Raw genomic sequence first — 72,089 nt, 5'->3', positions numbered from 1 at the left:
TTTCATCAAACTTCGCATTCTCCTCTCCTCTGCCCCGATCATGAAACCCCCTAATTGGTCTCTTCCCTTTGAGATCATGTGTGGTGCATCCGACTATGCATTAGGGGCGGTGTTGGGCCAACGTGTGGATAAACTTCCGCATGTCATTTATTATGCTAGCAAAACTCTCTGCGATGCCCAATTGAACTACACCACCACTGAAAAAGAATTGCTAGCTGTGGTGTACGCCTTGGATAAATTTCGCTCCTATCTTCTTGGCTCCAAGGTCATCGTCTTTTCAGATCATGCCGCTCTTAGGCATTTGTTAGCGAAAAAAGAGACAAAACCCCGCTTAATTCATGGATCCTCTTACTTCAAGAGTTTGACATTGACATCCGGGACAAAAAAGGGACCGACAATGTTGTCGCCGATCATCTCTCTAGCTTGCTTATTGAGAAATCTTCAGAATTTGCAGCCATCCGTGATTCCTTTCCGGATGAGCAACTTCTTCAAGTTTCACATTCTACTCTTCCGTGGTTTGCGGATATTGTCAATTATCTTGCGGTTGGCAAAATTCCAGCTCAGTGGTCCAAACAAGAGAGGGACCGGTTTTTTTCCCAAGTCAAGCATTTCTTTTGGGAAGATCCGGAATTATTCAAGTATTGCCCGGACCAAATCATCCGGCGATGTATTCCTGAAACCGAGGCCACGAGCATTTTAAATTTTTGCCATACTCTGGCTTGTGGAGGCCATTTCAGTGCCAAAAAGACCGCAAACAAAATCCTTCAAAGCGGATTCTTTTGGCCTACCTTGTTCCGGGATGCATACAATTTTTGCAAATCGTGTGAACGATGTCAAAAACTTGGATCCATGTCCCGAAGAGACATGATGCCCCTCACCAACATTTTAATTGTTGAAATTTTTGATGTGTGGGGGATTGACTTCATGGGACCATTTCCATCTTCTTATGGCTATGAGTACATCCTTGTAGCGGTGGATTATGTGTCTAAATGGGTTGAAGCCGCGGCTACCAAAACCGATGATCATAAAGTCGTGATCCATTTCATTCAATCTCACATCTTTAGTCGTTTTGGTACACCCCGAGCAATCATTAGTGATGGCGGATCTCATTTCCGAAATCGTTATCTCAAATCCGTCCTTGCTAAGTATTCAGTCATTCATAAGGTTGCTACACCTTACCACCCTCAAACGAGTGGTCAAGTAGAGATTTCTAACCGGGAGATTAAGCACATTTTAGAAAAAACGGTTAGACCGGACCGCAAAGATTGGTCATTACGGCTAAACGATGCACTTTGGGCTTACCGGACAGCTTATAAGACACCCATTGGCATGTCACCATATCGACTTGTCTTTGGCAAAGCATGTCATCTCCCGGTAGAATTAGAGCACCGTGCTTATTGGGCCGTAAAAAGGTTCAATTTTGATCTCAAACAAGCCGGCTCTAATCGTGCGTTGCAATTAAATGAACTTGAGGAATTGCGTAATGACGCGTATGAAAATGCAAAAATTTACAAGGCAAAGACTAAAGCTTTTCACGACAAACACATCGTCAAAAAGTCTTTTGCCCCGGGACAAAAGGTCTGGCTTTTCAATTCCCGCTTGAAACTCTTTCCCGGTAAACTCCGGTCAAGATGGGATGGTCCATACATTGTCACTACCGTCTTTCCTCATGGAGCAATCGAACTTCATGATCCTGCAAGTGGATCACTCTTCAAGGTAAATGGCCAAAGGCTTAAGCCTTGCATTGACAGCACAATTCTAACCCGAAAAGTTGAGGAAGTCCCCTTGACGGATCCCATTTATGAGGAGTAGTGCCTGCTCTAGCTTGGTCTAGCTATCGACATTAAATTTAGCAAAGCAAGGGAATAAATTCTTTCGATGTTCCAAGCTTCCTTCTCTTTGAAATTGCTCGTGCCTTAAAAAAAAAAAAAAAAAAAAAAAAAATATATTTCTGGGAAACGGTTTAGATAAGCCAAAAATTTGATTTTTTCTGAAATGGTCTTCAGTTGTGTTTCGCAATTTTAGACTGGCCTCTTAGACCTTCTCAGCTCTAATTTTCATTCCCGGAAATTTCCATCGCTTTCGAGCACTTTCATAGGATCTTTGGCATGCAACTCATGTGCAATCTCTCATTTTTAATGCATTGCTGAAATGTTCTTAATCTCATCCATGCATTGATGAGATGTTCCAAAGCTTGAAAATTTTCTCAAAATCATCCATGCATTATGTGAGGTTGCAAAAGTTGGGAAATCTTCTTGAAATCATCCATACACTCATTGAAAAAAAAAAATATATATATATATATATAAATAAATAAAATATATATATATATATATATATATAAAACAAAAAAAAAAAAAAAAAAAAATATTTTGCACAATTTGAAATTTTTTCTAAATTTCCATGCATTGCATTGAAGCTTCGAGCTTGGCAATTTTTCCATCCCACAGGTCCATCCCTGCAGTGCATTAGAATAGCATGCCAAGTTTCACTTTCTATCCATGCATGCAAGGTGCAACTATTCTATCCATGCATTGATTTGGAAGCATCTTTCAAGGTTGTATCAATTCTTCAGCTCTTAGTTGATCATATTCACATTCACAATGCATAAGAATGAAGCACATAATGTTACAAGGCATGCAACAATTCATCTCTCCACCTCAATGCTCACTGCCGAGTGCTCCAAGGCTTTAACCAAGTTTCCATGAGCCTACTGCCTTCATTTAGAGCACTCTAGCTTCCAATTTGAGTGCTCCAAATTCTTCAACCCATACTGCCGAACCTACTGCTCTCATTTCGAGCACTCTCAATTCTGGTATGAGTGCTCGAATTCCATGCACCAACCAGCCCTCACTCTCTGCCACAATGTCGAGCACTCGAAAACGCCATTTCGAGTGCTCCAACTCCCATTCTCGCAGCCCACTCCCCATCCACATGCAACACATCACCACCCTGCATGCATGCATGCACGCCCATGCATGCATGCCAAACCTCTCACCTCATCACCCCTCCAACTCCATCAACCCTCCTGCATGCATGCATGCACGCCCTTGCATGCATGCCAAACCCAACTCCCTCACCACCCATCTTATCACCCTCCTACCAACCCTCTCAATCCAACCTTCCCAACTCTCGGCCATCACCCATAAACTAACCAACCCTATCTCTCGGCAACCTCAACAACAAACCACCCAACCTAAACCATGCAACCCCAACTCTCGGTTTCTCTCTCTTCCATACACCAACCATAATCAACTTCCATGCAACACCATCACCACCCTGCTTGCATGCATGCACGCCCACGCATGCATGCCAAACCCAACTCCCTCACCACCCAGCCCACCACCCTCCTACCAACCCTCACAACCAACCTCACCACCCCTCCACCTCCATCAACCCTCACCATGCCATGCACCTCAACCAACTCACACCCAGCTTCTCTCGGCAACCCTCACCCTTCCCTGCAACCCACTGCTCAAATTTCGAGCACTCGAAGACCAAGCTTCGAGTGCTCGAACTCCTCATGCCCACACCCTATGCCAAACCCAACTCTCTGCCAAAATTTCGAGCACTCGAAGTGGGACTTCGAGTGCTCGAACCAAGCTCTCTTCTCTCTCTTTTAAAACCCCTTCTCTCCCTCGCAGCTCCCTCCCTCTCTTTCTTTTACACCACCAACCCCTCTTCCACCTCACAACCACCTCTCTCTCTCGGCTCCTCACCTTCCCCAAACCAACCAACCAACCTCCCCACTCCATCTCCCTCTCAACCCACAAAACTACCACACCCTCACCCCATCTCACCACCTTTCTCTCGGCACCCTCCCACCAACCCATCCATGCACCACATGCATGCAACCACTTTCTCTCTCTACCCAAAACACCCAATCCAACTCTCATCCACCCCCAGCCCACCCACATTGCCACCACCCCTACATATCTGCAGTTCCCATTTCATATTCTGTCCCAAGGTATGTGAGCTTCCTATTATTCTCCTTTCCTTGTCTTTATTTCATCATAAGGAGGATGGGATTGCATGTCGGTGATTTTGTTGATGCTTGTGTTGCTTGTTGTTGATGTTGCTCTATGCTAGAGCTTGTTATCTTGCCAAATTTTTTGGGTTTGCTCCTCCATCCCACTCACTTTCATCTTCTCCTTTTTGTGGTGCACGCCAGGTGTTCGCTGAAATTCCTCAACCAAGTCCACCTCTCTAAATGTCTCGTGCAAGTCCTTCTCGCCCTCCTCGACCCTCTTCAGGTGCCCGTGCTGTCACTCGTGAGCGACCACGTGATCCTTGGGATCGCAAACAACTCAACTACGAACTCTCATTTCCGCTCACGGATGCCTTTGACATTCTACCCACAACTTCGTGGGCTGTAGCCGAATTGACTAACCGGCGTCTGCAACACATTTGCGCACCCCTTGCAAGGGTTGCCTACCCCCGTGTAGTGCGCCTCTTCTACCAGAATCTCCAGTGCCCTGAAGAGCCACCCATTTCTCTCACTACATCCATTGATGGCACCGCCTATGCTTTCACTATGACCGACATCATCCAGGTTTCTGGTTGCCCCATTGAGTGCCCCGATGACATTGTCAATCGTGAGAATCTCCCTTTATATGAGGAGCCGAATACATTAACTGTGGCGCAGATTGCCGCTGCCATTTGCACTATTGACGATCCTACTCGGCCCCGGTCTTTTATCCGCAAAACCAATCTTCCGGAACGCCTATGGTTCATTGACACTGTCTTCAAGCACAATGTTTGCCCTTTGGTGCATAGCACCGAGCGTCGGGGCCTCTTTCTGCAAGCCTTATATGCCATGGACCAAGGCCAATGGTTCTCCATCCCAGAGCTCATTTGGTCCACCTTTATGAAGTTTTGGCATGATGCTCATAATGCACGGGCTCCGCGAGTTGAAAATCGGAAATTGCCTTTGCCGTTTTTCATCACTCGGCTCCTTCAGCACAAGGGTTTCGTTGTTCCTCCCCATGAACCAAAAGGCGACAAAATTAAAATTTTTACCCAGCGCCGGTGGATCAATGTTCTGAGCCATTCTAGTGCCCCTCCGCCTCCTGCCCCCCTGTTCATCTACGCTCCACCTCCTCCTCCTTCCGAGGCAGTTTCCACCGCTGCAGCCACTGCGAGGGTAGAACCTTCGGTCGACTCTCCCCAGGACCAGGTTTTCATCCGGGCTTCCATTGCCGGTATTCATGAGCGACTAGATCGTTTTGAGCATTCTTTGACCGCGTGCACTCAGGCTCTGTGTGAGTCTTCTTCACGTGCTGAAGAAGATCGTCGTCTTGTTGCTGAAGACCGCCATGTCGCTGCTGAGGACCGTCGTTTGGCTTCCACTGAACGGCGTAAGACTCACTCTCTCCTCCATTCCATCCTCGCCCGTTTACCTTCTGGCCAGTAGCTTGTTGCGAGTGTGGACCTTCTCTTTTTGTTTCATCTGTAACTATTTCTCTTGTATAGGTTGCTCTGGTCGACATGATCCCTGTACAGCTCTTTTTGTCATCATGTACACTCTTTTTGCAATGCAAATTCTTTATGTTCTGTTAACTTTCGATACATTCGTTTTCTGTCTTTATGCTTGTGCTATTAATGCTGTTTGTGGTTGTTTCTTTTGGTTCTTCATGTTGCTTTCCAGGTTGCGCAGTCCAGTTCAAGTTTGGGGGTTTTTGTCTCAAAATGCCATTCCCTCCCCCTGGGTATTGTTGTTCCTTTTATGCTCTTTGTCATTGTTGTCTCTAACTTGCATCCATGTCCCACATTGAGGACACTGTGTCGTTTAAGTTTGGGGGTGCATCAAAGCATTCTTGGCATATTTTTGGTTCCATAATTTTTGCTAAGCAATGATAGTATAACTTGACACTTGTCGGAGATGAAACATATGTCTAATACCTTGTGTATAGAAGCAATTGAAATTTTTGAAAATAAAGAAAAATTTGAGTTGAAAGGATCATGTAGATTCAAACTAGTCTGTATAAATGTTTCAATTAGATTCTTGCTGGATTTACACTCTTATAAGCTTCACAATGCACAGATGCACATTGGAAACTTAACTGTGAGGCATGCAACTTGATTGACCTTTACCTTGCCCTAGTTAATCTGATTTGATGAACCTAATGGATGAATACTTTTGGCATGAATCTAAAAAAAAAAAAAAAAAAAAAAAAAAAAAAAAATTGAGAAAGAAAGAAAAAAATGACAAGTTGACGTTCGTAGCCTTTCCAACTCGAGCTATTAAGCCCTAGGAGTGTCTATACACTTAGCACCCTAAAGCCATCTGGTTTGGGAGTTGTTGGCCTAACGCTTGCTACAAGGGTTGGTTAGAAAGCTTAAGGGACTTAAACATTGCACGGTCATTCAAAAAAATTAAACTAGTAATAAACATGGTTCGTTGGAGTTCGTAGCCTTTCCAACTTGAGCTATTAAGCCCTATGGAGTGTCTCTACACTTAGCACCCTAAAGCCATCTGGTTTGGGAGTTGTTGGCCTAACGCTTGCTACATAAGTTGGTTAGAAAGCTTAATGGACTTCAGCATTGCACAACCATTCTATGTTTCGCTTATGTGTTGAAATAAATTGTTAACAAGCAACAAAAGTTGTCTTGAAAATAAAATCATGCCTTAGGGACTTCATGTAAAAGGGAATTCATTGATTTGAAAACTTGTGCCTTGGAATTGGACAAGAAAGTAAAAGCCGCATGTGAGAATCCAATTCACTTTCACTGGAGTTTGAGTTATTTCCATTTAAGAGATGACAATTGAATTATTTATATGGACTATGATGTTGATGCAAGCATGTTGAAATGGTTTTTCCCATTTTTTGTATCAATGCTTCATATATGCAAGGTAGTTTTCCCAATGACCCCATCTCCAGTTTTTGTCTGTTTCAAGTTGTATTTGAGCTATGTTTCTATCTCATTTTACCATGGATGATATTTTTGTAGTAGCATGCCCATGGTTGTCTTTTCTTTATGTTTTTCATTGTAGTTTTGCTAAGGGACTAGCAAAATGTAAGTTTGGGGGTGTGATAAGCGCCGAATATTGTATATTCAAGCGCCCTAAATTACATTAACAAAGTCCAGTTATTAATTATTTTATGTAGATTAACTCCATTTGCATGTTTTTATGCATTTTCAGGTTCATTGGCCAAAATGGAACAAGAATAAGGCCTTGTGGAATTTTGAGCAACAAAAGGTCCCAATGCTGAATTCTGGCAGCAGTAGAGCCTAGACTTTGCTTGCCATTTTGACCTTCCAAGCTCGAGAAATGGACTTCCCTCATAACATGAAAGATTTAGAGCTCCGAATCAGCTTTCCAAATCTTCAAGTGGTTCATCATTCGGAGTTCGGAGCAGAGAGTTATGATCTTCACAACAGAGGTGCGCAGAACTGCCTAGCAGCACTGATGTACTGCCTTTCTCCCCATTTTCGACCAACCAGACTTGAGAATTGGGTCTTCATCAAAACATGAAGTTTTTAAAGCACTGAATCAGCTCTCCAAATCTTCAAACAGATCGTCATTCAGAGTTCGGGGCACAAAGTTATAGCAGTTTTCCCAAAATAGGTCAGCGTTGAGCAAGAGGAGCATGTTGCACATTGCACTAAGTTAGAGTGCTCGAGATCACCAAGCGTGTGCTCGAAAATCAGGCAGAATGCCCTTCGGAAATGGCTCATTTCAGCCCACTTGCACATTGGTTTCCTCAATGCCATCTTCCTTCTTTATGAAGTGGTTGGAGGTGTTCCTTGGAGGAGAGAGGGTATTGTTGGAGCATAAAAGGCTACCCAAAGGCCACATATATCATTAAGCTTCATCTTTAGCAAGATAGAGGAGAGAGAAGAGAGCAAGGAGAAGGGTGTTCTTGAGTGCTACAGTAGGAGCTCGAAAATGGAGATGAGGATGATGCTTCTTCCTTCTTCTAGCTCACCAATGGGCAACTAAACCTCATCTAGGGAGGTGATGAAACCCCTCCCTTGTAAGCATGTGTTAGTATAGTTTATTTTTGGGGATTACAATGTATTTTTGATAGTCTTTCCATGGTCAAGAGCCTCATTTTTGTTGTAATGAATGTTGAATGTTTTAAATGATTATTGTGAGTTATTCATCTTGTCTTGGATGGTTGCTTTTCCTAATCATATTGCTTGCACTTCCATGGTGACAATGGAAGTTAGATCATGGAATGGTTTTAATGGCATGGAGTTGGAGAACCTAGATAGTTCATGGCTTAGGGTTTCCCTTTGATGGGCTATACTTGATTCTTAGCTTTATGTGCATTCACCATTTAAATTAGGGCTTGATAATCCTTGGCTTAGTAAGCATGTTCTAAGCTACATTTTAGTTTAGGTAGTTGATCATGTGAACCTTTGATGGTTTATTCTTGCCTTTCTATTTAAATGAACTTCTTAAGGATATTATAGCAACCTAGTATTGTTATGTATCATGACTATCATATATGTTGTTTTCCCCTTAAATTAATCTTAACCTAGCATGTGTATAGGGATGGAGGTGGATTCATTTCCCTAGCCTTCTTTACTTGTACTTCACTCCCTTGAATTCTTGCAATTTATTGTTTTATGCACTTTTAATTTCCTAGCTTAAGTGACATCCAACAAAACCTCTATACACCCTTCATCATTCTAAGAATGATTCTAGACATTTAGGTTGTATTAGACTAGCGCAGTCCCTGTGGTTCGACTTACCCGACCAATAGCCCTATTTTACAATGATTCGTGCTATTGCGAAGGTTGATGTTAATTGACCAGCCGATCAACCATAGAAATTAAGTGACACTTAGTATTCAGTAACCCTAACAAACATTAACATCAGTATAACATCAAAATAATACATAAAGTAGCGATTTTGTAACTAAAATCAACCTTTGGAATAGTAAGCACACTTACGATTCAACCCTTTTTCTTACACGATCGATTGTGAGACTTCAGATTTCTTCAATCTTTAATACAAAACTGCAAAACCACAAAATAACTCCTTCAAATCGTAGTTCAGAGACCCTTAGTCTTCATCACACTTAGAAGCCCTACATTCGTGACCTTGCATCTTCTCATCTCTAAACACTGAATAGAGAGGGCTACAAGTTACAACACTTAGGCAACGTTTGGGAAAACTAAATGTATATCCATGAGGGGCATTGATGGTATTTCACGCTTATTATTTATTTTTGTATTGTTTTTCTTAATTACAATGGGTAGTTTTGTAAATCTATATTGAGGTCGGCCAGAAAGTGGCCGGAATTGAGTTTTGGGGATTAATTTGTACGATTTGGATAGTTGTGGTACTGACTCGTTCATTTTTGTAATCCAGGGGGTAAAATGCCGATTTGTAATAGTTCAGGGGTTTTTTTTCGCATTTTTGCTTTTTTTTTTAATTAAAGAGTTGTCTAAATTGCAAAAGACTATCAAAACTATTGTTTTAAAATTTTCTAAAAGCATTTTATTTTGAGTGTTTGCATAGATGATTTAGTATTCTAAAAATCACATTTTTATTATCCTAAAAAAAAATCATTAAATTGTGAGTTTAGTTTGAGTTTTGCCTCAATTGCAACAGTATTATTATTATGCACTACTATGAAAAATCATGAAAAATAATTTCATCATATTCATGTGTAATTATGCACGGTTTCATATTTGGAAATTTTTTCAAGATTTCTTTGTTAGCTAGGAGAATAACACACATGAATCGGATTTTTTTAAGGAATGTATCAAAAGAGAATTGGATTTGGTTTTGTATGGTTGATAAATATGGATAAAATTCACAAAAAATGTTTGATAATGTATTGATTGGTTATTTATTAAGAAATGGAAGTTAGCACTCTATTTTTGTAAAAAAATAAATGTTTGATAATATAAAAAGATTCAGGACCTACCCAAGTTGCTTATATATGTCAAACATGAATTCCATAATGAAAATCAAGTAATACGTAGTTAGTTTCAGTGCATTAGACTAAGGAATGAGGAATGGAGATAAGGTGAATATGTGTTAAGGAGTTAACGATGATGAAGTATGGAGATGAAGTGGATGTGTGTAGAGGAATTAAGGATGAAGAGGAATGGAAATGAAATAAGGGCTTGATTGAACTTAAGGTTGCCTAAGTATCTCGAGTATATAAAGCATGTGGGAATCAAGTCAAACGTAGTTCAAAATAATATGTTAAAGAGGCTAAAGAGAATGCGATGGAGTAGAGGTGGGGTTTGGCTAAAATTAGGGTTACCTAAGTTGTCTATGTATTACTGAACATTACAAAACGGTCATGGATCTAAAGAGTATACGGAGTCTAGAGGATGGGAAATGTGGTGAAAATGATCCTAAAGATGATGTGCATCACTAGGGAATTAGGGGATTGAGATAAAATGACCCTAAAGGCAATGTGTGCCCAAAAGAATTAAGAATGTGATAAAAACCACCTATATTGTATTTATTAATATTCTACTACTTCTACACACACATCTCCATTCCATAATAGAGAGTTGCAATAATTAAGATTTATTTAAAAAATGGATAATCCACCACTAGATTCTTGTAAGAGGAGAAAGATTTCTCCTTCTTTAGTCAGAAATATATATGGCCATGAAAGAAGGATTAAAGGGAATAGAATTAAATAGGTGGTAGAGTTATGGAAACAGTTGTTTCTTCTATATTTTGGACCTTAACTGCATGACTATTGTATTGGCATAAAGGTTGAGGATTCTCAACAGCGGCCAATTCCAGTTGGATATGATGGCTTGCTTAAAGAGGGATTAGTTAAAGCAAGGGGTAATCTTAATGCAGCAACCAGAATGAAAGAATGGAGGTGATGGATAGATGTGGTCTTCTTAATTTGGGTTTTAGGGTTTGGAAAAATAATAAAAAAAGGTGTGGCCATGTCTAGCAAAGCTAGGGCCTTATTTATTATGTTGATAAGAATATATAGAGAGGAGTTTGCTTAAGAACCATCCAGGGATGAGAGTTCTTCCTTTTGAGTATTTGTGCTTGCCATAGATCTACTCTTAGTCAGTGTAGGTGCATAATGTTCTTCCTTTTGAGTATTTGTCCTCCAGGGTTTAAACAAATTGCTTGCTTTCATTAGGGACTTAAGCCCATATTTATAATGTGTAAACCTTGGAGGAGTTTCTGTAGGAATCCTATCCTTGATATACAATTTGTTTCCATTACGGACACTATTTCCTTATCATTCAGATTCCTTTTTTAAGTTGGACAAGAAATATGCTTAGGCCGAATGGACCTTACAACTTCCTTTGGGCTCGATCGGCATATTGGGCCAATTCGGATGTATTGTGGCAGTTGGGCTACGCTTGATGGTTGGGCTTTTAACATTGCGCTTCTCCCCATGGATCCATATTTGGGCTTAGTGTTGTATAAATGGCGTTTTTTGATTAGTGGGATTTTTTCCCTCCATAGTTGGTTAAGACAATGATAAAATAACTTTGTGCTATCAACTTCCTTTAACCACTTTACTATACATTTTCGAGCCATAAGAACTTCCTCATCAGTTGAAACCTTCTCTAAATTCCTTCTAGTATAGTTTTCATCCCCAATTAGAGTTTGGTTGAGAGGGTCATGAAGTAATCTCATCTGAATAAAGTCAAGTTTATCCCTATCATCAATCTCCTAGTTATGAATATATATATATCTCTTTTCCCTTTTTTAATATTGGTGTAGGTGCAAAAATTTGTTCAACTTTGACAAGTCAACGAATTCTCTACAATTACTACACCTAAAATAATAATAGAGAAAAGACAACGAACTAGAGATATTATATAGAGATATGGGGTATTTTAATGATATAACCGAACCTAGGATTACCTAGATTGCCTACGTATCCTACATGAAGTGTGGGAATCAGGTCGGAATGTAGTTATGGCAATGAGAATTGGATCTCTATTTTTGGGGGCTTTGCCCTTTTCTCTGTGTCCCCCTTTTTCAGGGTCCTAAACCCTTTTTATATAAGAAAAACCATAATCAATTCCTTTTAGGACTCGCATTGCTTGTCCCTTAAGAATCTGAATTACATCATACTATCCTTATAACAAAGATTTACATTATTTGGTTTCCATAGATTATAATCCTTCTTCTAATAGAACTGTTACTAAAATGGGTTTAGTAACATATTCATAATTGGGCTTGGGGTCTCATCATCTTGGGCCTTCTTAATGAGTTCATCCTATTATGCTTAGTTAACCTGGCTAAGCTTTTTGTAGAGGCCCAGTTTGAAGGTTGAATAGTCTTATTGTTTATTGTGGTCCACTTATGTGCTGATGTTTCTTGTCTTAATTGGAAGGGGAGATTTTTACCCCCACATTTTGCCCCCAATTCCCTTTAGTTTGACGTGGCAGCCATAACTAGAGGGAATTAATGAATTGTAATGGTAACTTTAGTAAACCAAAAGTTATGTTAGCTAAAAATTGGGACAGTATGCCTTGATAGCAATGACTTATATTTGTCTTCTTGGAAAGTACGAAGACTCAAAATCAAGGCTTTCGAGGAGGTTGTAGTTGAGGTGCCCCCATGCTCAAAGGTGGCATCTTATGTTGAGCCTTCTTCTATTCAAGCTATTGGTGCTTTTATTTTCTCAAGTTGATGGCAGTCACTCTTGGCGATTAGCTTAGGTGACTAGCCTTAATGAATAATGATGGTGACAAACCTTGGTGATCATCTTTAGTGATCATCCTGGAGATCAACATAGTGTTTTTCTTGAGTAATTAGCTTCAACTTTCACGATTAGCATTCTGAGGCAATTAATTTTTATCCTCGGCACTATTCTGTGCTTTAGAGGATTTTATATGAAAATTTTAACCGTCGACTTCTTTGAGTTCGAGGTAATTTTCATGTCATTTTGTTCCACGACACTTTTGTGTCTCAAAGAAATTTTGAGGTCCTCGGACTCTTGAGGTCTGAAGGCGAATGTTTATTCCTCAGTAGCTCTTTGTGCCTTAGAGGAATTTTTTAATACCTTCGGACTCTTGAGGTTTGAAGATTATTGTTCCTCGGCAGATGTTTATGCCTTAGAAGAACTTTGAGGTATTCAATTCTTTCAAAAATTTTTCAAAAGAGTGTGTAAGATTAAAACCATTAGAAGTGATAGGGGAAGGGAGTTTGACAATCAAGACATTGAAAGATTTTGCGACAAAAATGGCCATAATCATAATGTCTCCGCACCTACGACTCCCCAACAAAATAGAGTTGTTGAAAGGAAAAATAGATCTCTTCAAGAGATGGCCAGAACCATGCTAAATGAGCACAAATCACCTAGATCTCTATAGGCCGAAGCTGTTAATACTTCATGCTATGTCATAAATAGAGTCATCATTAGAAAATTTCTCAACAAAACATCTTATGAGTTATAGAACAAAAAGAAACCTAATATTGGCTATTTCAAAGTTTTTGGGTGTAAATGTTTCGTTCTAAATGACAAAGACAATCTAGGAAAATTTGATGCTAAATCCGTTGAAGGCATTTTTCTTAGTTATTCTTCTAGAAGTAAAGCATTCAGAGTTTATAATAAAAAGGACTTTAGTTATGGTTGAATCTATACAAGTTGTTTTTGATGAGTGTCCAATTACTCCTATAAAAAGTGTAATGGGCAATGATGAAGAAATTGAAATTGAAAAGGGTACCAATGAACTCAATACAAATGAGTTCCCTATGGAACTTGAGAAGAGTATTAATGAACTCAACATAAATGAGTCTCTTATTAATGTATATCAAAATTCCAATTTAAGTGATGATATCTGTCAAAATAAAGCTACTCCAAATGAATGGAAGTTAGTTTATAATCATCCCTTAGATCAAGTTATTGGTGACCCCTCCAAAGGTGTTAGCACAAGGTCACAATTAAGAAATGTATGCAATTTTGTGGCATTTGTTTCTCAATTTGAACCTAAAAATATACATGAGGCTGAAAATGATGAATCTTAGCTTTTAGCAATGCAAGAAGAACTCATTCAATTGAAAAGGAACAAGGTGTGGCATCTTGTCCCTAGACCTCAAAATAAAACAATTATTGGCACAAAATGGGTTTTTAGGAACAAAAGGATGAGTCGGGAACTATTATTAGGAACAACGCTAAACTTGTTACAAAAGGCTATAACCAAGAAGAAGGTATACATTGAATGTCTAGAATGGTGATGTTTAGTGGTGACCTCTAGACCCCAAGACCTCACTCTTTTGTTTTCTCTAAATTTCATTTAAATTGCTTACTTTGCATTGAACTTGTTTAGTTTAGTTTGTAGTCTAATCAACCAAACACACCATCTCTTGATCACTCGACCTACTAACCCTATATGTGACGACCCTGGATTTTTTAACCCAATGTGTCTTGTGATGACCCAAAACGGATCCAAAATGCGGAAGCAAAAGATAAAACAATGATCGCTAGAGATACAACACTCCTCTAAGACACCAATGTGACCCTCAATGAGGTCACAAAACCCAAAGGAAGAAAATGCGGAAGCAACGTTTCAAAAAAGGAAAAGAATGAACCCAGAGGCAAAATGGTCATTCCACACTGAAATGGGTGCCACCGTGCACACCATTGGAAAGGTAACAAAAAATTAATAAAGATAGACTTAAGAATCACTTGATTCGAAGTCCGGACGACAAAGATATCAAGTTCTGAAGTCAAAGGAAGGGAAACCCTATCCCGGTTCGAACCAAAAACAGACACTACCTTACTAAAAATTGAATAACTTGATCCACAAGAAGAATCTGAAGCTCTAATTAATACCATTGGAAAGCTTATTTCGACGCGATTGGTTTAGACTCAAGAATCGCCTGATTCGGAGTTAAAACGAAGAAGATATGTTAATTTGAAATCGGAGGTGCAGTGCTGAACCAAGACATGCACACCCATGAACAGTACCTCGAGTGCTCGAACAAGGACTTCGAGCGCTCAAAAATTGCCCTAAGAGTTCTGCCTGAAGTTAGAGTGCTCGAACTCCCCCTTTAGAGAGCTCGAACTACTGTAGCTATACCTGAAAATGCCAACTTGAAATTCAATTTTGAGGACTTTCTGGGCCTTTTTGAGAAAAACACAAAGAAGAAACTACCCTCAAAATCATGTTTTCTAGCCAACCATGCCAAAAGAAAACTTTATTTTTCAAGTGAAAATCCCAAAATGCCCTTATGCTCAGTTTAGGCTCAAAATAGCAAAAAATGTAAGTTTGCACCAAACATACTTTTGACCCCAAATGCACTTCTAGGCTAAAACGAATATGCACGCAAACGTAATAAGTGATTTTGAGCACGTGGGAATGGTCTGCAGCTCCTGGAAATGACCGATACAAAATCCGACCCCCTGACGGCCAAAAAGGCGAAAATGAATTTGAAATGGAAATTTTGAAAACCAAAATTAGCAAATGGTTGAAAATTACCATTTGGCCCTTGGCCACACTTCATGCATGATTAATGAGATCCTACGGAAGAATCAAAACAGAATTCCCACACTCGATGCAAACATAGAGAGACAATAACTTAACATTTTTCAATATTTTCATAATATATCATGAAGTCAAAACTACATAGGATACAAATACATGTCATTGGCCTCCAGCCTCATCTCATATATGTCAAATACATTGTAAAGAGTGTACTCGTGTACACATTACATGTTTAATTCAAATATACATATTTTAACATATAAGGCTACAAATGGCTTTTCAAGCCAACCTTTACAAGAAATGGAAATCTTCAAGTCCACCAATCATCCAAGCATGATGAGAATCGTAACCTTGATTCCTAAAATATGCCCCAGTATCGTAGGGGTGAGTAACATAAAGCTACTCGTAGGAAATGAGCATGCATCGACCTACATTTTACAAGTTTGCATGATTTAATTATTGTGGTTCATTTCACCTAACGTCTATGTTAAAGGTGAGACTCAAGGAGCATCCTAGCTACCTAGGATCATTTCTAGCATCAATCACCTCATTCATGCAATTTTAGCAACATAGGAGCATGCTTACACAAAGCAACAACATATAGATTCTCAAGGTAATCAACTTGAAGTCTAAAATGCAACATCAACTAAATATAACAATTTCGCATAATTAGAATATCTAATACCACACATCAAGACATAGGTTCTCTAGGTTATCAACTAGAAATCTAAAAGTGTGAAATCAACTAAATATATCAATTTAGTATGGATGTACTTAACAACATCAAAATAATTCATTAAAATCATAAACATAGATGTACTTAACAACCTCAAAATCGCCAATAACCAAAACCACAAGTTACAATATAAACATGATTGTTAACTTGGAATTGAATGCGAAAACAAATAATAGAAGACTTGGACATCTAAGCTCGAAATTCTGCCGAGACCTCAATGGTTATTCCGGGCACTAACCCGCAGGGAAGACCACCCTAAGTGCACACTATCTCAATGACTTAGAGGACTCACGTCCCCGTACTAGAGCCAAACCCTAGCCATCTCAACTCAACAATGTTCCAAGGTTCCAAAATTAAACCAAATAAGTTCACAACTTATACATAACTTATATAATGCATGAAAACACCTTCCATCCACAAGTAGGTTGGAACCACACAATCCATGCCTTAGAGTTTCAATTTTAAAATGACATACATAATGTCAATTACAAAGTATGCAATTCATTACACATGGCATCAATATATTCCATAAAAAAAACATGTTCTCATGAATATAAATATAACAACAAAGTTGTCCAATGCTCAAAACATAACAAAATGAATACATAACAAGTTCAAGTCCATGATTTGAATATAGAAACAATCTTTAAAATACCAATAGATCCATGGAGCCATTAAATAGAATTTTATTAAACAAAATAATTAAATTATCTAGATTTCAAATCTATTCCAAATAACCTCAATTTAATCTATGTTAAACAACATAGCATGGTCATTACATATATCAAGTCAAAAGTACAAAATGAGCAAGATACCTTCATATAGAATTTAATTAATTCGATTTTAATTAAATCTCTAGAGTTCAAAAGTTATTCAAATGATCCCAAATTAATATATAACAAGCACCAAATCATAGTCATACCGTATCTCAAATCTAAAATGGGATACAAGTAAAACACAATTTACCAGAATTTAAATCAAATTAAATCCATTTAATCTCTAGATTAGATAACTCATCTAAATCATCTCAAATTAACATATGTCAAAGATCAACCCATGGCCATGCCATTTACCAAGTCTAAAATGATTTATATGCAAGATATGATAAATTACTAATTTCTCAAATTCAAAAAAGACATGCATATAACTTATTTTAGCAACAATAGCATGCAAGAAACAAACCTATAACATCCCTTACCTCACTAGAGAAGTGTTTCTCTAGAATCCAAGGTAAAATCAACACAAAATGGCAAGCCCTTCTAGGATAATGAAAAGGAAGATGAGGGGAAGAAATTGTATTCCCAAGTTTAAGCTTGGAAATCAATGGAAGGCTCTCAAAAATCAAGGTCAAAGCTTAAGGCTTTAGGCTCCATCCATGGAGGTTAGGGTTTTCTTTACAAGAGAGGGAGGAAATGAAAAATGATGAAGATGAAATGTGAGTGGAGGGGATAGAGATCCTCCACTCACTATGTGCTCTTACACTACTTCTCACACACACACTAATGCAAGATCAAATTGTGAGCCTACACTTGTCACTCATCCAAGCATCCATTGTAGGCTTAATCCTAAGCCTACACTTGTCAACCATCCAAGCTAACAAGTGCACCAATCCTAGGCCAACAAGTGGTTAAATCTCCACCCTCCACATGTCCTCATCTAAGCCCTCAAAGTGTTTCCACACACATATCAACAAGTGGACCAATGAGAGTGTGACACTTGTCACACTTTTCAAAATTATAAAAAAGTCCTTTTTGAAATATCTTTCAAATTAAATTGTAAAGTGGTCCCTGAGACGAAAAATAATTACTTTGCAGTAATTACACAAAAACCCCTAAAGTTAGGAAAATTACAAAAAGGTCTTGCATCTATACCCTTTACAAGAAAAGTAAGCACTTCGCATGCTTTTCTACAAAAGTGAAAATGCACATAGGATGGAATTTAAATATCATGGATGCATGCAAAATCGGAATCAAATCCGAACACGAAAAGTGAGGTTATGCTAAAAAGTGACAACCGAGAAAAAGATAAAATGTGAATAGTGTCACAAAGTAAAAATGTAAAAATGACTCGGTCTTCAAAGGAAGTCATTAATCCAAGGAAAAGAGTCTCAAAAACCATCCCCGAGCACTCAAGATGACACTAAATGACGAAAAACTGAACTCAGAAAGGAAAAGATCAACGGAAAAAAAATATCCGTGAAAATCTGAGAAAAAGAAAAGAAGGAAAATGACCGAGTCATTACACCATACATTGTTTCCATTGCTAGTGCACCCACAATCCCTTGGGATGATCCCTACTCACCCTAGCTATATTTTTAGTTAGAGGTAGTAGTGGCATTTATAAATTTAAAACTTGGCCACATTGCACTCACACTCTTAGTGCACATCTTTAGACGTTGGTGCGACGACACACCAATATTCATTTTTACCTGTCTGTGTATTATGTTGTCATATTTTTGCTGGTCTGCTTATATAGTAATATCTTTCTAACTCTTTTTTGTTCTCACACATTGAGGACAATGTGCATAATAAGTTTGGGGGTAAGGTTGTGTTGAAAAAAAGTGTATGCTGGGAAAAAATTAAGTTTTTGTTTACGTAAGGATTTGTTCTGATAATTGATGATATAAGTATGTGTTTGAGTCTGTTGATGGTTATATACTCTGTTTTCAATCTAATGTTGGTTAAAAAGGGTTTGTATGCTAAAATACTGTGAAACAGATTACTTAAACATTTTTTAAATCAGTTGGTGACCTGTGGTCCACTCTGTTAGGATGATTGTTGTTTAATGATGTTGATCTTTGAGATGGTACACTTTGCATATATTCACACTTGCATAAATTCTGTGGGGTAGAAATTGGAAGTCTTGTTTTGTTTTGAGTTACACTGAGATGATTAGGTAGATTTGATAGTTTTGATGACCATGGTATAGAAAAAAAAAAAAAAGAAAGGAAAAGGAAAAATTAGGTATGTATGTAATGCAATAAAGAAGAAAAATTCTTCACCAATGTGAATGAAAAAAAAAATGAAAAACAAAGTAGAAAAGTATCAAGTTCAGGTTTGTACTTAGATTGCTTGAGTGATTAAGTTCTTAGGGGTGTGTTCTGACACCTAATGCCCTAAGATCATTTGGTCTGGGAGTCATTGGCTGAAAGTTTGTTACATAAGGGGTTTAGGTTGCCTAGATTACTTGAACAATTAAGTTCTTAGGGGCGTTTTAACACTTAATGCCCTAAGACCATCTGGTCTGGGAGTCATTGGCTAAAAGTTCGTTACAATGGTGATTTAGAAAGCTTCATAAACATAAACATTGCACAGTATCCTTTCTGAAAAAAGATGCATACCCAAAAAAAATAAAAATGCCTTGGGAGTTGGAATTTGAGAAGACTGCTTGTGAATTAATGAATAGCAAGGAATAAATGCAAGTATGGACAACAAGCCACACATTGAATTGTAGGATCACTTTCAAAGTATCTTTAGAGATTAAAATTGTTGAATGAATGATTAAACTGATATGTGGGGATTATGGTTGCTTAATTAAAATTGGAGGTTGAAAGTTTTCCTGATTACATGATTGGTATACTTGTTATATTTGCCTGATTAATGAACTGCAGGGATGATATGATCTGAAAACATACTTGAATTAGCTTGCTGTGCAATAATGCATTGATTTGAGAAGTTTATGGGTATCTTCACTAGAAACCCTCATGAGACTACAACTCATCCACTAGGGGTAACCTAGGGGTTTAAAGGCTTGTTACATAGGCTAAATGTAACCGTGATTCCTACGAAATCGGCTTTTTAGTTCTGTATTGCTACGGGACTAGTAATATGTAAGTTTGGGGGTGTGATGAGCGCTGAATATATGCATATTCGAGCCCTAAATATATATATGTTAAGGTCTAAAGTGATACTTCTATCCATAGTTAGAATAATTTATGCTTAATATGTGTTTGTAGGTACTCAGAAAAAGTGGTTAAAATGGAGACTTTATCATGATATCGAAGCTTACAGAGTCATTGCTGGTTAATCAAAGCAAGCCGAGAGCTTAAATGGTGAAGTTTGAAGAAATTCAAGCCTTAGAGCTCGATCCCAAGCGTGGAGGCTCGAGCATCATAGCAAAGAAAAGAAGAAAAGTCAAAAAGACCCAAAACCTCGAGCCTCATACCTTGAAGTTCGAGCCTCACAATAAGGTGCTCGAGCCTTACCTAGGGGTGCTTGAGCATTGACCCTCAAGCTCGAGCATGATGCATCAGAAATTAAAGAGTTGATTATATTGCAAGGCTATGCTCGTTGGTCTTATGCCTTACCTCTAGGATCAAGCACTAACAACTGAAGCTCGAGCCTGGTGTACTAAAGCTCGAGCCTAGTGCTCCTGATGCTTGAGCCTGGTACCTAGTGCTCGAGCCCATGAAGCTTGGATCGAGCAATGTTAAAAGAGATGAGTCCCAGAAATATTCTAAGTGTTGAAGAAAAAGACACTTCAGAAAATAGTTAAAGAAATTTGGCTAAGTGTCAAAGTGAAGATCGAGCACCATTTATGGAAGCTAGAGCATCAATCCTATGAAGCTCGAGCCTTGTTCCTGAAGCTCGAGCCTGAACCTTAAAGCTCGAGCCTTCCATGACATGTCAGATTAATATTGCGGGATTGCTTTCTTTATCAGTCGTATCTCATCCCAGTTGGGCCAGAAGACTTAAAAGCCCACCAAATATTATTTTCTTCTATAAAAGAAGGCGTAAGCCTTGATAGAAGGGGGTTCGAAATTTCAATCTCTTTTACGGTGCTATTCAGAAGGCTAAAGGTGTGGTGGCTTTTAGGGTTCCTACAACCCTAGAAGTGAAGATCTTGAGAAGAGAAGTGACGTCCGTGACGAAGGAGATGAACTCAACATAGATGATATCCAACCTTGTCATGAGTAGCTAATTCCCCTCTTAGGGCACTGATATAACCCAACCTAAATACTATGGTTTGATTGTTTGAACTCTGGGATTATTTTTAATATATGTTTTTTTTTTTCTTGATTATATGACTATGAGCACTTGAGACAACTCAAGTGGTTTCCATGCTTTAGTAACTTATAAACTGTTACTACCTTGTCTTAAATGTAATAGTCTATTTGTTATTCTCAACCTACCTTATTGGATGGTATCTGGTGGAGCCCTGTCGGCCATAAGAATAGAGGTCATATAATTGTGTTCCAATGTATTTTACAAAAGAATGTTTTCATAGTCTATGCTTAGGAAAGGTGGATTGTTTACAACATAGTTAAAGTAGTTAAAGTAGGTAGGCGAACAGTCCACGCTAACCGCAGATAGGTTATAGTTAGTTAAATTTGTAAAACATCTTTCTTTAAAACCCGAATTGAACAAATGTTATTGAGTTAAATTCATTTGGAAAATATCATTGTTAAATTCCCAGAGTTAGCATAATTAATTGTAGTATGATGGTTGTGGTGAAGTCAAAGCCTTAAGATTCCTCTCTCTCTGATCAGTCAATTTATTTACTTTGCTTTTATTTAATATTTTGTTTTAATTCTAGTTTGTTAAACCATGACAACTAACAAACTCTCCAACCAAGTTATCTGTAAACCATGAAATTAATTTAAAGACTAATACAAATTCCATCTCCCTGTGGGTTTGACATCCTCTTTACATAGAGATATCTTATATGATATCGTGCTATTGCAAGAGAAAAACACTTAACAAATACTACTCAAGAGTTAATCCAGCTATTCCAGAATCAGAAAATCCATGGCGGGAAGGATAACATTCAGTGGGTAACTACATTTAGTTTTAAAGCTACTTGGGAAACAACTCGTTTCAAATTACAGGAAGTGAATTGGGCTGGTTTGTGTTGGAATTGAGGGGGGGGGGGGGGGGGAGGGGAGGTCCTAGGTGGTCAGTTCATGCGGTTTTGGTGATGTAAAATGCCATCTTAACCCACTCTTATTTGCAGAGCAAAGGTTTTACTTTGGTTTCTAGGTGCTTTCTTTACTACAAGGAAGTGGAGAGTATTGATCATTTATTTTGCTGCTATGAGTATACACGAAAAGTATGGGATAATTTTGCAAGAAATTGTGTTTGGAATGCTCAAGAATGTAATGGGATATATGAGTTAGCAGATTTTTTTATCCAATAGTATCAAGGGAAGGGGAGGAAGATGAAGATGGCAAGGATCATGTTTATAGCCTCCGTAAATGTTTTATGGGGTGAAAGGAATAATCGAATGCATAATGATAAAGTGCGAGAGTCTAAGGATTTAGCAAAATGTATTATTTGGGAGGTACTTGATGTCATGGGGGTATGCCATTAGGACATCTTGTAGTTCTTTTGTTTTATTGGCTTGTTTTGGGCGTATTGTCTTCCTTATCTAAGGGTTTTGTTTTGTTTTGGTAAGGGTTTTCCCTTATTTATCTTTGTACTATATTGTTCATATATAAAAAATCCTTCATTTAGGAAATAAAAAATAAAAAATAGTTGGTTATGGCATAGAAGGTTTGGTCATACTAGCATGGATTTAGTTTTAAGATTATCTAAGAATGAATTAGTCAAAGGCCTCCCAAACACTAATTATTCCAAAGATAAAACTTGTAGTGCTTGCCAAATAGGCAAATAAATCAAATCTTCATTTAAAAGGAAAAAGGACATAATAACTACAAAACCACTTGAATTAATTCATATAGACTTATTTGGTCCGGAGAGAGTAGTTAGTCTTGGGGGAAAACTTTATGCATTTGTTATCATTGATAATTGTTCTAAATTCACTTGGGTATTTTTTCTTACACATAAAAATGAGGCTCATACAATCTTTTCTAAGTTTTGTAGAAGAGTCGAGAATGAAAACGAATGTAAGATTTGAACCATTAGAAGTGATAGAGGGAGAAAGTTGAAAACCAAGATGTAGAAATATTTTGTGATGAAAATAGATACAATCATAATCTTTTGACTCCTATGACTCCTCAACAATATGGAGTTGTTGAAAAGAATAGTTCTCTTCAAGAAATGGCTAGGACTACGTTAAATGAACATAAATCTCCTGGAACTCTATGAGCCGAAGCCATTAGTTCCTAATGTTATGCCATTAATAGAATCATCATTAGAAAACTTCTCAATAAGACTCCTTATGAACTTTGAAATAAAAGAAAGCCAAACATTTGTTATTTTAAAGTTTTCGAGTGTAAATGTTTTGTGCTTAATGATAAAGATAATTTATGAAAAATTAAAGCCAAATTGGATGAAAGTATTTCCTAGGATATTCTTCATGTAGCAAAGCATATAGAGTGTACAATAAATGTAAATTTATAGTTGTGGAATCAATACATGTAGTATTTGACAAGTCATAATTACCACCTCATAGATGCTCATTAGATGGTGATGAGGATGTGATTGAGATTGAAAAAAATATTAAGAATCTTGATATAAACAATCCATCTCTTGAAGATTTTCTAAAAGACAATCCAAAAGAAAGTCGCTCTCATGATATCATTCTTCCTAAGGTTTGGAAGCTCGTGCATAATCATCTAATTGTTCAAATTATTGGCGATCCATCCAAAGGTGCATGATGCGACCCGAGTATGTGCACAAAATAATGCACAACACTTTCAGTTTGGAAATTAGTATCAAGTGGGCATCATATTTTAAATTTATAAACTGCTTAACACCTATACTATATAGTATGAGTGAGAAGGGATTGTCCCAAGAGATTATACGTGTTGGAATTCAATTTTGACTCTAATGTATCAATTGATTGCAAGGAGAGGATTAAACTAAGGTGCAATGAAATAAAAATGCAATTAAAACAACTAAATTGAGATAGGGTTTGATTGGTAGGAAGAGAGGTCTTGGCGTGTTGGAATCGCCACCAAGTTCGTTCAACAAACCACACACTTTCAACTAATTTGGGGAAAAATATTCTTGTGAACAAAATGTGACTACCAATTGCAATAATAAGCATAAACCATCAAATTCAATAATAAATTGTTTACCTAACCAACAAATAAACTAAGTGTAGAATAACCCATTAATTCTAAGCATGACCCATCAAATTAGTCACAATTGTAGCACACATCAATCTAAAGAATCATGATATTTGCAATAACAAGCCATGGAATATCAAATCAAGTATAGATTATCTACCTACCTACAAACATGAATTAAATTGTAGAACAACCCATCAAGTATAAGCATAATCGATCAAATTAATTGACAAACCTATCTAATGAAAACTAGGTCTAGCCATCACTAGATTCTCAATCAACCACACATAGACATGCAATTAATATAGAAAAACTAGTGTAGAGAACAATTCCCAAATAATTACACATAAGAAAAACATGTAATCACATAAAATCTATAGAAAGAATAGATTCATTAAATTTACAAGGCTAAAACACTAATCACAAAATATTATTCTCCAAAAAGTATGAAAGACACTTAGGTTTAGATTTACAAACTTGGGGCTCATCCAAGCCCCAAGGAGAAGTCTAGCCAATCATGCAAGAGGTGGGTGTGATCTTGGAACCCTCAAGGGAAATTCCCAAACATGGCTCCATCTTCTTCCTCTTATTCTTTGTTGAATTCTAGAGAGAGTGTGTGTATAGATCTTGAGATGTATTCTTGGTGCCTCCACTCTTCTTTTTTCTTCTAACCCTAACATCTAACTTTTCTAGAAAGAGAAACTAATTATTACAATGTAAAAGTAGAATAAATTTGAAGACAAAATATATTTTACAAAATGGTTCAATTCCCTTTAAATACAAGGTCCTTGGAGTAGTGAACAAGTCAGAAAATAAGCCTTTAAAATATCCAATCCCAAAGTTATGTGGTAGGTGGAGTTCGGGCGCGTGGGAATAAAACAGTTCGCTACCAGTGTATATTCGATCGATCGAAGAAATCTTTGATCGATCTAAACCTACTAGTGGCAAAATTCTACATTTTTTACCTTTTTCAGGATTTTTCTGAAATCTTCTCAGAACTTTTGCTTGACTCCAAAAAGGCTGTAATGGACCATTTTTAGCCCGTTTGAACCTTATTGACCTAAAAATAGACAAAAACATAAATTAGTACTAAAACGGGAAAATAAAGATAGATGAATGGACTAAAATACCCAAACTTAGGTGCTAAAATGCATCACATTTGAGCACTCATCACACCCCTAAACTTAAATATTGCTAGTACCTAGTAATGAACTACAAAGAAAAGAAATAAATAAACAACTATACAACTATCAACTAGAAAGCAATGAAAGGATAATGCCACTTTTGTAAGGAAAACGATTGAATTTAGTATATGCAAGACTTTTAAACCCCTAAGTTACCCCTAGTGGACGAGTGAAGTCTCGTGAGGATTTCTAGAAATGATGCCCACAAACGTTAAGCTCTTTTTTTACTAAAGAGGTACTAATATACAAAACAAGTATTGGGAGAAAACTACCTCATGTGTGCAATTTTTCAACCATCTCTAAACAATTCTCCAAAATTTCAACACCAAGCAAGCAAGTATGGCCTTCCACACATCAAGAAAATGATCATGCAAATCAAAACAACTCTAGAATCATTTTTAAGTGAACTGGCATCAAATATGTTGCTATTTAAGCCAACCAAATAAATGATCACATCCATCCCAAGCTAGCATACAAATCTAGTACCGATGATCATGACAAAGAATGGATCTTTTATTAAAGCTTTATTCAACTAGGTACACTTATTCTTTTCACTCGATTTTTTTTTTTATTTTTTGTTTTATTGTTCTATAGGATCAAAGATGGAAGCATTGTGCAATGTGTTTATTTATTAAGCTTTTTAGCAATCCATGAGGTCGAGCGTTAGATGAATGACTCCCAAACCGGACGGCTTTAGGGCTCTAAGTGTTAAAGGACCACTAAGGACTTACAAGCTCAAATTAACTAGGCTACAAATCAAAACAACCTCCATCTAATCATTTCCCACTTCTCACCTTTTGGGAGAAGTCCTCACTTTTTTTTTTTTTTATTTGCTTTTTGCAAATTGCATTTTTTTTTTTAACGTAGAGTTTGGGCCATCCACCTTTTGGCGCGAGAAATTCAGTACTTGATGAGACTATAATCCTGGTTACTTAGTGAAAAGGGGTTGTTATCTACATTTGTTAAGAATGAAAGCTTTCAATGCACTACTAGCTCAATTGGGATATAACCAAATCAATAGTTAACAAAGCATATACCTCACAAATGAAAGCTAGTGTGTGCCTATGCTAATGTAGAATCTTAGAGTGAATCTCCAAATAGCCACAAAATCAGGATGATGTGGACCATAAATGCAAGAAATATATCAATCTTTCAAAAAAATTACTCCTAAATAGCATCCACAAAGCATGCAAGGAGTATTGGACTCTCAAGTCAAGCAATTTTTAAATTCTAAGTATCATGGTCCTCAAAAGATCAAAATCATTGCTAAAATAAATCCCAAATCTTAATCATGTATTTAAAGATCAAAACTTTAAATAGAATGCAACAAAGTCACCTTACCCCCAAACTTAAACCGCACATTGTCCTCAATGTGCAATGAGAACAATGGAAAATATGGAAAGATTATACCATGGTGGCAAAGACATGAAGCCTGGCAATGATCTATTGGGAAAAAGTGCACCTCTAAACTTGGATTCAAAAACCTACTTGAATAAGCACACTAGCAAACTCACATCAAATATCAAATGAGATAGGATAAGTAAGGTAAATCAAGCATTCTAAGGCAATATAGCATAAAATGAAAGATAGATATGAGATCAAGCCTAATATAAATCATAAAGCATGCACGATTATATAAAAGGACACAATGTTGAAAAGTTTTTTATGTTTTTTCTTTTTATAAAAGCATATATAAACAAAATGTAAGAAATAAAATGCAAAGATGTATAAACAAAATGAAAAAGAAAAATAAAGAAGTCAGAATAAAACTATATGCACAATGAAAGAAAAAGAAACAATTTTTTTTTTTTTTTTTTTTTTTTTTTTTTTTTTTTTTCCTTCAATAGATTGAAATTGTCAATAATCAACCAAGATTTTTCACGATCGATCGAAAAACTTGTAGAATGATGCCCTGGGAACAAAAATTTCTGACATAAAATCGATCGATCGAAATGATTTTCGACCAATTGAGGCAATTTTCGATCGATCGAAAGGAATTTCGATCGATCAAAAAGTCCTGGGCAGAAATTATATATATATATATATATATATATGCCTAACAAGCATGAAATCTTCAATAAAGCTCAATGGAACATATCTAGACGCCGCAAGTGAAAAATAAAAAGAAATTGGAAAGGAATAGAGTTGTAAAACTCTACGAATACTAGTGTTTAATGTCTTTAGCAAGACGTTGGGTCAACTCACTAGTCGAAAGTATCAAAAACCAGATATGAAACATCCTTATTGACCCTCTTTTCAATTTTCTCATTTAATGCCTCACTTACAATAATGAAATCATCCTCCAAAAGAATGACTTGAAAAGAAATGAAAGAGATGATTTCGTTCCTTTCATCTATAGTCTTAAAAATAAAATTAATGATGAACGGCCTTGCACTTAGCAAGGCAAAGTCTTTCAAAGACTCAATTGGAATATCAAGAAATAACTTTGATGAGCACTAAAAAGTGCGCATTTAAACCCCTTAAGCTTGGGTTTTCTAGAATCTTTACCTATCTTATTTTCCCACTTTAAATTGATTTTGTTTTATTTCCATTTTCAGATACTTATCCCCAAAATAAGCTAACACAGCTAAATAAGAGTATAATTGAAGCAATCTTGAGATGAATCAAAGAAAGGAGCAAAGTGGGAGCAAAAGGAAGCAAGTGGTGGAAATTCAGTAAGCTCGATCGATCTCAGAAAATATTCGATCGATCGAAAGTTCAACAATCTTAGCATTTCAAGATGGATCCAAGTTCTTTTGTCCTTATCCAAAGATCCCACAAAGTTCAATCGATTCAACTTTCTTCTGATCGATCGAAAGGATTCCATCTTATCCAGTTGTACCATCCTACCTACCACATTTGTCTCTTTCCCAAAAATATCTTCAAAATATCTCAGATTTGTCTTTATCCAAAAAGGCGCCGCCATAGAGAATCGATCCAGCTTAAATTTGATAGATCTCAGCCATGTTCCATAGATCTCACCACAAGTTCGATCGATCGAACTTCCTCAAACCCGAGAAAATCCAATTTCCAGCTCATTAAAAGTTGTCTCATATCCAATCATTGGGGGAAATATTGCTGTACGAGCCCAACTCATTGGGGGTGACATTTAACCTACCTATATAAGGAATATGAGCCATTCTTGATAAAGAGAAGAGAGACACACTAGAGACACAATTTCCATATTCTTAGTGAGGAAGAAAAGAAGAAAGGAGGCTAGAGACCCAAGCTTGGAGTTCTTCCATCAACCAAGAAGAGGAGTAATCTCTACCATGGAGTTAGCCCTTGAGGGTTGGAGGACACCATCTATGAGTGGCTAGACATCCTCTTGGGGCTAGAGTTAGCCCTAAGCATGCTTTCTACATCTTGATTTATGTATTTTTGAGGGGATTTGTATTGTGATACATGTTTTGACACTTTTATATACATAGATCTTGTTTATTCAATGATTTGTGTAGTTTAAATCTTCCAATTGATCATTTCATTCTATCCATATGTCTATGTATGGTATAATAGATGTTCATGTGTTTGTCTCTAGATTTTGTGTTATTGATGCATGTCTATGTGCATTAGTTCTATAGATCTAGAGATTGACAAGACATAGTGCTGAATGGAATGCTCTTATGGTTTATTTGATGGTTCATACTCATTTATTGATGGATTGTGCCTCTCCTTTAGTTTAATTAGTTTAACTTCATGTTATTAGCTTAATTGTAGTGTAGTTGTAGTTTAGATATTAAATGGGAGGACAATCCATACTTGTTGTTTGATATTCCATATTTATGAAAGCAAGTAGCATATGTCTCTAACCTTATGATGTGTTTGGATTGTGAGCTTAAAGAAATGATTAATGGCTCAGTTTGATATATTGTGTTATTCATCATGTTGCTTAGACAATACATACTTAACTAGTCATCCATGCTTATTGAAACAACCACACACACACAAATGTTGCAATACATGTTTTCTCCTCATTAATCATTCATTAAAAAGTGTAGAAAAGTTATGCTTAGTGGTGATCTCTAAACCCCAAGATCTCTCTCTCTTATTTTCTCTCTATTATATTTAATTATTTACTTTAGCTTAAATTGCATCTTAGTGTAATTCAACCACCAACCAATCTTTTGATCACTTGACCTACTAACCCTAATCTTGATTCCTCAACCTAATACGACTCACCAATCCCTTAGGACGATTCTTACTCGCCTTAGCTGTATTTTGTAAAATTTGATGAGACTGCTTGTATACGCCAAAATAATGTAGTGAATGTGCGGTTCAAGAAAAGCCTTTTAGGTCAAATTTAAATTTGTAAAAATCACTACCACCACTACTACTAACGTAGCAAGAGTGAGTAGGGATCGTCCCAAGGGATTATACGTGTTGTAATTTTACTTTTACTCTAATTTATCACAAGATTGAAAAGAGATTTGATGAGATGATTAAACTACTTCAATTAATGAAAATGCAATTAAAATAAAACTAAGTTAAGATAGGGATTTAAGAGATATGAAGAAAGGTCTTAGGGTGTTGGAATCACCACTAAGCTCATCTAATTAACCACTTGCTTTCCATTAATGGGGAATACATTGTTGTGAACAAAATGCGACTACCAATTGAAATATTAAGCATGGACCATCAAATTCATTTACGAATTGTCTAGCTAACAAACAAATAAACTAAGTGTAGCACAACCCATCAATTCTAAGCATGACCCATCAAATTAATAACAATTGTAGCACACATCAATCTAGAGAATCATGAAATTTGCAATAATAAGCTATGGAATATCAAACCAAGTATAGATTCTCTACCTACCTACAAGTATGAATTAAATTGTAGAATAACCCATCAAGTATAAGAATAATCCATCAAACGCATTCAATAAAAACTGATAAGCGCCGAATATTATATATTCAAGCGCCCTAAATTGCATTAGTAAAGTCCGTTGTATGTTAATTTATGTAGATTATCTTCATTTCTATGTTTTTATGCATTTTCAGGTTCATTGGCCAAAATGGAACAAGAATAAGGCCTTGTGGAATCTTGAGCAACAAAAGGTGCCAATGCTGAATTCTGGCAGCAGTAGAACCTGGAATTTGCTCGCCATTTTGACCTTCCAAACTCGAGAACTGGACTTCCCTCATAACATGAAAGATTTATATCTCTGAATCCGCTTTCCAAATCTTCAAACGGTTTGTCATTCGGAGCTCGGAGCAGAGAGTTATGGCCTTGTTACCAGAGGTGCACAGAACTGCCTGGCAGCAATGAAATTCTGCCTTGATCTTCATTTTCGACCAACTATCCTTGAGAATTGGATCTCCACCAAAACATAAAATATTTAGAGCTCTGAATTAGCTTTCTAAATCTTCAAACGGTTCATCATTCGGAGTTTGGAGTGCAAAGTTATGGCTGTTTAACAGAAGTAGGTCTGGGCGGAGCAAGGCAAGAATGGAGCATTCTGCTCCAATTTTAAGTGCTCGAGCCCTTATTTCGAGTGCTCGAACTTAGGGCAGAATTGCATCCGGAAATGGCCCATTTTCAGCCACTTGCATCTTGGGTTCCTCAATTCTAATTTCCCTCTTTAATGGTTGGTTGGAGATGTTGGTTGGTGGGGGTTTCTGGAGCCTTATCTCTAGAAGATAAGAGAGGGAAGCCACACAATATGATTGAGCTTCATTTTACAAGATTAGAGGAGAGAGAAGAGAGGAAGAAAGGTGTGTTCTTGGAGCTAGAAGAGGGGAGCTCGAAAATGGAGGTCAAGGCTTTGCTTCCTCCTTCCTCTAGTGCATCAATGGGTAACTAACTCCCTTCTAGGGAGGTGATGAAACTCCTTCTTGTAAGCATGTCTTGTTTTTGATTTACATTTGGGGATGTAATGTATATATATGACCTTTCCATGAACTAGAGCTTTATTTGATGTGAAGAGCTTCAATGTCTATTAATGATCATTTTGAGTTTAAGATCTTGTCTTAAGATTGTCTCCTCTTATGATTATTTTGCTTCCATTTTCATAGTGACAATGAAGATGAGTTTATGGAAATGTTTTTATTGGCATGATGCTTGGGAAATTTGATAGTCTATAGCTTAGGGTTCTCTTTTGATGGATTATTCTTGATTCCTAATGTCATGTGCTTCTACTATGTGATTAAGGGCTTGATAACTCTATGCTTAGTGAGTATGTCTAAGGTTGCAACCTAGTTTAGGTAACCAAAACATGCAATACTTTGATAAGTTATTCTTTCCTATTGATTTCATAAAAATTCTTGAAGGTAATGTAGCAATTTTATGTTGTTGCATTTCATGGTTTTATGTATATATTATTCCCCAAATAAATCATGTATTAACATGCTTATGGATAGGTAGTGGATTCACTTCCCTAGCCCTCTCTACCTAGATCTCCTTCCTTTACATTTACTAGCATTCTTGTTTTATGCACACTTCAATTACTAGCTTAGTGACAAACCAATCAACAACTCCTTATTACACCTTATCATTCTTAAATAACTCTAGATACTTAGGTTGCCTTAAGACTAGCGCAGTCCCAGTGGTTCGACTTACCCGACCAATAGCCCTATTTTACAATGATTCGTGCTATTGCGAAGGTTGATGTTTAATTGACCAACCGATCAATTTTTGGCGCCGTTGCCGGGGACTTGCATACGGTTTAGCGACCAAGGTTCTAGGTTTAATTTTAGTTTGATTGTTAATATTGTGTCTTGTGAATATTCCTTATGTGTTTTGATCATCTTCGTGTTGTAAGATTCTAGGGACTCGAAGCTCGCCGTGGGATTGCTAGCAAATTGTAAGTCTAGAGGACCCCAGGTAAGTTTCTTGACCTTTTAGTTTCACATTGTAAGATATTGTGCATGTGTTAAGTTTAGAAGTAGTTAATTTATTTGCAAGCCCTTGTTGAGGCTATATTATTGTTTTAATTCTGTGTATAAGCATCGGTCCTTGTCGTGGCCATTTATTTTCTGTCTTGATAATTGAGGAGAAAGGGAACATCGTATGTGGAGTTGTGGATAATGAATTGCTTTGTTGATTATATACTGTGCTGTTGATGTTCGGTCGTAGGTCACTCTCTCTACCCACAATCGATTCGCCCATTGATATCAATTCTCTTGAAAGAACTCTTAGACGGAACCTTAGGGAACCCACTCTTACAAGGGACCTCGAAACTGAATTCAATATAATGGGGGATAACGTAGGAAATCCGGGGAATGAAAGAGCTGAAATTCCTAATGTAGAACCAATGACTCTTAGAGATCATTTCATTCCTACCACCTATGCTTCTCCTTCTTGTATAGTGATGCCAAACATCGATGCAGCTCAGTATGAGATCAAGTCTAGTACCATTCAAATGCTTCCATCATTTCATGGCTTTGATAATGAAGATCCATATAAGCACCTTGATGAGTTCCTTGAAATCTGTTCGACCATCCGGTTGAGAGGTTTTCCGGACAATGCACTTCATCTCCATCTTTTCCCATTCTCCCTAAAGGATAGGGCAAAATATTGGTTGAACTCCCTCGCTCCCAACTCTATTACTTCTTGGGCTCAATTGCAATAAGAATTTCTTAAGAAGTACTATCCGGTGAGTAAAACCAACCAAATGAGGCGTTCCATTCTAAGCTTTTCTCAAGTTGATGGAGAACAACTCCACGAGACTTGGGAAAGGCTACAAGATCTTCTTCGAAAATGTCCTCATCATTTGATCCCAAAATGGCAATTAGTGCAAGCTTTCTATGCCGGTTTGACCGACACCCATAGATTTATGGTTGACTCTTCTTGTGGTGGGATGTTCATGTCCAAGAATGCGGATGAGGCTTGGACCTTACTTGAGAATTTGAGTGAAAATTCACTTCAACACAATTCTCGTAGGGCTCCGACCTCAACCACTCCAAAGAACACCAATCCTTGTCAACAAAAATCAATAAGGGAGGAATCATCTCAAGTGGATGCCATAGCTCATAAATTCTACCAATTGATGGCACCACATCTTCCTCCTTCATTGTCTCAAAATTCGGCAAGTTCGGTTTGTGCCTCATGTAATAGTCCATTTCATCTCTCGGAAGATTGCCCCACACCGGAGCAATTTCCCAATCCCAACCAAGAGCAAGCTAATGCCATGTTCTCACGCCCCGAGAACAATCCATATTCTAACACCTACAATCCGGGTTGGCGAGACCATCCGAATTTTTTGTGGAGGCAACAAGCCCCACAAAATTCCCAACTTCAAAATCAAGGGCCTCAAAATCAGCCCTCTTCTCAATATCAAGGTAGGCCTTTCCAAGCCTCTTCAAGCTACCAACCTCCATACAATCCAAATGTCTCCACTCAACCTCCTGTGAATCCAATTGATGAGATAGTGGCTGCAAACAAGCAAATGATGGAATCATTAAATGTGCAAATGATGGAATCATTAAACAAGCAAATCATAGATTCCAACAAGCATCTCTTGACATCCTTGCAACCTACTCTCCAAATGGTTCACTCCCATACTCAATCCATAGCTAGGCTCGAAAATCAAATGGGACAAATAGCTAACCAAGTGAACCAACTTCTTCAAAAAGACAAGGGTAAGCTTCCCGCTCAACCATTTGAAAATCCTAGAGGAATGCATGTGATTGATGAAACCCCTCCTCCGAGTGGGCCGACTCATGAACAAGTTCAAGCTATCACCACCCTTCGGAGTGGTAGAGTGGTTGACAACAAGGTTGATAGAGACACAAGTGAGAAAAACCCTCCGTTGAAAAATCCAAATTCAAGCTCTTCAAGTCCAAATCCAAGTTCTTCTTGTCCAAATACCATTCACGGAAGTCCCACGCATGTCACCCCAAATGTGGAAACTACTTATGAGCCAAAAGCTCCGTTCCCTCAACGTCTTCAAAAGTCGACACATTTTGGGAATAAGAATTGCAAAATTCAAGACATGTGAGAGGTCTTTAGGCAAGTAAAGATCAATCTTCCTCTCTTGGATGCTATCAAACAAATTCCTCCCTATGCAAAATTCCTTAAGGATTTGTGCACTCAAAAGCGCACTTCCAGAAGTCATTTACCAAAGAAAGTGAGGTTAACCGAAAATGTTAGTGCGATCATTCAGCACAGCACTCCTCCGAAGTATAAGGATCCGGGTGCCCCCACAATCTCTTGTGTCATTGGTGATAACAAAATCGAGAGGGCCCTCCTTGACTTAGGAGCTAGTGTGAATTTGATTCCATATTCGGTTTACCTACAACTTGGTTTGGGAGATCTAAAGCCAACTCCGATAGTGTTGCAATTTACTGATCGATCTATTAAGCAACCACGGGGAATTATTGAAGATGTGATCATAAAAGTGGACAAATTCTACTTCCCGGTAGACTTCGTGGTTCTTGATACGGAACCAGTCCATGATCCAAGAAAACACATTCCCATAATTCTCGGACGTCCTTTTCTAGCTACAGCTAATGCTTCCATTAACTATAGATCCGGATTGATGGATATCTCTTTTGGGAATATGAATGTTAAGCTCAATATCTTCAATGCTGTGCAACTTCCTTCAGATGACAATGAGTGTTTTGAAATCACTATTGCTGATGAACACATTCAAAATCCAATCCCACCTTCTTCAACGGAGGATCCCCTACATGCTTTCTTGGTCCCTTTTGATTTTGAGGATTTTGGTGTGGACAAATCCATTCGGGAAGTCAACTCCTTGCTTGATATTCCATCACCATTTTCCTCTCCTTTATGGGAAGCACCAAATCCATCTCTATCGTGGGATTGTCCATCTCCTTCCATTTCTTCACCGGAGTTACCTCAACATTTTGAGGGTGAACCACCGGACAAAGGTAAAGAGAATGTTGACAAGTTGCTGAAAATTCTTCCAATCATTCCATCCCAATCTAGAATCATTGTCCATGATACTCAACCTGTGAACAAACCATTTGAGTACAATGAGGTATATGACTTGGAGATTGCAAATATGGAAGGTCATGATCCTACCATTGTTAGTCAAAACAATGACATTCAACGAGCCTCCATAATCTCGAACAAGCAACACCTTTGCTTAAATCTGAAAATAAAAGAAGTGAGATTAAAAGCGATGCTCAAATCCTCTAAGGCCAAACTTGTTTCTCTTCGGAAGGATCAATATCCCTCACCATTCATTGATCCAAGTTTGAGACCATATGAAGGAGGCAAGTTGCATACGGAGCGTTAAGGATCCATCTCTCCAATGGATCCTGATCCTGGTTCGTCTAGCTATCGACATTAAATTTAGCAAAGCAAGGGAAGAAATTCTTTCGATGTTCCAAGCTTCCCTACCTTCTCAAATTGCTCGTACCTTGAAATTTTCTGGGAAATGGTTTAGAAAAGCCAAAAATTTGATTTTTCTGAAATGGTCTTCAGTTGCGTTCCGCAATTTTAGACTGGCCTCTTAGACCTTCTCAGCTCTAATTTTCATTCCCGAAAATTTCCATCGCTTTCGAGCAAGTTCATATGATCTTTGGCATGCAACTCATGTGCACAACCTCTCATTTTCAACGCATTGTTGGATCATGGTTCCCCAAAATTTTCCATGCATTGGAGATGAAATGCAAAGTGTGAAAATTTTTCATCTAGGCATTAGAAATGTTGAGCAATTTGACAATTTTTCTAAAAATTTTCCATCTATGCAGTGGAATGGACTGAATTTGCAAATTTTAAAATTTTTTCCATGCTTTAGAGATAAAGTGCTAAGTTTCAAAAAATTTCCATCCATGCATTGGATTGGAATTCTCTTGCAAGGCTTCAAAAATTTTCCCTACATTAAAATTGGAATGATGTTGCGATGCAAAAGTTCAAAAATTTCTTCTATGCATGGGAATACCATGCAAAGCTTCAAAATTTTTCTATGCATAGCTTGAATTTAGGTTGCCGTATGCAAAGTTTAAAACTTTCCCCATGCATTACATGGAATGACATGCAAAAATTTTCAAAATTTTTTCCATGCATGGGAAGGTTGCATTCATGGAAAAATGTTGCCACATTTTCAAAATGCATACCTTAATGGGAATGAAGTTGCCACTTTCTAATGCCATGCGAGGTTTACAATTTCCATCTCAATGTTGTAGTCCAGTTTAATGATTCCATAGCATGCATTCATGCAATGCATAAGAATACTACTAGCACACCATGCATGAAAATGCATCCAATGCATGCACTAGTGCCCATTGTCAACCCACAATGAAGATGTCCAGTTGAGTGCTCGAAACAAAACATCCTGAGGCTACTGCTGTGATTTCGAGCAATCTACCTTCCCTGTCGAGTGCTCACTGCTGCCTCCAATCTTGCTTGCACCACTGTCCTAATTTCGAGCACTCGAAGACCAAGCTTCGAGTGCTTGCAGTTGCCTACCTCAGTTCTGCGGCTACTGCTTCTAATTCGAGCACTCGAAGACCCCATGTCGAGTGCTCGAATTACACCCCACTCTCTCCTCACTCAACCCCGAGCCTACTATCCTATCTTCAAGCACTCTACTTCAATGCTTAGAGTGCTCGAAAAACAACCCCAGCAGCAACTCCCTTCCTCTATCCATCATTCTTCATCTCTCTTCCTCATCCACTCTTTAACTCTCGGCTACCACCAAACCCAATCTCACTTCTATCTCTTCAAACCATGCAACCCATTCCCAGCTCCGGCCAACTTCCCTTCATCAACCAACCAACACCATTCCCTCAACCTCATGCCTGCCCAAAACCATCTCTCTCTCTCGGCACTTTCATGCAACTTGCATGCACCTCACAACCAACTCCAACTTCACAACCCAACCACCCTCAACCTCACCACCCCATGCAAACCCACCTTCACCTCCTCCACCTTTTTCCCCACTCTCCTCTAACCCAAGCACCATCATCAACTTCCCACCCATCCCCACCATTTATCCCACGCACACAGGGCCTTTGGTTCTCCATTGTTGGGTAAGTGTCTAACCCTCTTTTTCTTTTAATTTTTGATCAATGGAGGATGGGATTGCTTGTGGGAAGGATTTGTGATTGTTTGGGAGTTGTGTATTGCATTTGCAGGGCCAAATTTTTGGATTTTCTCATCTCTAATCAACCTTTGGCCCTCTTCCTTTTTGTCTTGCACACCACATGTTTGACGAATTGCCTAAGCCAACTTTATCTCTCTAAATGCACGGCTTTTGGCATTGTTTTGTTTTCCATTTTGCACTTATGACTCATGTGTGCCAATTTGTATTTTGTATGGATTTTTACCTTGCAATCACATTCGTCTTAGTGTTTTCATTTCTGTTTTGATTTTTTTTTCTTAAGAGACCTATGCTTTCACCTGTGTACATTAGTTCTGTCTTGATAGGTCTTCATGTCCAAGTTTGGGGGACGCCGTTGCGCACTCACATGGCTGAACATCTACGTCGTCGTCACTCCACTTGGTATTATTGTTCTTTTACCCTCTTTGCGCTTATTTTGATTTACTTGTCTTCTCACATTGAGGACAATCTGACATTCAAGTTTGGGGGTGCATTTATGTATTTTTGGTTTTACATTTTTGCTAAGCAATGATAATGGAATTTGAAACCTGTTGGAGATGAAAGCATATGTTTAAAACTTTGTGTATAGAAGCAGCTGATATTTTTGAAAATAAAGAAAATTTGAGTTGAAATGATCATGTAGATTCAAATTAGTCTGTATAAATGTCTCAATTAAATTCTCGCTGGATTTGACACTCTTTTAAGCTTCACAATGCACAGATGCACATTGGAAACTTAACTGTGAGGCATGCAACTTGATTGACCTTGACCTTGCCCTAGTTAATCTGATTTGATGAACCTAATGGATGAATACTTTTGGCATGAATCTAAAAAAAAAAAAAAAAAAAAAAAAAAAAAAAAAAACTTAGAAAGAAAGAAAATAATGATCAGTTGATGTTCGTAGCCTTTCCAACTCGAGTTATTAAGCCCTAGGAGTGTCTCTACACTTAGCACCCTAAAACCGTCTGGTTTGGGAGTTGTTGGCCTAACGCTTGCTACAGGGGTTGGTTAGAAAGCTTAAGGGACTTAAACATTGCACGGTCATTCAAAAAAATAAACTGGTAATAAACATGGTTCGTTGGAGTTCGTAGCCTTTCCAACTTGAGCTATTAAGCCCTATGGAGTGTCTCTACACTTAACACCCTAAAGCCATCTGGTTTGGGAGTTGTTGGCCTAACGCTCGCTACATAGGTTGGTTAGAAAGCTTAAGGGACTTCAGCATTGCACAACCATTCTATGTTTCGCTTATGAGTTACAATAAATTGTCAACAAGCAATAAAAGTTGTCTTATAAATAAAATCATGCCTTAGGGACCTCATTTAAAGGGGAATTCAATGATTTGAAAACTTGTGCTTTGGAATTGGAAAAGAAAGTAAAAGCCGCATGTTGAGAATCCAATTCACTTTCACTGAAGCTAGAGTTGATTTCCATTCAAAAGATGATAATTGAGTTATTTATATAGACTTTGATGTTGATGCATGTATGTGGAAGTGTATTTAGCCAATTTTTGTATCAATGCTTCATATATGCAAGGTAGTTTTCCCAATGACCCCATCTCCAGTTTTTGTCTGTTTCAAGTTGTATTTGAGCTATGTATTTATCTCATTTTACCATGGATGATATTTTTGTAGTAGCATGCCCATGGTTGTCTTTTCATTGAAGTATTCATTGTAGTTTTGCTAAGGGACTAGCAAAATGTAAGTTTGGGGGTGTGATAAGCGCCGAATATTATATATTCAAGCGCCCTAAATTGCATTAGTAAAGTCCGTTGTATGTTAATTTATGTAGATTATCTTCATTTCTATGTTTTTATGCATTTTCAGGTTCATTGGCCAAAATGGAACAAGAATAAGGCCTTGTGGAATCTTGAGCAACAAAAGGTGCCAATGCTGAATTCTGGCAGCAGTAGAACCTGGAATTTGCTCGCCATTTTGACCTTCCAAACTCGAGAACTGGACTTCCCTCATAACATGAAAGATTTAGAGCTCTGAATCAGCTTTCCAAATCTTCAAACGTTTTGTCATTCGGAGCTCGGAGCAGAGAGTTATGGCCTTGTTACCAGAGGTGCGCAGAACTGCCTGGCAGCAATGAAATTCTGCCTTGATCTTCATTTTCGACCAACCATCCTTGAGAATTGGATCTCCACCAAAACATAAAATATTTAGAGCTCTTAATTAGCTTTCTAAATCTTCAAACGGTTCATCATTCGGAGTTTGGAGCGCAAAGTTATGGCTGTTTAACTGAAGTAGGTCTGGGCGGAGCAAGGCAAGAATGGAGCATTCTGCTCCAATTTCGAGTGCTCGAGCCCTTATTTCGAGTGCTCGAACTTAGGGCAGAATTGCATCCGGAAATGGCCCATTTTCAGCCACTTGCATCTTGGGTTCCTCAATTCTAATTTCCCTCTTTAATGGTTGGTTGGAGATGTTGGTTGGTGGGGGTTTCTAGAGCCTTATCTCTAAAAGATAAGAGAGGGAAGCCACACAATATGATTGAGCTTCATTTTACAAGATTAGAGGAGAGAGAAGAGAGGAAGAAAGGTGTGTTCTTGGAGCTAGAAGAGGGGAGCTCGAAAATGGAGGTCAAGGCTTTGCTTCCTCCTTCCTCTAGTGCATCAATGGGTAACTAACTCCCTTCTAGGGAGGTGATGAAACTCCTTCTTGTAAGCATGTCTTGTTTTTGATTTACATTTGGGGATGTAATGTATATATATGACCTTTCCATGAACTAGAGCTTTATTTGATGTGAAGAGCTTCAATGTCTATTAATGATCATTTTGAGTTTAAGATCTTGTCTTAAGATTGTCTCCTCTTATGATTATTTTGCTTCCATTTTCATAGTGACAATGAAGATGAGTTTATGGAAATGTTTTTATTGGCATGATGCTTGGGAAATTTGATAGTCTATAGCTTAGGGTTCTCTTTTGATAGATTATTCTTGATTCCTAATGTCATGTGCTTCTACTATGTGATTAAGGGCTTGATAACTCTATGCTTAGTGAGTATGTCTAAGGTTGCAACCTAGTTTAGGTAACCAAAACATGCAATACTTTGATAAGTTATTCTTTCCTATTGATTTCATAAAAATTCTTGAAGGTAATGTAGCAATTTTATGTTGTTGCATTTCATGGTTTTATGTATATATTATTCCCCAAATAAATCATGTATTAACATGCTTATGGATAGGTAGTGGATTCACTACCCTAGCCCTCTCTACCTAGATCTCCTTCCTTTACATTTACTAGCATTCTTGTTTTATGCACACTTCAATTACTAGCTTAGTGACAAACCAATCAACAACTCCTTATTACACCTTATCATTCTTAAATAACTCTAGATACTTAGGTTGCCTTAAGACTAGCGCAGTCCCAGTGGTTCGACTTACCCGACCAATAGCCCTATTTTACAATGATTCGTGCTATTGCGAAGGTTGATGTTTAATTGACCAACCGATCAAAAACCCATGCCTAGCCATCACTAAATCCTTAATTAATCACACATAGACATATAACAACATAGAGAATCTAGTGTAGAGATCAATTCCCAAATAATCACACACAAGAATACATGTAATCAAATAGAGAATCAATAGAAAGAATTAATCCATATGAATTATGTAAGAAATAATTCCTAATTTAATCACACATAAATATGTAAATAAACTAGAGAATTAATAGGAAGAATTAAACCATAGAAATCATAGAAATATACCAAGATTCATTAAATTCACAAGCTAGAACACTAATCACAACAATATATATAAATCCCCAAAATAGAAATACAAGGGTTTAGATTACACAAGACTTAGGGTTCATCGAAGCCCTAAGTGTAGATCTAGCCAATCATGAAGGAGGTAGATGTGGTCATGAAACCCTCAAGGGCAAGCTCCAAATATGAATCCATCTTCTTCTTCCTCTTCTTCTTCTTATTCTTTGAAGCTCTATAGATAAAGAGTATGTGCATCTAGAGTGGGTTCTTAAGATGTGCCTCCACTTCCCTCTCTTCTTCTAACCCTAATCTCTAACTTTTTTAGAGAGAAAATAAAATTACAATGTAAAAGTAAAAATAAAAAAGCTCCTTTACAAAATAGTTTAATTCCCTTTAAATACAAGGTCCTTTTCTTAGTCAATAAGTCAGAAATATAGTCCAAAAATATCTAATCCCGCAACTATGTGGTAGGTAGAAATCGGCGCTCTCGGGAATTAAACAGCCCACTGCCAGCACATTTTCGATCGATCAGACTTTTCTTTAATCGATCAGAGTTTGTTCAATCGATCCAACTTTTGATCGATCTGGGTTCGATCGATCCAACTCTGATCGATCTCACTTTTCTTAGATCTATCAGAGTTTTCTCACATCTATCCAACTTGGCAGTTTTTTAGCATCAGCCTCCTTTTGCTCCAAATTAGCCTCCTTTTGCTCCAAATTCTCACAAAGACTTAGTTTGACTCCAAAAAGTCCTTAAGAAACTATTTTTAGCTCGTTTTAACATTATTGACCTAAAATAGACAAAAACACAAATAAGTACTAAAACGGGTAAATAAAGATAGATGAATGAACTAAAATACCCTCGCTTAAGAGGTTTAAATGCGCACTTTTCAGCGCTCATCACACCCCCAAACTTAAATATTGCTAATCTCTAGCGATGAACTACGAAGTAAAGGAATGAAATGAACAACTATACAACTATGAACTAGAAAGTAATAAATGGATAACGCTAACAAGTGAAGTGACAAGTGAAGTCTCGTGAGGGTTTCCAGAAATGATACCCACAAACATTAAGCTCATTCTCACAAAAGAGGTACCAATATTGCAAACAAGTATTGGGAGAAAACTACCTCAAGTATGTAATTTTTCAACCATTTCCAAGCAATCTCCCAAAATTTCAACACCAAGTAAGCAAGTACGGTCCTCCACACATCAAGAAAATGATCATGCAAATCAAAACAACTCTAAAATTCTTTTTGAGTGGACCAGCATCAAATATATTGCTATCTAAGCCAACTAAAGAAATGATCACATCATTACCCTCAAACTAGCACATAAATCTAGTATCGATCATCAAGATAAGGAGTGAACCTTTTATTAAAGCTTTATTATTTTAGGTGAGCTTATTCTTTTCACTCGATTGATTTTTTTTTACTATCCTAGAGGATCAAAGATAGAAGCATGGTGCAATGTAGTGATCTATTAAGCTTTCTAGCGATCCATGAGATCGAGCGTTAGGTCAATAACTCCCAAACCGGACGGCTTTAGGGCATTAGGTGTTCAAATGCCCCTACAAACGTACAAGCTCAAATCAACTTGGCTACAAATCAAAACAATCTTCATTTAATCATTTCCTACTTCTCACCTTTTGGGAAAAGTTCTCACTTTTTTATTGCTTTTGTAACTTTTAATTTTAATTTTTAATTTTTTAATATTTTTGGGGCTATATTTCTGACTTAGTGACGAAGAAAAGGACCTTCTATTTAAAGGGAAGTGACCCATTTTGTAAGGGAGCTTTATCATTTTTACTTTTACATTGTACTTTTATTTTCTCTCTCTATAAAATTTAGAGATTAAGGTTAGAAAAAAAGAGGGAAGTGGAGGCACATCTCAAGAACCCATCTCTAGATCTACACTTGCACTCTCTCTAGAGCTTCAAAGAAGAAGAAGAAGAAGATGATGAAGAAGATGGAGCCATGTTTGGAGCTTGCTCTTGAGGGTTTCATGACCACATTCACCTCCTCCATGATTGGCTAGATCTACACTTAGGGCTTGGATGAGCCCTAAGTCTTGTGTAATCTAAACCCTTGTATTTCTATTTTGGGGATTTATATATATTGTTGTGATTAGTGTTCTAACCTTGTGAATTAATTAATCTTGGTATATTTCTATGATTTCTATGGTTTAATTCTTCCTATTAATTCTCTAGTTTATTTACATGTCTATGTGTGATTAAATTAGGAATTATTTCTTACATAATTCATATGGATTAATTATTTCTATTGATTCTCTATTTGATTACATGTTGTCTTATGTGTGATTATTTGGGAATTGATCTCTACACTAGATTCTCTATGTTAGTTGCATGTCTATGTGTGATTAATTAAGGATTTAGTGATGGCTAAGCATGTGTTTTCATTGAATGGGTTTGTAGATTAATTTAATGGATTATTCTTATACTTGATGGGTTGTTCTACAATTTAATTCATGCTTGTAGGTAGGTAGACAATCTATACTTGGTTTGATATTCCATGGCTTATTATTGTAAATTCCATGATTCTCTAGATTGATGTGTGCTACAATTGTTAATAATTTGATGGATCATGCTTAGAATTGATGGGTTGTGCTACACTTAGTTCATTTGTTGGTTAGGTAGACAATTCATCCATAAATTTGATGGTCCATGCTTAATATTGCAATTGGTAGTCGCATTTTGTTCACAATAATGTATTCCCCATTAATGGAAAGTAAGTGGTTAATTACATAAGTTTAGTGGTGATTCTAACATCCTAAGACCTCTCTTCATATATCTTAAATCCCTGTCTTAACTTAGTTTTATTTTAATTGCATTTTCATTAATTGAAGTAGTTTAATCATCTCATCAAATCTCTTTGCAATCTTGTGATATATTAGAGTCAAAGTTAAATTCCAACACGTATAATCGCTTTGGACAATCCCTACTCACTCTTGCTACGTTAGTAGTAGTGGTGGTAGTAGTTTTTATAAATTTAAATTTGACATAAAAGACTTTTCTTGAACCGCACATTCACTACATTATTTTGACGTATAGAAGCAGCCTCATCAAATTTTGGCGCCGTTGCCGGGGATCGAACCCAGGTCACCCGCACGACAGGCGGGAATACTCACCATTATACTACAATGACAACGGCCTCTTGATGATTGTCAAATTAAAAAAAAAAATTTAATAATTATAATAATAAAAGCAATCTTTCAAAGTGATATTCCGTCTTGCTAGAGACGTTAAACTTAGCAATCATTGTATATTTTTCTTACATTTTGTTTCATTTTACATCCTTTCATAAAATAAAATAAAAATTAATTAAAAAATTAAAAAAAAAAATTGCATTCTTTATTTCGTTGCATTTTCATTTATTGCATATTTATTTCTTTGCATCTTATTGTGTGTGTGTACATGCTTGTTATGTCATAAAAAAATATGAAAAAAAAAGAGTTTATATTTTCATTTTCATTTTTTTTGTTCCTGCATCCTTTCTTACTTTTTGTTTTTCATTTCTTACATTGTACATATTCCTTCATTGTATTTTGCCTTCTTTATTTTCCTTTTTGCATTTTGTTCATGCATTCTATTCTTTGTTTTTCTTGCATTTTGTATATACTTGTTTTCATACAAAGAAAAATATAAAAACTTTTCACCGTTGTGCCCTTATGTGTAGTCATGCTACTTTTATGCTTTAGCTAGGGCTTGATCTCATATCTCTCTTTCATCTTGTGTTATATTGCCTTAGAATGCATGGTTTGATTATTCTTATCCCATTTGATATTTGATGTGAGTTTGTTAGTGTGGTTATTCAAATAGGTTGTTGATTCCAAGTTTGGGGGAGACCCTTTTCATATTGGATCATTGTCGGGCTTCATGGTTTCGCCACTACGGTATACTCTTTCCATCTTTTCCATTGTTCTCATTACACATTGAGGACAATGTGTGGTTTAAGTTTGGGGGTAAGATGTCTTTGTTGCATTCTACTTAAGGATGAGTTTTAAATGCATGATTGAGATTTGAGATCCATGTTAGCTATGATTTTGATCTTTTGAGAACTATATTGCTTAAAATTTAAAAATTTCTTGAATTGAGAGTCCAATAGTCCTTGTATGCCTTGTGGATGCCCTTTAGGAGTAAATTTTTCAAAAGATTGATATCTTGCTTGCATTTGTGGTCCACATCATCCTGATTTTGTGATTGTTTTGAGATTCACTCTAGGATTCTACACTAGCACAAGCGCACACTAGCATTCATTTATGGGGTACATGCTTTGTTGATTATCGAATTGGTTATATCCCAATTGAGCTAGTAGTGCATTGAAAGCTTTCATTTTGATAAAGGTGGATAACAAACCCTTTTCATTGAGTAGCCGGGATTCTAGCCTCATCAAGCACTAAATTTCTCCCGCCGAAAGGTGGAGGGTCCAAATTCTAGGTTAATAATTGAATGCTACTTGAAAAAAAAAAAAAAGTGATAGTTTTTATTTTTCCTTTTTCATTATTTTGTTCTTGCATCCTTTCTTAGTTTTTGTTTTTCATTTCTTACATTGTACATATTCTTTCATTACATTTTTCCTTCTTTATTTTTCTTTTTGTATTTTGTTCATACATTTTATTCTATATTTTTCATGCATTTTGTATATACTTGCTTTCATTAAAAGAAAAACATATATATATATATATATATATATATATATATATATATATATAAACTTTCTGTTGACCTAGAATCTAAAGTTTTTGATGATCATAATTCATTAATGATGTTCTATGTTCACTAATGTCTTCTTGAGTGAAATTACAGATCAAATATTTCATCAATCAAGACATTGCAATAGAAGAGCCAGACTGAAGATGCAACCCAAGGCATGAGAAAAGGACTAAGGAATCAAAAGTCAAAGTAATGTCTTCAACATCTCATCAAAATAGGGTTAGCTAGGATGGTGAGCGTTTTAGGAAACCTTGTAAAAGTACATATGAACATCTTGAAGCTCAAATTTTCCAAAACCACGCATATCATTTCATTCATAGTGTCCAAAGAACAAAGAACCAATGTATAAAACATCATCTAAACATGTTCATGAAAATGAAGGTCCATTTCGGTCTACCGAAATGAAAGGGCTTAATGAATCGGTCTACCGAAACAAAGATACTGAGAATGAACCAATCTTAAAACTATTTCGGTTGACCGAAATAACTGTGGATTTTACTTCGGTCTACCAAAACAAAAATGCTGAGAATGATGAAACCATTTCGATCGACCGAAACAGAAAAGTTACTTCGGTCTACCGAACCAAGAGTACTGAGAGGATGATGTCCAAGCTTAAAACCATTTCGGACGACCGAAACACAAGGGTGTTTCATTTCGGTCGACCGAAGTTGCATTTTTTAAAATTCAAATGGGCATTTTTTTTCTTGAAGTTCGTGTCCAACAGCTATAACTTTTATCAGACAGTTCTGAAAGTCTATATAATGACTGGTAGTCTTCGTAAAAGCTTTTCGTATTTATTGAGAGAGATCTTCTAGCAATCAAAAAGCTTTTCATCATCATTTACACACATCATATATCATAAAAGAGAGTTGAGCTTCAAGTTATTCATACATACTCTACACTGAGCTAAATCTTTTACTTTAGATCTAAAAGAGATTACTTTGTACTTTATCAATCTTGTTCAAATCTTGTAAGGGCTAGTGTGGCCCAAGAAAGTCTAAGAGAAGTTGTTTCTCTTTGCACTTAGAAGTAAGGAAGAGCTTATTGTAAAAGGTTTGCTCTCCACCCGCAAGGAGAAGCCATAGTGAATTGGGAAGTCTCAAGAAGGGTCTTGAGCCGAGGAGTAGAAGTTTCCGAACCTCGCTAAAATTGCTGAGTACATGTTTGCAACTTCTATCTTATCTCTTATATTTATTGCTTCATGTATGTCCTGATATACCTCTTCATAAATATTGACAATTAAAGCTTGAAATTCAGATTGCATCATTCAATATTTGTCAAAGAAGTTGAGTTTAACTCTAGTTGGTAAATCAATATTAAAAAATTGACCTTAGTTTGCTTAGACTCTATTCACGCCCCGCCCCTCCCCCCTCTAGAGTCTATACTTGGGCAACAATTGGTATCAGAGCTAGGTCTCTATTGAAAAAGCTTAAGTGTTTTAGAGATCGATCATGGCAAACTTAAATGGTCACCTTCTTTAAGAAGGTCAGTCTAATACTAGACCTCCTTGGTTCGATGGAACAAATTATGGTTATTGGAAAAATAAAATGATAGATTTCCTCCAATCCGTAGACTACCAAATTTGGTTGGTTATTGTTAATGGACCTTTTGTTCCAATGAAAGGATTTGGTGCTGAAAGAGTCCCTAAGACTGAAGCTGAATGGAACACCGAAGATTATAAACTTATCTCGTTGAATGCCAAAGCCAAAGTCAATCTTAATTGTGCTATAAGTCCTAGTGAATATAATAGAGTCTCTACTTGTACCACAGCTAAAGAAATCTGGGATAAAATCCAGATTACTTATGAAGGGACATCACAAGTCAAGGAATCCAAAATTGATATCCTTATGCATTAATATGAACTGTTTCGCATGAATGAAAATGAGTCTATTAGTACAATGTTTGTGAGATTTACTGACATTATTAATGGCTTAAAGCACCTTGGCAGAACTATGACTAATTCTGATCTTGCAAGGAAAATTCTTAGAAGCTTACCTGAAAAATGGGATGCTAAGGCAACTGCGATTAAGGAAGCTCATAACCTCAATACACTTGAGTTGGACGAACTTCTTGGTTCTCTTCTCACATGGGAGATCACTCTAAAAGATAGAGAAGGGGATTATCATCAAAAGAAAGAAATTGCTCTAAAAGTCTCTCAAATAGAAAAGGAAGTTTCCGGCAACGAAAGTGAAAATGATGATCTAGCTCTTATCACTCAATCCTTCAAAAGATTTCTTCATAGAAAGAAATTCAACAAGGGAAGGTTCAAAAAGGGAGAATCATCTAATGAGCAAGGCAAACGTGACTCCCCTACCTGTTTTCATTGTGGAAAACCGGGACACTTTAAAGCTGATTGCCATCCCTACAAAGAGGAAAAGAAAAAGAAAAGAGCAATGCAAGCCACTTGAGAAGACGACGACTCAAATGGGTCCCAAAGTGATGACGAAAAAGCCATTCTTTGTCTCATGGCAAGTAGGGATGAGGTAAACTCTAATTCTGACTCTTCTTCCGAAAATGAAATTACTTATGATGATTTAGTTGATGCATATAATGGATTACTTGATTGCCTTACAGAATTGCATGATGAACCTGGTAAAATGGTCAAAAAATGTGCTTCTCAAATAAGAGAAAAACTTATCCTTGAAAACAAACTTTAAACTCTTCTAAATGAAAATGAGTGCTTGAAAAAGGAATGTATTTCACTTAGAGAAACAGGATCACTTGAACTCATATCTGAAAATGAATCCTTGAAGTTAATCATTGAAGACCAAATTGATTGTCTAGCAAAGTTCACTCAAGATACCAAAAATCTAGAACTTATGCTAGGTGCTCAAAGAGGTGCCTTTAATAAAAATGGATTAGGATATGACCCTTTTGACAAGAAAGCATGTCTATTGAATAAAAGAGAGTCTTTGTAATGACCCGGACTTTTTCCTCCTTTTTCATTTTTGGTTATTTTTCTTTTTTTTTCGTCTTTTACTCGTTTATCGTTTTTCCTCGCTTAACCTCACTTCGGGTGTTCGGATTTGATTCCGGTTTTGCATGCATTCATGATACTTGATTTTCATGACATTGGTATTTTCACTTTTATTGAAAAGCATGCTAGTTGCTTTTATTTTTCATAAAGGGCATGAATGCTTACTTTAGTGTAATTATACATAACTTTTGGGATTTTAGTGTAATTATGCAAAATTATTATTTTTCATTTGAGGGACCTTTCTGTAATTTATTTTAGAAGATATTTTGAAAAAGTACCATTTTGCAATTTTTGGAAAGTGTGACAAGTGTCACACTCTCATGGAGCCATTTGTTGGCATTTAGGTGAAGAGGCTTGGCACCATGATCTTTTGACATTTGGTGGGTGGAGATTCATCCATGTGTTGGCCTTAGATTGGTGCATATGTAACCATTAGATTGACAAGTGTAAGCTTAGGATTAAGTCTTGGAAGAGGCATTGGATTGTTGACAAGTGTAAGCTTAGGATTAAGTCTTGGAAGAGGCATTGGATTAGTGACAAGTGTAAGGCCATGATCTAGTCTTGCATTGTGTGTGTGTGAGAGGTAGTGTAAGAGCACATAGTGAGTGGAGGATCTCTAGCCCTTCCACTCACCATTTGTCACTTATCCTCTTCATTTTCCGTAGTTTTTCAAAATTCTAAACTAGCCACCATTGGAGAAAAGCTTGGTTAATAGCTTTCTTCTTCAATTTTGGTGCCCTTCCATTCATCTTAGACTAAGAACCTTAACTAGTAAAAGCTTCCTCTCATTCTCCTCTTCATTAACCCTAAGCTTGTTTTCCATTTAGTGCTTGGTTGCTTGGATTATAGAGATACAATTCTCTATTGAGGTAGGGGTGGTAGTATGTTTATTTTCTAAGTGTTTTGAAATCCTTTGGGGTTTAATATATATTGTATACATGCTTTTAGAATTGTAGTATTGCATACTATAGGAAATCCTTATGATTGACTTAGGATTTCATTGATCAAGTATGTATGTTGTGTATATATCTTGAGTAGGATTGTTGAAGTTGTATAGAATTCTTAATGATTTGAATTACTATGCTATTGTGATGGAAATCCTACATTATAGTGTATTACTATTGATAATCATGGTTGTTTTAGAAGCTATTTGCTAAAATGCAAACATTTAGTATATATGGCTTATTGTTGAGGCATGCTTAAATTGATAAGTTAATGATATTGTTTTGTGCATAATATCATGTTAAGAACTTGTTATCTATCATGTCATTCTAGACTTGGAACCCTAAGACATGGTTTGTATGGTTTCAAAGTACTTGTGCATGGAAGGTGGTTTATATGCCTTGTTATCTATATATAAGTTTTGAGCTTGATATATACTTTGGATTCTCTTGGGACATGGTTACTAGTAACATGGCTAGAGTTTGGCTCTAGTGTGGGAGGTATGAGTTCTCCCCAATCGAGATAATGCGCACTTAGGGTGGTCTTCCCTGTGGGTTAATGCCCGGAATAACCGTTGAGGTCTCGGCAGAATTCCGAGCTTAGGTGTCCAAGGATTCTACTTTTTTTGATTTCGCATTCATTTCCAAGTTGACAATTAATGCTATTTGTAACTTGTAAATTTTGTTATATGCGGTTTGATGTTGCTAAGTACATCCATTTTGATATTGTGTTGCTAAGAAACATTTAAGTTAGCTTAAGATGATCCCTTAGAACACCTTGAACATAGACGTTAAGTGGAATGCTCCCTTGTATTCGTCTATATTAATCTTGCAATGATATTGAAACTTTGGGGTATACGCATATGCTTCTCCTACGAGTAACTTGATTACTCACCCTAGTGGTTTGGGTTGTTTTTCAGGTAAGGAGACCATGTTCTTGGATGCTCATCATCCTTAGAAGATTTTGAGTTATTTAAAGCATTTTTGTATATTGACATGCACTCGTTTAGCATGCCTTCCTTTTTGGATGTTAATTTTGTATACCATGGATGTATGGTATTGCAGAAGCTAAAATGGCTTCCTTGATGCGTAATGTATATCAAAGAACACTTGAAGATGTCTATTTTGTATGCATAACATGAGGCCAAGTGCCATGTACATTTATATCACATGTATGCTAGTTTAATCCCATAGTTGTCTTATGAAATGATGAGAATTCGAGGTTTGACAGGTTGTATTTTGTATATGACATGTTATGTGACCATGAGCTATTGGAACACATGCATTTTCGCATTTTACATATGTGTGCATGTTCACTTTGGCACACAACACCATTCTTGATGAAATGAACACTTAGAGTAGCATTCATTTATATATTTTTGCTAACTGAGACCTCAAGGGCATTTTTGGTATTTCACTTGAAAAAATAAATGTTGGTATTGACATGGTCGACCAGAAAACATGATTTTAAGGGGGGTTACTTCACAACTTTTTTCCAAAAAAGTCCCAGAAAGTCCTCAAAATGGCATTTCAAGGTCGCATTTTAGGTGCAGCTACAGGAGTTCGAGCGCTCTAGATGGGAGTTCGAGCGCTCGAAGTTTGGGTAGAAAGTTTTGGTCTTGGGTAGGTACTGTTCGAGTGCTCGAAGTCCTAAGTTCGAGCGTTCAAAGTACTGTTCACAGAGCATTTTTGTGTCTTGGTTCAGCACTGCACCTCCAACTTCAAATTGTCATATCTTCCTTGTTTTAACTCTAAATTGGTCTGTTCTTGAGTCTAAATTGACCACATCGAAATAAGCTTTCCAATGGTACCAATTAGAGTTTTAGATTCATTTGGTACCTCAATTTATTCCAGTTTTAGTGGAGGGGTGTCAATTTTTAGCTCGAACTGGGATAGGGCTTTTCTTCCTTCGACTTCAAGACTTGATATCTTTGCCGTCCGGACTCCCAATCAAGTGATTTTTGAGTCTAAATTCATTTTTTTTTTGTTGTCTTTCCAACGGTGTGCTTGGTAGTACTCACTTTTAGGATGGAAATGACCATTTTACCTTTGGGTTTCTTTTGCCCATTTTTGAGATCTTGTTTCCGCATTTGTTTTCTTTGGGTTCCATGATCTCATTGAGGGTTTCTTTGGTGTCCTAGAAACATGTTGTGTCCCTAGGGATGTCGTTTCATCTTTTGCTTCCGCAATTCGGATCCGTTATCGGGTCATCTTTTGGTTCTTCACTGACGCACCGGGTTGAAAAACCTTGGGCCATCACAGTCTTTGACTAACTACTTTGTTAAGAGCAAGAATAAATATTCTAAATGCAATTATTGTAAAAGGTTAGGTCATCATATTCAAGAGTGCTCAAAGAGAAAGCCTTAATTCATAAAGAAGTGGGTTCTTAAAGGAATATATATGCTCTTAGCTAACTCCCATGGACCCAACAAGATTTAGGTACCAAGTGAAAATATTTGAAATCTCTTTTGTAGGACAGTTTCTGTAATGACCCGGGCATTTTCCTTCCTTTCCTTTTCTCAGATTTTCACGGATATTTTTTTTCCGTTGATCTTTTCCTTTCTGAGTTCGTTTCTCATCACTTAGTGTCATCTTGAGTGCTCGAGGATGGTTTCCGAGACTCTTTTCCTTGGATTGACGACTTCCTTTGAGGATCGAGTCATTTTTATATTTTCACTTTTGTGAAACTATTCACTTTCGTCTTTTTCTCGGTTGTCACTTTGTTTGCATAACCTCACTTTTCGTGTTTGGATTTGATTCCGATTTTGCATGCATCCACGATATTTAAATTCCATACTACGTGTATTTTCACTTTTGTAGAAAAGCATGCTAAGTGCTTACTTTTCTTGCAAAGGGTATAGATGCATGACCATTTTGTAATTTTCCAAACTTTAGGGGTTTTTGTGTAATTACTGTAAAGTAATTATTTTTCGTCTTAGGGACCATTTTGTAATTTAATTTGGAAGATATTTTCAAAAAGGATTTTTTTGCAATTTTTAGAAAGTGTGACATGTGTCACACTCTCATTTGTCCACTTGTTGGCATGTGTGTGGAAACACTTTGAGGCCTTGGATGGGGACATGTGGAGGGTGGAGATTTAACCACTTGTTGGCTTGGGATTGGTGCACTTGTTGGCTTGGGATTGGTGCACTTGTTGGCTTGGATGGTTGACAAGTGTAGGCATGAGATTTAACCTAGGATGGAGCCTTGGATTTGTGACAAGTGTAGGCTCACAATTTGATCTTGCATTAGTGTGTGTGTGAGAGGTAGTGTAAGAGCACATAGTGAGTGGAGGATCTCTATCCCCTCCACTCACATTTCATCTTCATCATTTTTCATTTCCTCCCTCATTTGTAAAGAAAACCCTAGCCTCCATGGATGGAGCCTAAAGTCTTAAGCTTTGACCTTGATTTTTGAGAGCCTTCCATTGATTTCCAAGCTTGAACTTGGGAATACATTTTGTTCCCCTCATCTTCCTCTTCATAACCCTAGAAGGGTTTGCCATTTTGTGTTAATTTTGCCTTGGATTCTAGAGAGACACTTCTCTAGTGAGGTAGGGAATGTTATAGGGTTATATGTTTGTTGTCTTGCACGTTTTTTATGCTTATACAACTTGTATGCATGTAGTGTATTAATTTGAGAAATTATGATTAATGGTAGTTTGCTTATAACTCATTTTAGACTTGGTAAATGGCATGGCCATGAGTTGATCTTTGATATATATTAAATTGGGTTGATTTAGATGAGTTTTCAAATCTAAAGATTAAATGGATTTAATTTTGTTTAAATTCTTGTAAATTGTGTTTTGTGTGTAATCCATCTTAGACTTGATATATGGTATGACCATGACTTAATGCTTGATATAAATTAATGTGAGATCATTTGGACAACTTTTGAAATATAGAGATTTAATTGATTTAAATTAATTAAATTCTATTTGATGATATCTTGCACTTTTGATTTGATATATGTAAAGACCATGATATGTTGCTTAACATATATTAATTTGAGGTTATTTGAAATCTAGAGAATTTAATCACCTTGTTTAATTAAATTCTATCTAATGGCTCCATGGGTCTATTGGTATTTTAGAGGTTGTTTCTATATTCAAATCATGGACTTGAACTTGTTATGTATTCACTTGGTTGTGTTTTGAGCATTGGACAACTTTGTTGTTATATTTATATTCATGAGAACATTTTTTCTTTTTAGAATATATTGATGCCATGTGTAGTGAATTGCACACTTTGTAATTGGCATTATGTATGTCATTTTAGAATTGAAATTCTAAGGCATGGATTGTGTGGTTTCAACCTACTTGTGCATGGTAGGTGTTTTCATGCATTATATAAGTTATGTATAAGTTGTGAACTTATTTGGTTTAATTTTGGAATCTTGGAACATTGTTGAGTTGAGATGGCTTGGGTTTGGCTCTAGTACGGGGACGTGAGTCCTCTAAGTCTGAGATAGTGCGCACATAGGGTGGTCTTCCCTGCGGGTTAGTGCCCGGAATAACCATTGAGGTCTCGGCAGAATTCCGAGCGTAGATGTCCAAGTCTTCCATTATTTGTTTTCGCATTCAATTCCAAGTTAACAATCATATTTATATTGTAACTTGTGGTTTTAGTTATTGGCGATTTTGATGTTGTTAAGTACATCCATGAATATGATTTTAATGAATCATTTTGATGTTGTTAAGTACATCCATACTAAATTGATATATTTAGTTCATTTCACACTTTTAGATGTCTTGATGTGTGGTATTAGATATTCTAATTATGCTAAATTGTTATACTTAGTTGATGTTGCATTTTAGACTTCAAGTTGATTACCTTGAGAATCTATATGTTGTTGCTTTGTGTAAGCATGCTCCTATGTTGTTGCTTTGTGTAAGCATAACCATATGTTGCTAAAATTGTATGAATGAGGTGATTGATGCTAGAAATGATCCTAGGTAGCTAGGATGCTCCTTGGGTGTCACCTTTGACATAGACGTTAGGTGGAATGAACCATAATAATTAAATCATGCAAACTTGTAAAACGTAGGTCGATGCATGCTCATTTCCTACGAGTAGCTTTATGTTACTCACCCCTACGATACTGGGGCATATTTCAGGTACAAGAATCAAGGTTGCGATTCTCGTTATGCTTGGATGATTGGTGGACTTGAAGATTTCCATTTCTTGTAAAGGTTGGCTTGAAAAGCCACTTGTAGCCTTATATGTTAAAATATGTATATTTGAATTTAAACATGTAATGTGTACATGAGTGCAGTCCTTACAATGTATTTGACATGTATAAGATGATGCCGGAGGCCAATGACATGTATTTGTATTCTATGTAGTTTTGACTTTAGGGTATATTATGAAAATATTGAAAAATGTCAAGTTGTTGTCTCACTAGGTTTGCATCGGTCGTTTTCGGGAGCCACAGACCATTCACGCGCACTCAAAATCACTTATTACGTTTGCGTGCATATTCGTTTCAGCCTAGAAGTGTATTTGGAGTCAAAAGTATGTTTGGTGCAAACTTACATTTTTTGCCGTTTTGAGCCTAAACTGAGCATAAGGGAATTTTGGGGTTTTTGCTAGGAAACATGATTTTGAGGGTAGTTTCTTCTTTGCGTTTTTCTCAAAAAAGCCCAAAAAGTCGTCAAAACTGTATTTCAAGTCAGCATTTCAGGCGTAGCCTACAGGAGTTCGAGCGCTCTAAATAGGGAGTTTGAGCGCTTGAACTTTGGGCAGATTTCTTAGGGCAAATTTCGAGCGCTCGAAGTCCTTGTTCGAGTGGTCAAAGTACTGTTCACGGGGGTGTGTGTCTTGGTTCAGCACTGCACCTCTGACTTCAAATTATCATAACTTCTTCGTTTTAACTCCGAATTGGTCCGTTCTTGAGTCTAAATTGATCATGTCGAAATAAGCTTTCCAATGGTACTAATTAGAGCTTCAGATTCTTCTTGTACCTCAAGTAATTTTTGTTTTAGTAAGGTAGTGTCTATTTTTGGTTCTAACCGGGATAGGGTATCCCTTCCTTCAACTTCAAAACTTGATATCTTTGCCGTCCGGACCCCGAATCAAGTGATTCTTGAGTCTATCTTTATTACTTTTTCATTTTCTTTCCAATGGTATGCACAGTGGCACCCATTTCAGTGTGAATTGACCATTTTTCCCCTAGGTTCATTCTTTTCCGTTTTTAAAACGTTGCTTCCGTATTTTCTTCCTTTGGGTTTCGTGACCTCGTTGAGGGTCACATTGGTGTCTTAAAGGAGTTTTGTATCTCTAAAGACCATTGCTCTATCTTTTGCTTCCACATTTTGGATCCATTTTAGGTCATCACAGGACACACTGGGTTGAAAAATCGAGGGTCGTCACAGGTGGTATCAGAGCCCCTAGGTTTGAATACGTTGGACGATGGGTTTTGGGTGTATATCGTGCTTATGTTTCCATGCACTATATGTTTATATGCTTCATGATAATATGTTTTGGTTTGATCACATGTTTATATGCTTATGTGTTTATGTGGTATATGTAGTATGCCATTTGTTTAAGCATAGATTTTATTCCAATGTAAAGAGCATGACATGTGATGTATGCTAGATTAGAATTGTATATGCATTGTTGTGTTGCATATTTGGCAAGACTTGGGATTAGTCATTGGATGTTTGAGTTGAGATTGAGTCGTTTGGTGAGTTTTCACTTAGTACGATGGTTGGTGAAATTAGTTTCATTTTAGCATTCTTCCTTGAGGTTTTTGGTGATTGTCCACATGGTTTTATGGTAGTATAGGTTATTGTCGACCTAGCATTGGTTTGAGGTAGGTGGTGAGACACCTTTTGTTTAGGCTCTCGTGAGGTGAGTCCTTTGGCGTTGCCATGGTGCTAGATTTTTGGTTTTTGGCCGCGATGAGGTCATGGACCTCTTAGGATCCTTAATTATTTTGGAAGGTTCCTCTGATATTGCAATTTCCGTGGGCGGGTACGTTGTGGGCGGGTGTATGGCACTATCATGCTACCGTACTGGCTAGCTACAAGTGTAGTTCGGATGGAATCAATGTTGGTTTTATTGTGATAGGGATTGTCCTTTTGGTTGGTGATGATGTGAGTTTTGTTTTGGGCGTCTGGTGTTGAGACGGTGATTGATGGTCGTTTTGAGGACGATTTTGGAGATTTAATTGGTTGACTGATTGTATGGCTAAAGTAGCCATTTTGTTGAGTTCTCCTTGTGTGATGATGCTTTGGGATCGAGTCGATTGATCGATGTTTTGGGTTGGTGAGAGCATTGCATTGTTAGCGTCATGTATAGCATCACCTCTAGATTCAGAGTTGGATTGTTGGAGTCTTACCATTGTAGTAAAAGCTCACGTTTGTTTTGAGACAGGTTGTTGTCGTATTGGTTTTGGAGTCAATTTATGGCTAGGAATTGTCCTTCATTTTACCTAGACACTCTAGGACACGATGTCCATGGGGTTCATTGTTGCATCATTTTATTTTCTGCAGTTTCATTTACTACCATGTTAGTAGTATGATTTCTGATGTTGTTACGCATAAGTAGGTGGAAGTGTATCCACATTTGTTTCCTCGTTGTGTGGTATTAGCATGCCTTCTTTATATGCTTAGAGATGCCATGTTGTTGCTGTACTTTAGTGACATGATTTTGTGTTTACATGGAGACGTGCTGCATGTAACCTTGATTTTTATCTATGTGAGTAGATTTATTTCTTGGTAGTTGCATTTCCTTGTCATATGCATAACTTCTAGGTTTGGTTTTCCCTTTTCGTTTCCCTCAGTCGCACGTAGTGTGTATGCGGGTTTCCACGAGGGTTTTGTGTTGGTTCGTGTTAGGGACTTCACAAGGAGTGAGTCTCTTCTCTTCATTGCAGTGTGCATAGCTTTGGGGTTGGTTGGTCCGTGAGGATCACTATCGTTGTCTTGAATCCCTGGTGAGGATTTGATGGATTTTGGTCAACTTACTTCCATGTAAGGGGTGAAGTCTTTGACCTTGCTGTCTTTCATTTTAGAGATGGAGTCGTGATGTTGTCCTTCTTAGGACTGGTGGTTTCCTTTCTTTCATGTCTTCCCTTGGGGAGTTTTTTCCATGGTTGTTGACGGGTTGTGGTGCTTAGAGTAAGTGGATTGGTGTGAGATCATTTTAAGGGGACTTGTGTCCATTTGATTGGGGATGTGGTTGACTCGTTATGTGAGTTTGACGCTGCTTAGGGATGTCTTTTGGAGACTTGTTTTAGTTTTGGAGACCTTGATGTGGTTGACTCTTAGAAGAGTTTTGAAAGATCGGTGTTGGTTATGGCTTATCTGTGGAGTTTTCTCGTCCTAGTTACGACTAGGCGTAGCTTTGAGGAATCATAGTTTTGATGATTGGTTGTGGATCAAAAATTGAGGAATTTTGATTTAACTTGGTGTTTCCAAGTACGGGTTTGAGAGATTCATTTTGTGACCTTGGTTGTTGGGATTCTGATGTGTGTGCCACTTGGTGGATTTGTATTTAGAGGATTTAGTTATCCATGATAGGGATGCGGATCTAATGTTTGATTACAGTGTAGTCTTGTAGTTGATCTGTTTCAGGGAGATCTGAAGGACTTTCGATGAAATGTCTTATTGTGAGGTTTGTTCTGATTTCTGTAGGCATTGACTTGCTTGTCAGGTTTTGGATTCCTGATTAATGTTGTTAATAGGGGTATTTTGAGACATTAGAGATGTTGGTCTTACTGTGTTGAGGATTTTGGGCCTTAAGCATAGCGTTACCTATCAGATTGTTGTCAGAGTTTTGGGATTGGCCAGGATGGTCCGGCCGGACATCTTTAGACCATATCTCAACTCTCACAAAATGTTGGTCTTCGTAGTGCTTTTGGTGATGATCATTTTTTTTGACATTGATGTCATTTGTATCGAGAGGTTTCTTGGGTAGACTTAGTGGGGGGCAGGTTATGAACTAGTGCCTTATACTATCATGCTACCGTACAAAGTTGTGTGCTATGGGCGAGTACTAGTTGCCGTCGATGCTACCTTACTGACGAGTAAGTGTGGGCGGGCACTAGGTACTGTCATTGCTACCACACATTTGAGTACGTCGTGGGTGGGTTCTGGTCGCTATTTGTACTGCCATGTCGTCTTTGTTCAGTTCCTTGATTTGATATATGATTATTTTGGAGTCCTTTTTGGTGGATGTGTTTTGGATCCGTTTGATGGTTGTTAGGAGGGATGCTTTCAGTTGTTGTCTTCCGTTCCCTTATCTGACCTTGGGTTCTGTGTGTGAGTTCTGACTTGTTGTATGGTCGCGTGGTCATTTTCTTTTTGAGAGGTTGTCTTGTCATGAGCACGTGGGTGCAAATGACACTGGGTTGTGGGGTTCCTTTCAACTTTGAGGTCGCTGGTGAGGCGTGTTGTGTGGGATACTCGGAGATGTACTCTGTTGTGTTCCTTGTTTTGCCTTTTATTGGTTGGGGCTGGATTTCGGGGACGAAATCCTTTTTAGGTGGGAAGGTTGTAATGACTCGGTCATTTTCCTTCCTTTCCTTTTCTTAGATTTTCACGGATATTTTTTTTCCGTTGATCTTTCCTTTATGAGTTCAGTTTCTCATCACTTAGTGTCATCTTGAGTGCTTGGGGATGGTTTCCGAGACACTTTTCCTTGGATTGACGACTTCCTTTGAGGATCGAGTCATTTTTATATTTTCACTTTTATTACACTATTCACTTTCGTCTTTTTCTCGGTTGTCACTTTGCTGGCATAACCTCATTTTTCGTGTTCGGATTTGATTCTGATTTTGCATGCATCCACGATATTTAAATTCCATACTCCGTGTATTTTCACTTTTGTAGAAAAGCATGCTATGTACTTACTTTTCTTGTAAAGGGTATAGATGCATGACCATTTTGTAATTTTCCAAACTTTAGGAGTTTTTGTGTAGTTACTGTAAAGTAATTATTTTTCGTCTTAGGGACCATTTTGTAATTTTATTTGGAAGATATTTTCAAAAAGGATTTTTTTCCAATTTTTAGAAAGTGTGACATGTGTCACACTCTCATTTGTCCACTTGTTGGCATGTGTGTGGAAACACTTTGAGGCCTTGGATGGGGACATGTGGAGGGTGGAGATTTAACCACTTGTTGGCCTAGGATTAGGGCACTTGCTGGCTTGGGATTGGTGCACTTGTTGGCTTGGATGGTCGATAAGTGTAGGCATGAGATTTAACCTAGGATGGAGCCTTGAATTTGCGACAAGTGTAGGCTCACAATTTGATCTTGCATTAGTGTGTGTGTGAGAGGTAGTGTAAGAGCACATAGTGAGTGGAGGATCTCTATCCCCTCCACTCACATTGCATCTTCATCATTTTTCATTTCCTCCCTCTTTTGTAAAGAAAACCCTAGCCTCCATTGATGGAGCCTAAAGCCTTAAGCTTTGACCTTGATTTTTGAGAGCCTTCCATTGATTTCCAAGCTTGAACTTGGGAATACATTTTGTTCCCCTCATCTTCCTCTTCATAACCCTAGAAGGGTTTGCCATTTTGTGTTGATTTTGCCTTGGATTCTAGAGAGACACTTCTCTAGTGAGGTAGGGAATGTTATAGGGCTATATGTTTGTTGTCTTGCATGTTTTTGATGCTTATACAACTTGTATGCATGTAGTGTATTAATTTGAGAAATTATGATTAATGGTAGTTTGCTTATAACTCATTTTAGACTTGGTAAATGGCATGGCCATGAGTTGATCTTTGATATATATTAAATTGGGTTGATTTAGATGAGTTTTCAAATCTAGAGATTAAATGGATTTAATTTGGTTTAAATTCTAGTAAATTATGTTTTGTGCGTAATCCATCTTAGACTTGATATATGGTATGACTATGACTTAGTGCTTGATATAAATTAATGTGAGATCATTTGGACAACTTTTGAAATATAAAGATTTAATTGATTTAAATTAATTAAATTCTATTTGATGATATCTTGCACTTTTGATTTGATATATGTAAAGACCATGATATGTTGCTTAACATATATTAATTTGAGGTTATTTGAAATCTAGAGAATTTAATCACCTTGTTTAATTAAATTCTATCTAATGGCTCCATGGGTCTATTGGTATTTTAGAGGTTGTTTCTATATTCAAATCATGGACTTGAACTTGTTATGTATTCATTTGGTTGTGTTTTGAGCATTGGACAACTTTGTTGTTATATTTATATTCATGAGAACATTTTTTCTTTATAGAATATATTGATGCCATGTGTAGTGAATTGCACACTTTGTAATTGGCATTATGTATGTCATTTTAGAATTGAAACTCTAAGGCATGGATTGTGTGGTTTCAACCTACTTATACATGGAAGGTGTTTTCATGCATTATATAAGTTATGTATAAGTTGTGAACTTATTTGGTTTAATTTTGGAATCTTAGAACATTGTTGAGTTGAGATGGCTAGGGTTTGGCTCTAGTACGGGGACGTGAGTCCTCTAAGTCTGAGATAGTGCGCACTTAGGGTGGTCTTCCCTGCGGGTTAGTGCCCGGAATAACCATTGAGGTCTCGGCAGAATTCCGAGTGTAGATGTCCAAGTCTTCCATTATTTGTTTTCGCATTCAATTCCAACTTAACAATCATGTTTATATTGTAACTTGTGGTTTTAGTTATTGGCGATTTTGATGTTGCTAAGTACATCCATAAATATGATTTTAATGAATCATTTTGATGTTGTTAAGTAAATCCATACTAAATTGATATATTTAGTTGATTTCACACTTTGAGATTTCTAGTTGACAACCTAGAGAACCTATGTCTTGATGTGTGGTATAAGATATTCTAATTATGCTAAATTGTTATATTTAGTTGATGTTGCATTTTAGACTTCATGTTGATTACCTTGAGAATCGATATGTTGTTGCTTTGTGTAAGCATGACCCTATGCTGCTAAAATTGCATGAATGAGGTGATTGATGCTAGAAATGATCCTAGGTAGGTAGGATGCTCCTTGGGTCTCACCTTTGACATCGACGTTAGGTGGAATGAACCATAATAATTAAATCATGCAAACTTGTAAAACGTAGGTCGATGCATGCTCATTTCCTACGAGTAGCTTTATGTTACTCACCCCTAGGATACTGGGGCATATTTCAGGTACAAGAATCAAGGTTGCGATTCTCGTCATGCTTGGATGATTGGTGGACTTGAAGATTTCCATTTCTTTTAAAGGTTGGCTTGAAAAGCCACTTGTAGCCTTATTTGTCAAAATATATATATTTGAATTTAAACATGTAATGTGTACATGAGTGCACTCCTTACAACGTATTTGACATGTATAAGATGAGGCCGGAGGCCAATGACATGTATTTGTATTCTATGTAGTTTTGACTTTAGGGTATATTATGAAAATATTGAAAAATGTCAAGTTGTTGTCTCACTAGGTTTGTATCGGTAGTTTTCGGGGGCCGCGGACCATTCCCGTGCACTCAAAATCACTTATTACGTTTGCGTGCAAATTCTTTTCAGCCTAGAAGTGTATTTGGAGTCAAAAGTATGTTTGGTGCAAACTTACATTTTTTGCCGTTTTGAGCCTAAACTGAGCATAAGGGCATTTTGGGGTTTTCACATGAAAAACAAAGTTTTCTTTTGGCATGATTGCTAGAAAACATGATTTTGAGGGTAGTTTCTTCTTTGTGTTTTTCTCAAAAAAGCCCAGAAAGTCCTCAAAATTGTATTTCAAGTCAGCATTTCAGGCGAAGCCTACAGGAGTTCGAGCGCTCTAAATAGGGAGTTCGAGCGCTCAAACTTTGGGCAGATTTCTTAGGGTAAATATCAAGCACTCGAAGTCCTTGTTCGAGTGCTCAAAGTACTGTTCACGGGGTTGTGTGTCTTGGTTCAGCACTGCACCTCCGACTTCAAATTATCATAACTTCTTCGTTTTAACTCCGAATTGGTCCGTTCTTGAGTCTAAATGGATCATGTCGAAATAAGCTTTCGAATGGTACTAATTAGAGCTTCATATTATTCTTGTGTCTCATGTTATTCAAGTTTTAGTAAGGTAGTGTCTATTTTTGGTTCGAACCGGGATACGGTATCCCTTCGTTCGACTTCTGAACTTGATATCTTTACCATCTGGACCCCGAATCAAGTGATTCTTGAGTCTATCTTTATTAATTTTTCATTGTCTTTCCAATGGTGTGCACAGTGGCACCCATTTCTGTGTGAAATGACCATTTTGCCCCTAGGTTCATTCTTTTCCGTTTTTGAAATGTTGCTTCCGTATTTTCTTCCTTTGGGTTTCGTGACCTCGTTGAGGGTCACATTGGTGTCTTAGAGGAGTGTTGTAACTCTAAAGACCATTGCTCTATCTTTTGCTTCCACATTTTGGATCCATTTTGGGTCATCACAGGACATTGGGTTGAAAAATCCAGGTCGTCACAGGTGGTATCAGAGCCCCTAGGTTTGAATACGTTGGACGATGGGTTTTGGGTGTATATCGTGCTTATGTTTCCATGCACTATATGTTTATATGCTTCATGATAACATGTTTTGGTTTGATAATATGTTTATATGCTTATGTGCTTATGTGGTATATGTAATATGCCATTTGTTTAAGCATAAATTTTATTCTAATGTAAAGAGCATGACATGTGATGTATGCTAGATTAGAATTGTATATGCATTGTTGTGTTGCATATTTGGCAAGACTTGGGATTAGTCATTGGATGTTTGAGTTGAGATTGAGTCGTTTGGTGAGTTTTCACTTAGTACGATGGTTGGTGAAATTGGTTTCATTTTAGCATTCTTCCTTGAGGTTTTTGGTGATTGTCCACATGATTTTATGGTAGTACAGGTTATTGTCGACCTAGCATTGGTTTGAGGTAGGTGGTGAGACACCTTTTGTTTAGGCTCTCGTGAGGTGAGTCCTTTGGAGTTGCCATGGTGCTGGATTTTTTGTTTTTGGCCACAATGAGGTCATAGACCTCTTAGGATCCTTAATTGTTTTGGAAGGTTCCTCTGATATTGCAATTTCTGTGGGCGGGTACGTTGTGGGCGGGTGTATGGCACTGTCATGCTACCGTACTGGCTAGCTACAAGTGTAGTTCGGATGGAATCAATGTTGGTTTTGTTGTGATAGGCGTTGTCCTTTTGGTTGGTGATGATGTGAGTTTTGTTTTGGGCGTCTGGTGTTGAGACGATGATTGATGGTCGTTTTGAGGACAATTTTGGAGATTGAATTGGTTGACTGATTGTATTGCTAAAATAGCCATTTTGTTGTGTGATGATGCTTTTGGGATCGAGTCGTTTGATCGATGTTTTGGGTTGGTGAGAGCATTGCATTTTTAGTGTCATGTATAGCATCACCTCTAGATTCAGATTTGGATTGTTGGAGTCTTACCATTGTGGTAAAAGCTCACATTTGTTTTGAGATAGGTTGTTATCGTATTGGTTTTGGAGTCAATTTATGGCTAGGAATTGTCCTTCCTTTTACCTAGACACTCTAGGACACGATGTCCATGGGGTTCATTGTTGCATCGTTTTTTTTCTGCAGTTTCATTTACTACCATGTTAGTAGTATGATTTCTGATGTTGTGATGTATAAGTAGGTGGAAGTGTATCCACATTTGTTTCCTCGTTGTGTGGCATTAGCATGCCTCCTTTATATGCTTAGAGATGCCATGTTGTTGCTGTACTTTAGTGACATGATTTTGTGTTTACATGGAGACGTGCTGCATGTAACCATGATTTTTATCTATGTGAGTAGATTTATTTCTTGGTAGTTGCATTTCCTTGTCATATGCATAAGTTTCAGGTTTGGTTTTCCCTATTCAGTTCCCTTGGTCGCACGTAGTGTGTATGCGGGTTTCCACGAGGGTTTTGTGTTGGTTCGTGTTAGGGACTTCACAAGGAGTGAGTCTCTTCTCTTCGTTGTAGTGTGCATAGCTTTGGGGTTGGTTGGTCCGTGAGGATCACTATCGTTGTCACTTACTTCCATGTAGGGGGTGAGGTGTTTGACTTTGCTGTCTTTCATTTCAGAGATGGAGTCGTGATGTTGTCCTTCTTAGGACTGGTGGTTCCCTTTCTTTCATGTCTTCCCTTGGGGAGTTTTTTCCGTGGTTGTTGACGGGTTGTGGTGCTCAGAGTAAGTGGATTGGTGTGAGATCATTTTAAGGGGACTTGTGTCCATTTGATTGGGGATGTGGTTGACTCATTATGTGAGTTTGACGCTGTTTAGGGATGTCTTTTGGAGACTTATTTTAGTTTTGGCGACCTTGATGTGGTTGACTCTTAGAAGAGTTTTGAAAGATCGTTGTTGGATATGGCTTATCTGTGGAGTTTTCTTGTTCTAGTTACGACTAGGCGTAGCTTTGAGGAATTGTAGTTCTGATGATTGGTTGTGGATCAAAAATTGAGGAATTTTGATTTAACTTAGTGTTTCCAAGTACGGGTTTGAGAGATTCATTTTGTAACCTTGGTTGTTTGGATTCTAATGTGTGTGCCACTTGGCGGATTTGTATTTAGAGGATTTAGTTATCCATGATAGGGATGCGGATCTAATGTTTGATTACAGTGTAGTCTTGTAGTGGATCTATTTCAGGGAGATATGAAGGACTTTCGATTAAATGTCTTATTGTGAGGTTTGTTCTGATTTCTGTAGGCATTGACTTGCTTGTCAGGTTTTGGAGTCCTGATTAATGTTGTTAATAGGGGTATTTTGAGACATTGGAGATGTTGGTTTTGCTGTGTTGAGGATTTTGGGCCTTAAGCATGGCGGTACCAATCACATTGTTGTCAGAGTTTTGGGGTTGGCCAGGATGGTCCGGCCGGACATCTTTGGACCATATCTCAACTCTCACAAAATGTTGGTCTTCGCAGTGCTTTTGGTAATGATCATTTTTTTTGACATTGATGTCATTTGTATCGAGAGGTTTCTTGGGTAGACTTAGTGAGGGGCAGGTTATGAACTAGTGCTTATACTATCATGCTACCGTACAAAGTTGTGTGCTGTGGGCGAGTACTAGTTGCCGTCGTGTGGGCGAGCACTAGGTACTGTCATTGCTACCACACATTTGAGTACGTCGTGGGCGGGTTCTGGTCGCTATTTGTACTTCCATGTCGTCTTTGTTCAGTTCCTTGATTTGATATATGATTATTTTGGAGTCCTTTTTGGTGGATGTGTTTTGGATCCGTTTGATGGTTGTCAGGAGGGATGCTTTCAGTTGTTGTCTTCCGTTCCCTTGTCTGACCTTGGGTTCTGTTTGTGAGTTTTGACTTGTTGTATGGTCGCGTGGTCATTTTCTTTTTGAGAGGTTGTCTTGTCATGAGCACGTGGGTGCAAATGACACTAGGTTGTGGGGTTCCTTTCAACTTTGAGGTCGCTGGTGTGGCGTGTTGTGTGTGATACTCGGAGATGTACTCTGTGGTGTTCCTTGTTTCGCCTTTTGTTGGTTGGGGCTGGATTTTGGGGACGAAATCCTTTTTAGGTGGGAAGGTTATAATGACCCGGTCATTTTCCTTCCTTTCCTTTTCTTAGATTTTCACGGATTTTTTTTTTTCCGTTGATCTTTTCCTTTATGAGTTCAGTTTCTCATCACTTAGTGTCATCTTGAGTGCTCGGGGATGGTTTCCGAGACTCTTTTCCTTGGATTAACGACTTCCTTTGAGGACCGAGTCATTTTTATATTTTCACTTTTATTACACTATTCACTTTCATCTTTTTCTCGGTTGTCACTTTGTTGGCATAACATCATTTTCGTGTTCGGATTTGATTCTGATTTTGCATGCATCCACGATATTTAAATTCCATACTACGTGTATTTTCACTTTGGTAGAAAAGCATGCTAAGTGCTTACTTTTCTTGTAAAGGGTATAGATGCATGACAATTTTGTAATTTTCCAAACTTTAGGGGTTTTGTGTAATTACTGTAAAGTAATTATTTTTCGTCTTAGGGACCATTTTGCAATTTAATTTGGAAGATATTTTCAAAAAAGATTTTTTTGCAATTTTTAGAAAGTGTGACAAGTGTCACACTCTCATTGGTCCACTTGTTGGCATGTGTGTGGAAACACTTTGAGGCCTTGGATGGGGACAAGTGGAGGGTGGAGAGTTAATCACTTGTTGGCCTAGGATTGGTGCACTTGTTGGCTTGGATGGTTGACAAGTGTAGGCGTGAGATTTAACCTAGGATGGAGCCTTGGATTTGTGACAAGTGTAGGCTCACAATTTGATCTTGCATTAGTGTGTGTGTGAGAGGTAGTGTAAGAGCACATAGTGAGTGGAGGATCTCTATCCCCTCCACTCACATTTCATCTTCATCATTTTTCATTTCCTCCCCCTTTTGTAAAGAAAACCCTAGCCTCCATGGATGGAACCTAATGCCTTAAGCTTTGACCTTGATTTTTGAGAGCCTTCCATTGATTTCCAAGCTTGAACTTGGGAATACATTTTGTTCCCCTCATCTTCCTCTTCATAACCCTAGAAGGGTTTCCCATTTTGTGTTGATTTTGCCTTGGATTCTAGAGTGACACTTCTTTAGTGAGGTAGGGAATGTTATAGGGTTATATGTTTGTTGTCTTGCATGTTTTTGATACTTATACAACTTGTATGCATGTAGCGTATTAATTTGAGAAATTATGATTAATGGTAGTTTGCTTATAACTCATTTTAGACTTGGTAAATGGCATGGCCATGAGTTGGTCTTTGATATATATTAAATTGGGTTGATTTAGATGAGTTTTCAAATCTAGAGATTAAATGGATTTAATTTGGTTTAAATTCTAGTAAATTGTGTTTTGTGTGTAATCCATCTTAGACTTGATATATGGTATGACCATGACTTAGTGCTTGATATAAATTAATGTGAGATCATTTGGACAACTTTTGAAATATAGAGATTTAATTGATTTAAATTAATTAAATTCTATTTGATGATATCTTGCACTTTTGATTTGATATATGTAAAGACCATGATATGTTGCTTAACATATATTAATTTGAGGTTATTTGAAATCTAGAGAATTTAATCACCATGTTTAATTAAATTCTATCTAATGGCTCCATGTGTTTATTGGTATTTTAGAGGTTGTTTCTATATTCAAATCATGGACTTGAACTTGTTATGTATTCACTTGGTTGTGTTTTGAGCATTGGACAACTTTGTTGTTATATTTATATTCATGAGAACATTTTTTCTTTATAGAATATATTGATGCCATGTGTAGTGAATTGCACACTTTGTAATTGGCATTATGTATGTCATTTTAGAATTGAAACTCTAAGGCATGGATTGTGTGGTTTCAACCTACTTGTGCATGGAAGGTGTTTTCATGCATTATATAAGTTATGTATAGTTGTGAACTTATGGTTTAATTTTGGAATCTTGGAACATTGTTGAGTTGAGATGGCTAGGGTTTGGCTCTAGTACGGGGACGTGAGTCCTCTAAGTCTGAGATAGTGCGCACTTAGGGTGGTCTTCCCTGCGGGTTAGTGCCCGGAATAACCATTGAGGTCTCGGCAGAATTCCGAGCGTAGATGTCCAAGTCTTCCATTATTTGTTTTCGCATTCAATTCCAAGTTAACAATCATGTTTATATTGTAAGTTGTGGTTTTAGTTATTGGCGATTTTGATGTTGCTAAGTACATCCATAAATATGATTTTAATGAATCATTTTGATGTTGTTAAGTAAATCCATACTAAATTGATATATTTAGTTGATTTCACACTTTGAGATTTCTAGTTGACAACCTAGAGAACCTATGTCTTGATGTGTGGTATTAGATATTCTAATTATGCTAAATTGTTATATTTAGTTGATGTTGCATTTTAGACTTCATGTTGATTACCTTGAGAATCTATATGTTGTTACTTTGTGTAAGCATGCTCCTAAGTTGTTTCTTTGTCTAAGCATGACCCTATGTTGCTAAAATTGCATGAATGAGGTGATTGATGCTAGAAATGATCCTAGGTAGGTAGGATGCTCCTTGGGTCTCACCTTTGACATCGACGTTAGGTGGAATGAACCATAATAATTAAATCATGCAAACTTGTAAAACGTAGGTCGATGCATGCTCATTTCCTACGAGTAGCTTTATGTTACTCACCCCTAGGATACTGGGGCATATTTCAGGTACAAGAATCAAGGTTGCGATTCTCGTCATGCTTGGATGATTGGTGGACTTGAAGATTTCCATTTCTTTTAAAGGTTGGCTTGAAAAGCCACTTGTAGCCTTATTTGTCAAAATATGTATATTTGAATTTAAACATGTAATGTGTACATGAGTGCACTCCTTACAACGTATTTGACATGTATAAGATGAGGCCGGAGGCCAATGACATGTATTTGTATTCTATGTAGTTTTGACTTTAGGGTATATTATGAAAATATTGAAAAATGTCAAGTTGTTGTCTCACTAGGTTTGCATCGGTAGTTTTCGGGGGCCGCGGACCATTCCCGTGCACTCAAAATCACTTATTACGTTTGCGTGCATATTCGTTTCAGCCTAGAAGTGTATTTGGAGTCAAAAGTATGTTTGGTGCAAACTTACATTTTTTGTCGTTTTGAGCCTAAACTGAGCATAAGGGCATTTTGGGGTCTTCACATGAAAAACAAAGTTTTCTTTTGGCATGATTGGCTAGAAAACATGATTTTGAGGGTAGTTTATTCTTTGTGTTTTTCTCAAAAAAGCCCAGAAAGTCATCAAAACTACATTTCAAGTCAACATTTTAGGCACAGCCTGCAGGAGTTCGAGGGCTCGAACTTTGGGCAGATTTCTTAGGGCAAATTTCGAGCGCTTGAAGTACTGTTCACGGGGGTGTGTGTCTTGGTTCAGCACTGCACCTCCGACTTCAAATTATCATAACTTCTTCGTTTTAACTCCGAATTGGTCCGTTCTTGAGTCTAAATTGATCACGTCAAAATAAGCTTTCCAATGTTACTAATTAGAGCTTCAGATTCTTCTTGTACCTCAAGTTATTCAAGTTTTAGTAAGGTATTGTCTGTTTTTGGTTCTAACCGGGATAGGGTATCCCTTTCTTCGACTTCAGAACTTGATATCTTTGCCGTCGGGACCCCGAATCAAGTGATTCTTGAGTCTATCTTTATTAATTTTTCATTGTCTTTCCAATGGTGTGCACAGTGGCACCCATTTTAGTATGGAATTACCATTTTTCCCCTAGGTTCATTCTTTTCCGTTTTTGAAACGTTGCTTCCGCATTTTCTTCATTTGGGTTTCGTGACCTCGTCATGGGTCACATTAGTGTCTTAGAGGAGTGTTGTATCTCTAAAGACCATTGTTCTATCTTTTGCTTCCACATTTTGGATCCATTTTGGGTTATCACAGGACACACTGGGTTGAAAAATCCAGGGTCGTCACAGTTTCAAAGTTTCCCCATCTTCCAAGGACAAATGGTTTCTAGATAGTAGATGTTCAAGACATATGATGGGTGATCGCAAACAATTCTCCTCTTTAGAAGCATACAACGGAAGAAGCATAACATTTGGAGATAATTCTAAAGGTAAGGTAATTGGCATTGGGATCATAGGTATTTCTCCTTCTTTCTCAATTGAACATGTCTTACTTGTTGAGGGTTTAAAGCATAATCTATTTAGTGTTAGTCAACTTTGTGATAATGGATTTCATGTGACTTTTAAATCGGATAAATGTATTGTTAAAAGAAATGAATCTCAAATATTTTGTGTTCTTAAAAGTGGTAATGTATATACCTTGCTCTTTGGTAAACTTCAAGAACAAGATGTTAAATGTTTCATGTCATCTGATGAATATAGTTGGTTGTGGCATAGGAGGTTAGGACATGGTAGCATGGATTTAATCTCAAGATTATCTAAAAATGAACTAGTCAAAGGTCTCCCCAAGACAAATTTTTCAAAAGACAAACAGTATAGTGCTTGCCAAATCGGTAAACAATTCAAGTCCTCCTTCAAAAGGAAAAAGGATATAACCATTTCAAAACCACTTGAATTCACCACATGAATCTTTTTAGACTGGAGAAAATTGCTAGTCTTAGTGGTAAACTCTATGCCTTTGTAATCATAGATGATTACTTTAGATTCACTTAGGTATTCTTTCTTGCACACAAAAATAAGGCTCATTCAATTCTTTCAAAATTTTGCAAAAGAGTCGAAAATAAAAAGGAATGTAAAATTAAAACCATTAGAAGTGATAGGGGTAGAGAGTTTGACAATCAAGACGTTGAAAGATTTTGTAACAAAAATGGCTACAATCACAATCTTTCGGCACCTAGGACTCCCCAACAAAACGGTGTGGTTGAAAGGAAAAATAGATCTCGCCAAGAAATGGCTAGAACCATGCTAAATGAGCACAAATCACCTAGATCTCTATGGGCCAAAGCCGTAAATACTTCATGCTATGTTATAAATAGAGTTGTTATTAGAAAGATTCTCAACAAAATACCCTATGAGTTATGGAACAAAAGAAAACCTAATATAGGCCATTTCAAATTTTTTGGGTGTAAATGCTTTGTCCTCAATGACAAGGATAATCTAAGAAAGTTTGATGCCAAATCCGATGAAGGCATTTTTTTTGGATATTTCTTTAGAAGTAAAGCATATAGAGTTTATAACAAAAGGACCCTAGTTGTGGTTGAATCTATACATGTTGTATTTGATGAATCCCCAACCTCACCCACAAAAAGTGTGATGGACAATGATGAAGAAGTTGAACTTGAAAAGGACCAATGATCTTGATACAAATAGGTCCCCTCTAGAGCTTGAGAAGAGTATCACTGATCTTAACATAAATGAGTCTCCTATTGATATTTATCAAAGTTCCAATTCAAGTGATGATACCTCTCAAAATAAAACTACTCCAAATGAATGGAAGTTAGTTCATAATCATCCCATTGACCAAGTTATTGGTGATCCATCCAAAGGTGTTAGCACAAGGTCACAATTAAGAAATGAATCTAATTTTGTGGCATTCGTTTCTCAATTCGAACCTAAATATATACATTAGGCTGAAAATGATAAATCTTGGCTTTTGGCAATACAAGAAGAACTCATTCAATTCAAAAGGAACAAGGTTTGGAATCTTGTCCCTAGACCTCAAAATAAAACAATTATCGGCATGAAATGGGTTTTTAGAAACAAAAAGGATGAGTTAAGAACTATTATTAGGAACAAGGCTAAACTTGTTGCAAAAGGATATAACCAAGAAGAAGGTATAGATTATGAAGAGACTTTTGCTCTCGTTGCTAGGCTTAAGGCCATAAGAATGTTACTTGCATTTGCATCTCATAAAAATTTCAAATTATTTTAAATGGATGTAAAGAGTGCTTTCTTAAATGGTTTTATTGAAGAAGAAGTATATGTAGAACAACCACCGGGCTTTGAAAGCTATGATTATCCAAACCATGTTTTTAAATTAACTAAAGCTTTATATGGTTTGAAGTAAGCTCCTAGAGGTTGGTATAAAAGACT

This window comes from Cornus florida, unplaced genomic scaffold (genome assembly GCF_030987335.1).
Source record: "Cornus florida cultivar Cherokee Brave unplaced genomic scaffold, ASM3098733v1 CherokeeBrave_3.0.0_Hap2_Chr08, whole genome shotgun sequence".
NCBI lineage: Eukaryota > Viridiplantae > Streptophyta > Magnoliopsida > Cornales > Cornaceae > Cornus > Cornus florida.
The sequence above is the reverse complement of the archived record's forward strand: the minus strand, read 5'-3'. Positions refer to the sequence as shown.